Source organism: Phocoena sinus, chromosome 2 (genome assembly GCF_008692025.1).
Source record: "Phocoena sinus isolate mPhoSin1 chromosome 2, mPhoSin1.pri, whole genome shotgun sequence".
NCBI lineage: Eukaryota > Metazoa > Chordata > Mammalia > Artiodactyla > Phocoenidae > Phocoena > Phocoena sinus.
The window spans coordinates 169813669-169882150 of NC_045764.1; the positions used below are offsets into that span (position 1 = coordinate 169813669).

The 68482-nt window shown below is 50.3% G+C and overlaps 2 protein-coding genes across 2 annotated transcripts; both read left to right on the forward strand.

The window, feature by feature from the left end:
• The first annotated feature begins 12733 nt into the window (after positions 1-12733).
• BDKRB2 (bradykinin receptor B2) lies at positions 12734-44911 on the forward strand. Its single transcript, XM_032617435.1, has 2 exons — positions 12734-12792; positions 41593-44911. The coding sequence occupies exon 2, from the start codon at positions 41600-41602 to the stop codon at positions 42680-42682; it is 1083 nt and encodes a 360-aa protein (XP_032473326.1). The 5' UTR covers positions 12734-12792; positions 41593-41599; the 3' UTR covers positions 42683-44911.
• A 17585-nt stretch (positions 44912-62496) lies between these two features.
• On the forward strand, positions 62497-64041 carry BDKRB1 (bradykinin receptor B1). The gene has a single exon (XM_032623321.1). The coding sequence runs from the start codon at positions 62834-62836 to the stop codon at positions 63959-63961; it is 1128 nt and encodes a 375-aa protein (XP_032479212.1). The 5' UTR covers positions 62497-62833; the 3' UTR covers positions 63962-64041.
• Positions 64042-68482: the final 4441 nt, after the last annotated feature.

Consider the following 68482-nt stretch of genomic DNA (forward strand, 5'->3'; position numbering starts at 1 on the left):
AAATATAGCCGCGTGTACATGTCGATCCCAAACTCCCTGACTATCCCTTCTCCTCATCCTTCCCCTTTAACTGTAAGTTCATTCTCTAAATCTGTGAGTCTGTTTCTGTTTTATAAATAAGTTCATTTGTATCATTTCTTTTTAGATTCCACATAGAAGCGACATCATACGGTATTTCTCGTTCTCTGTCTGACTTACTTCACTCTACAGCATAGTGATTTGACTTACCTACATCATGAGATGACGACCCCGATAGATTTAGCGTTCTTCCCCTTTCTCAGAGAGCCCTGATTGCCTAGGGACCTTCCTTTGTGATCTGCCCTTCCCCACCGGCAGCTCTTACCTCCTTCTCAAGATGGAGCACGGGAGGTCAGATTTTATCTTACACAGCAAACCTCCCCTCCCCAAATGTTTGTTTAAGTCTCTTACCTGCTGGCCTGTGAGTTCCACGTCACCTATCAGAGTGTAAAACAAAGCAAGGTTGTTGATACAGCCTGATATTGGTGGACGGGTTAAAAATCCACTCATGAAAGCATTTGTTTATTCATCCACCATTTCTCCAGTGTCCACCACACTGGTGAGGCTGACGTGTAAGAGATGAGGCCACAGCCCCCAGGACTCCATGGGAAAAAAGACATGTATGCAAATAACCCTGGAGCACCTGCTGGGTTCCAGGTGCCCAGGGAAGGGAAATAATCCCTCTCAACCGACTGGTCAAGGCAGGGAGGCATGGGTGCTGTGGTGCTCATGGCACGGCTACAAGCCCCTGCAGCCGGGGCTTCCGGGACAGGGTCTCAGGGGCATGGATGGTAAAGCTGAGGATGCTGCAAGATGAAGGGAATGGGAAGTGATGGGGAGAGTTCCAGGGCTGGCTGAGTACATATTCAGCCAGGATGTCCTGGTTATTAAAATAGTGACCTTCTTCCATATGCATTCATAAATAGATATTTTCCCACATGCCCACCCCTAATACTCTGGTCAACCCATAAGGATTGAATTGTGTCCCCTCGAAAAATCTTTGAAGCCCTAACCCCAGTCCCTACGAATGTGACTTTATTTGGAAATAGGTTCTTTACAGATGATCAAGTTAAAATGAGGTCGTTAGGGTGGGTCCCTAAGCCAATATGACTGTGTCCTTATAAAAAGGAGAAATTTGGACACACACATGCACGTCAGGAGAGCGCCATGTGAAGACTGGGGTTAAGCTGTCATAGCCAAGAAGCTGGGAGTGAGGCCTGCCGACACCCTTAGAGGGAGCACAGTCCTGCCGACACCTTGACCTCAGACTTCCAGCCCCCAGAAATGCAAGACAACAAATACCTGCTGTTTAAGTCACTCACTTCGGTACAGCGGCCCCAGGAACTAATGCCTTCTCGCGATCCAGACATTAAAGGGGTAACTCCTCGTAGAGCAGGAGGCCTCTGGGACCCTGTTATTGCATATTGCCATCGTTCAATATTTTAATATCACCCTTGGAGAAAAGCAAACGCAAAAATATTGAGTACATGCTCTTTCTGGGACTGAAAGGAAGCTTGAGTGGAGAGTAGAGGGGCGTAGGGGGAGGTTGACAAGTCTCGGAACAGTGAGAAACGGTGAGGGTTTTAAGTGACAGACACTGATGTATGTTCTTGGAGGGGCCCTTGGGCTACTGGGTGGAGACTGGGTGGGGGAGGGGCAAATGTGTCCCTGAAGACGGTACCCAGGCTGGAGAGGATGGTGGTAACGAGAACAGGAGGAACCCTCATCCAGTGATTCTGGTTTTCCCTGTGAAGTAGCAGGAGGGTCATTTGCTTGGAGGAAGAGGAAATTTTGGAATTTGAAGGAAAAGAGAAGGACCAGTAGATGAGAAACGATGGGCGACCCTAGGCGCTGTCCAGGGTCCGGCTGGGGTTGGGAATTCTCAGTCGACAGTGGCATCAGGGCTGTATGAGCTTAGTAGAGAGGGGATGGGGGGCAGTGAGGGACAGGGGTACAGGGAGGGACAACGGGCAATGTCGTAGTGTGGGGAAAGTCATGCGTGTCCTGTGGGAAGAAGGGAGGTCATAGAAAGTAAAATGCCAATTTTGGTTAAAAGTGGCACATTCACCATTAATGGGTCTCCTCCGTCTCCCCAAAACCCCTTTAAAATATTAAGAGAGGTATCACCAAAAAATGGTAATACTCTATAAGAACGTAAACACAGGAGAAGCTGTACTGGCAGCTGAGAGAGCCACGACATTGTTAGTGGACTGAAAGCAGAAGAGGGATCTGGCAGAATGGGGATGGTTTCCACCTAAGGGCACGAAGAAGGAGAGTCCATATAAACACACCACTTGACCACAGAACCCACAGGGGATCGGCGTCTGAGGCACCAGGTACCACGAAAGGAGGATGTTGGATTACGGACTAAAAGGGGAGTGGAGATTGGATGAAAGTTTCTCTACAAAATGTTTGGGTTCCCGGTCCCCTGTCCGACACCTGCATCAGCTTCTTCCTTCCCATGCCACCTCCAGCCCCAGGACATGAGGTTTATCCTCTGGAAAAATCAGATGGAAAGGCGTAAAGGTGAGGCATGAAGCTGAACAGCCTAGGGAGCTGTGACCATCAGCACCTTGAGCTCTGGCACCCACAGACCTGTCCCTGGGAAGCCAGGGGATCCGTAGGTTCTTCTCTGGGAAGCTGAGTGGCTGCAGAGGAAACACTGCAGCACTGACACTTGGAGGTTCCCCGACAGCATTCCCTGCTTGCTGCTCGGTTGTTTCTCCATGAAGTGCCCTTGGCACCAAGGCCAGCCCAGGTATGCAGAACCTTGGACAGCTCACTCTTCAAAAGAAACAGACAGCTAAGGGAGCTGGCCCTTTGAGGAAACCCTCTAAGCTAAAAGCAAAGAAGAAAAGAGACCAAGGATAAGCAGTGCAGAAAATAGAAGAAAAAATTTTAAGTATAATTTATATGTTCATAAGGATGAAATAGTGCATCCATTAAACAAGAACAGGATGCTATAAAAAAAAAAAGAGGAACAAGAATAAGCAGAGAGGGGCTTCCCTGGTGGCGCAGTGGTTGAGAGTCCGCCTGCCGATGCAGGGGACACGGGTTCGTGCCCCGGTCCGGGAAGAGCCCACATGCCGCGGAGCGGCCGGGCCCGTGAGCCACAGCTGCTGAGCCTGCGCGTCCAGAGCCTGTGCTCCGCAACGGGAGAGGCCACAACAGTGAGAGACCCTCATAACGCAAAAAAAAAAAAAAAAAAAAAAGAATAAGCAGAGATCTTATACATCTACCCAGAAACAACATTTCATATCAGAGACAGACAAAGTAACGTGAAAACTGATGCTCGATGTAACCAAATATTTTATATTACCATATTGGGAGGGATGGGGGAAGCAGAGCAAGAGGAATATATATAGTCACGCACACAGACGGGGGGATGTGCAGTAGAATGTCAGGCTGAGTGCACAGAGCAGCACAAGCAAAGGCCCAGAGGCATGGCGATATGAGACACGGGTTGGCCTAAGCATGGAAGGTCCACAGGGCACCGCTGTGAGCATGTTTATTCCTGTTGGTCTCCCTCCATCTCGGAATACCTTTGCTGAGTTTGGGGGATTCCCCACCCAATGAGATTTGGAGGATGGCAAATGCTTTCCCAGCCTCTCTTGCAACTGGGGTGCAGGCATGTGGCCACGAGTCCCAATCAGACGTTCCCAAATGGCCTTTGAATCAGAAGCTAGTGAGGACCTGGAAACCCATCCCAGGAGGGTGGCGGCAGCTGCCCCACAGCTCCCTGATGCACCAGTGTCCAATGCCAGGGCCTGGGCACATCAGCAGTGGCAGCAGCTGTGTCTACACAGGCGAAGCTGCTCCAAGGTGGCTTTGGGACACCATTCCTGGTTGGACAGCCTCCAAGCCCAGCCTCTAGTGTCCCCACTCCCACACCCACCGCCAGGCTTGGGCCACCTACTCATGGCCTTGGGTGCACAGACCCGCGCCAAAGACCAGCCTTCTATTGTAGGTCTTCAAGTGCTCTGTGCGCACAGGGGAGGGGGGAGAAGGCATCTGCTTAATCAGTCAGCAACTGTTTATCACACATTTCCCTTGGGCCAGGCGCTGTGTCCATCTCAATAATTTAACATAATTCACTTCGGCTTCCATTAGGTTGCTAAAACAAACAAACAAACAAACAACTCAAATAAACCCTGAAATTAAAAACGTAGCCCTCAGGAAAGGAAAAGGTCACCTCCTCACTCTGAATCACTCAGGTCTGGGAAGAGAACAGAGCTCGGTTCCCAGAAGGGCAGTCAGTCACCGCCCACACCGTCTCTGCAGCTTGGGGAGCCCTGGCCTATTTCTGGCATCACCTCCACGCCCTCAGTGTTTGAGGCAGAGAGGTGTTTGGAAGGTGGTGCCTATTTATGGGGCAGAAACAACAGGATGGACTTGCTCATGTTCCCCTGACATCGTCAGGGCTGGTTCCTCCCCGGGCCCCAGACCACCCCTCCCCTACGTCTCCTACGCATCTGCTTTTGTGACCCACCCTAGAAACACAGGGACCCTCGAGGATGGGCTGGCCGACTAAAACATCCTCTCTGGACCCGTTTCCCCGCGGGGCACTGAGGGAGCCCCCAGCTCTGAGGGGCCCATCCCGCCCTGCCTTCTCCTGGGGACCCTCCGGGAACCAGACTCCCTCTCTGCCCACCTGAGGACACACCTCTTGCCCATCTCCTGCCTTTCTCTGAGGGTGCTGTGGTGCCCTGCGGTATCTTCAGGTCGTGCTCTCCTTGAGCAGGTCACTTCCCCTTCTGTTGATTATTCTAGTGTCACTCACCCCACAGGGCTGGGAGGAAGAGGCAACATGAGGAAGTGGGAGGGGGAGTCCTCTCCCACCTCTGAAGTGCACGGTGGGGATGGGTGGCTGTTAATCTTGACCGTGGGAAAGCAGGGGCCAGCCTTACCAGCTCTGGGAGCCCTGGGCTGGCACAAGGGACAGAGCTGGCCTCAGTGAGTGTTTGATGGACAGACAGATGGATGGATAGATGGACAGGTGAGTGAGAATTCTGGGGACGCACAAGGCACAGTGGAAAAGGTACAGATTGAGAGTCAGACACAAACTGGGTTCGCTGCCATCAGCAGCCCCCCTTCATCTGTTCAATGAGTGTTTTCTGAACACCTAGGACCTGCCTGCCTGTGGATTGGCGGGTAGTGTAGACACGGCTCTGCCCTTATGGAGCTATGAGTTCACGGCAGACAAAGCAGACACACGAGCACACACATACAAATTTGCACCTTGTGGGTGTTCCGTAGAAGGGCCCCAGGTGGGAAGGAGGGCACCTTCTTAGCCAGGCTGGCAGAGAAGACCCTCTCCCCCTCGAGAAGGAACCACTAAGGCTGTGACTTGGGGAGGAGAGCAGTTGGCCCTGGGAGAAGAGGGAGGAACATTCCTGGGGGAGGAGTGGGCGATGCTAATGTCCTGTGGCAGGGTATGCACTGAGTGAGCAAGAGGCCTGGACCTGCGTTTTACTTTAGATGCACCGGAGACTGATTTTACCTTCTTTAAAATCCCTCTGGATAGAAAACAGATCAGCACTTGCCAGAGAGCAGGGCACTGAGGAGGGTTGATGGCAAAGGAGCCTGCAGGCAATGTGCAGGGTGATTGAATTGTTCTGCGAGGCACGAGGGTGTGGGTACACGATTCTGCGTTTGTCAAATCTCACGGAACCAACCGGACACCACAAAGAGGGAACTTGACTCTGCAATTTTTTTAAAGTTTTCTATTAAAAATAAAAAGATCCCTCTGGCAACTGTGAAAGGGAAGGGTGGGAGGGGCAGGAGAGGAAGTGGGAAAGCGGCCAGGGCTTACGGCAGTGGCCTGAGTGAGAGTGGCTGGGTCTGGGCTGGCGGGGGCTCAGGTTGTTGACCTCTGGGAGCCTGTCTCCTCACTGGGGACAGGGTTCCCACCTAGAAGCTGACTGTGTGGGTTGGAGATGTCACCTGTAACCTGCCTGGAGGGGCCTGTCTAGAGCAAGGTGCTGGGCACGTGGGAGCCTGGCTGATTGTATTTTCCAGAGGGTGGCTGGGACTCACCAGCCGGGGCAGGGGGTGGAGGCTGGGAGCTGCTGCCTGGGGGAAAACAGACGTGAAGGTGAGCCAAAGGGGAATTACTCAAGAGTGAAGGGCACCCGGCTGGAGGCCCCCGGGCAGAGGGATGTGGCCCAGAATGCTGTGTACCAAGTTTCTCTCTCTCCCAGGGAGAGTTGCGGCAAATTCAGAATCTGAATGCAGTGCCAGCCTGGGCAGAGAGGGAAGGGGAGCCGAGAGCTCCAGGGAACGGCTGGCTCTCGGGGGCCACGTCCACTGGGAAACAGAGGCTCCCGTCTGCAGGCTACAGTGCAGAGGAAGCCTGGATTCCTGCTCCAGCTCAGCCACCCTCTAGCTGGGGGACCTTGGGCAGGTTACTCAACATTTCTTCTTAGTTGTAAGACTCTGATGCATAGCACGTGGGAATGCACCTCTCTGAACTGAAAATACATGAAACAAATGGATGAAGTGAAATGGAAGCTGATGTTGATGGTGATCAACCGTTAGCCCACTGAGTCAGTAGAAACTCGAATTGTTACTGAACGCAAGTTCATGTGCCCGATGTACAGGGAGGCCAAACAAACTGAAACGTCAGAGTCTGGAGCAGAGGAAGGTTTATTGCAGGGTCAAACAAGGAGAACGGGTGGCCCATGCCCCCCCAAACCCCAAACTCCCTGAAAAGTTTCAGCAAAGCATTTTTGTTTTTGAGAGCAGCAATTTATAGTTCTTTATTTTTTATTTAATTTTTTATTTTTTTTTTTGCGGTACGCGGGCCTCTCACCGCTGTGGCCTCTCCCTTTGCAGAGCACAGGCTCCGGACGTGCAGGCCCAGCGGCCATGGCTCACAGGCCCAGCCGCTCCGCGGCATGTGGGATCCTCCCGGACCGGGGCATGAACCCGTGTCCCCTGCATCGGCAGGCGGACTCTCAACCACTGCGCCACCAGGGAAGCCCTATTTTTAATTTAATTTTTTAAAAATTTTATTTTATATTGGAGTACAATGGATTAACAATGTTGTGTTAGTTTCAGGTGTACAGCAAAGTGATTCAGTTATACATATCTATTCTTCTTTCAAATTCTTCTCCCTTTTAGGTTATTTCATAATATTGAGCAGAGTTCCCTGTGCTGTACAGTATCATAGGGGCAGAGCATTTTTAAAGGCCAGGCGAGGGCGGGGCACCCCAGAGTCTGTGACCAGCTTGTGCACAGTTCTCTGATTGGTTGATGGTGAGATAATAGAGCAGTGTCACAGGGATTAACCTTATCAATCCTTAGGCGCCAGAAGGTCTGGGGGCTACATGCTCGTGATTATCCAAGTTAATTTCTTCCATTTGGTGGTGGTTTTAGCATCTGAAAAACTCAGGAAATGTGCATCAGATACTATTACCCAGGTACTTCAGAGAGGAGCTACAGCAGAGGATATCAGGGAGGGTCTGTCTGGGAAAGGCCCCGTAGGGTTCTGCTCGGCTCCAGAATGCCCCCCAGGGCAGCGTCCTTCTCCGCAACCCTCCAGCAGCATCAGTGCTCTAGGTGTTTGACCCTATGAGTGGGGAACAGCAAGGGGTCGGGGTACCCCTTGATGCGGCCGCTGTGAAAATAGTCTGGCTCTTCCTCCAAAGGTGAAGCACAGAGTTACCACGTGGCCCAGCTGGGTACATACCCAAAAGACTGAAAGCAGGAACCCAGACAAACACTTGTACGTGAGTGCTCCTGGCAACGTTATTCACAGTGGTTGAAAGGTAGAAACAGCCCCAAAGTCCATCCATGGGGGAAGGGACAAGCAGATGTGGTCCAGCCATAGGACGGAGCATTGCTGAGCCACAAACAGGAATGAAGGACCGCTATGTGCCGCCATGTGGCTGAGCCTCAGAAACATGACACTGCGTGTAAGAAGCCAGGCCCCAAAGGCCACGTGTCATAGGATTCCGTTTGTATGAAATACCCAGAATAGGGAGATCCGAGGATGCCACTCGCTAGAGTAAATCCCCTCTCGGAGCTTCAGTCTCCTGATGAGGGGGTGGGAAGGGGAAAGGAGGGGCCTCAGCACCGAGCCCAGTGGGCACTGGACCTGGGGTCCCAGGTTCCACGGGAGGCACAAGGACCCTGCAGGTAGAGCCGGCTCCCTGGGGACCCTGGCTCAGCCGTCAGTCCCTGGAGAAGAGGGGCAAGGGATGCCAGGAATCAGCCTGCGCTCCTTACCCTTAGGATTTCCCAAACTCGGCAGCCCCCCAGCCTGCCGCATGGGCAGGAAGTGAGGAATCACCTCTGGGTATAAGAGCAGCGGCAGCCCCAGGGCCGAGGACAGAGGTAGGAAGCAGTGTGGCCAGACCGACCGGCAACCGAGGCCTCCTTCCCACCAACCTGCCGGCCCAGCAGGACGAGGCCCCCATCCACCTCCCAGGGCAGCAGGGAGACAGACAGACAGATGGAGGAAAGATTAGCGTCCCTGTGCCCTTCGCCCCCACCTCCTTCCTCAAGTTCCTCTCTGATCGCAGCTCTGAAGGTCTTTGCACCAGAAATAGCAAGGATTTCACTCATGCCCTAAATCTGAGGACAGGGTGTGGGAAAGTCCAGTCGGACAGAAATTGTGGGGAAAACAACCCATATCAAGGAGTTAAATAAAAGCAGATGAGTTTGCTCTCTCCATGTTTCCACTGTTCTGGAAAGAACAAAATACATATGCACGTATAAACTGCAAAATAGAAATGGTGCTATCTCAGTGATTTCACACATGAGTTAAACGCACAGATGTTTGCACTTCAAGCTGAGTGATATAAAGGTGAATGGTAAAATGCATGCTAATAAATTAAAATTTTAATTCTCTTTTACTCAGAAGGACTGTAGTCAGCTAGTAACTTATCACTGGGGAATGGACAGCCCGGGGGTCGGAGCTGGGGACTGAGGGTCAGCTGTGCCCAGGACGAAGCTTCCTGCAGGGCTATGGGGGCCTCTGAGGGTCGGGGGCGAGAACAGAGGCAGAACGGAGTGGGCTGCACGTCGGCTGGGACTTGCTCTACAGGGTCCGTGGACGTGAGCATCAGTGTCAACCAGTCCACACTATAGGCTTTGTGCATGTTTCGCTCTGAATCAAAATCCGTGCTCACCCAATTTTTCAGGATTGGTCTGCCTGTGGTATGCCGGGCGGCTGCCGAGTGACAGAGAACAGGGGTTGCTTTCTGGTCAAGACCATAGAGTTCTGGACAAAAGCACAGCCCACTTCTGGAGGTGGATGGAAAAGGGCCTTCCTGGGGAGGGGACTGAGGACCTCAGCCTCACACACAGACATTTGGAGAGAATGTTCTGGAACACTGGGATGGAGGGGCAGACATACATAAACAAACACGTGTGCATACATGTGCACATGTAGCTTGCTTTCCTGCTGTTCTGTTTTATGGGCTCTTTTCTCCACCCCAGTGAGGTTGGATCTGGGGGCTTTTGCCCGTAGACTGACCTGTGTCTTCATTCCATCGGCAGGAGTTCACAGGGGCCCTGCTATGTGCTGGATGATAACAGACAGGATAATAAATAAATAAATAAGACAGGAGTCCCTGCCTCATGGGATTCATGTCCAGGGGGCATGGAGGAAAACTCAGCACTGTGGAGGGAGGCGGCCGGGCTGGAGTGCAGGCGGGGTGCAGCCTCCACCAGGCACATCAGGAAAAGGCCCGTGAGCGGCCCCTAAAAGAAGGGCGGGAGTTTCCAAAGGAAGGGCGCTCCAAAGAGAGATCACTGCATGTGCAAAGGTGTGGAGTCAGCTGCCATCTGCCACATTTGGGAGACTTAGATGACTGCGTGATGCTAAGGCTTAGGTTTGGACTTGAGCTGGAGAGGCCAGGGAGCGGTTCTCACCAAGCCACAGAGGGGCCCTGGCTTAGTGTGGAGGCCATCAGGGTTATATGCAGGAGGAACTTGGTGCCTCCTCTAGTTATCCCTGAAGACCCCCGGGCTGGCTGGAGCCAGAGTCCTGGCAGGGCTGAGCCCCCTTGTGACCCCAGCCAAGTGGATAAGTGGAAAGGGGTAGAATAAGTCAGGGGTGTCAGATTTCGCAGGAAGGGTTTAGCTAAATTTTCTCATAGCAAAAATGAAATACAAATATGTGTCGATCCAGATATAAATGAGTGTGGGTTGTTACTGGGTGTGTGAGAAATTCCTTTCGAAATGGTTCCCTGGCCTCAGTGGTGGGCTCCTTCCAGACATGGGTGCATTGATTCATTCACTTCTGCCTGACAACGCACAGACTACCTATGCGGATGTCTGAAAAATCAGTGGATGGATGGATGGATGGATGGATGGAAGGATGGGAGAGCGGGTGGGTGGATGGGTGAATGGGTAGATACAAGTGTAGGTGCATGGAAGAGTGGGTGATTATTTTAAAAGATTTAAAGATTCTTTTGTTGGAGAGACATGACACAATGGCACTCAGATAGATGAAAGGCAGAACTTTTTGTTAATTACTTCCCCAAAGGAGAGAAGTCTTCCAGGCAGGGCCGCACAGGGGTTGCACCTGGGGACAGAGTAACAGCAAGCTGGTGCTACAGGGAGAGCTTATGTACAGCAGGCAAGATGGGTTAGGCAGCTTTCTCAGGCTCCCTGTGGATTGGCTAATTTGAATAATTTTGTAAGTTCCAGGGTATAGGGGCTGTCCATAGTTGTTTGGTACCTGGCCCCCGTGGGATTAGGGCAGGTGTATAGTGGCCCAGAGTGTGAAAGCCGGAGAAGGGAAGTGATGGGAGTGTGAACTTAGCCGTTCAAGAAGAATTGACCCACCGCCAGCCAGGATTTCAAAACTGGGTCAAGATAGCATCCCCCCCTCACTCCGCAAAAAAACTATATTACACTGGTGGATGGAGAAGTGTGTAGGTGGACGATGCCCTTTGGAGCTCTCTCTGTCAATAGTATTTACAGAAGCATCGCCACTGGATTCAGATCTTGGAAGATTTTTCATCTCGTAGATGTAGAATCCTAGAATATGTGAGCTGGAAGGGACCTCACAAGGTCTCTCTCTCTCTCTGATGTCTGAGGGACTCAAGATGCTTTGGATCATAGAAGATCCTTTCAGTAATTTGACGAAGACTATAGATCCTCTATCCTGGAAAAAGCATATAGCACAGTCCATGTTATAGGGCTGGTGGACACCAGGCAACCTGTCCACAGAGCACTGTTCCCATCTAGGAAGTCAGAAACCTCAGATCAAGGAGTCCCACTGTGCAGAGGAGTCACTGAGACACCAGGTCAGGGAAAGGACCACGTTCAAGTTTATGCAACCAGTTCATAGGCAAGTCAGGCCTAGATCCCAGGCCTCCCCGTTAACCCTTCTGGGACTCAGTTTCCCCGTATCTCTGATAATGGAGTTGGACTCAGTCGCTGGTTTGAAGACTTGGTTCAGAGAAGTTACAGGGGAAGGGGAGACGGCAGGTGAAGTTGTGACCCTCCCGTTTATTCCCCCAGTCCCACCGGACCCACGTCATCAGCTCTCTTTTGAAGGAAATGCTTTAAGACTTTTTCCAAAAATGTTCGAAGGCCCCCATACTTTGCAGCTTCTAAGCTTCTGGGAGTGTTAAGTGCTGTGGATTGTCAGTTAGTCTCCAGAGCGAAGCTAAGAAAGCCAACCAGTGTTGAAGTGTGAGGAAACAACAGGCAAACATCCCCAAAGAAATGACTGAGTCTCAGAGGCACAGATCCTAAAGTGTCACCAGAAAACAGGACAGGGAAAGGTGTTCTATCTCTGAAAACGTTTCCAAGTTTCTGCTGCCATCATCCCTTTGGAAGTATACATGGCATAAAAAAAAATCAGAACTCCCCTGCCTCCCTGGCCACCCTTGTTTCTACCTTCTATGTAAATGCCCACTGTTTTACACCTGAACTCGGACACAAAACAACCACACAGGGAAAAGAAATAATGATAAGCAGTAAATGTGCTATTAGACAAATGGATTCACTTGTGGAGTGTGTCAGCTACGTACCTCAATACCAGAAAGAAGAAAGCTAGTGTTTTAGGGGTCACCTGCTATGCATCCAATATTCACACCAAATTTTCATTTAGTTGAGAAAAGGGATGGGAAAGTGGTTAAGAACAGAGTTTGGAGCCAGACTGCCTGGGTTCCTTGGAGGATTAGCTGAGTTAATGCATTTATGGGCTTTAAAAAAGCACCTACCACAGTAAAAGTTATATACACGTCAGGACTGTTACTAATCCTCACCACTCCCCTCTCTGAGATTTGTCACCATCAGCTACATTTCAGAGTTCAGAGAGGTTAAGTCACCTGCCCAAGGTTTTTTGCCAGGAAAGCGGCAGCACGGGGACTGAAATCCAGGCTGACTTGGAGCCCAGAGCGCGTTTGCCAATCCGAGCTTCTAAAGGGCAGCCTGTCTACACAAGAGAACATTCCATGGACTAACCTGGAAATCATCCATGCGGCTGTTCCAGACCCCCAGGCACAGAGGGCAGCAGGAGCCCTGGGCAGATGCAGCCACCCACATGGCCTCTGTAGGTCTGGGATCTGGAAACTGCAGCCAGCCTGGCTGGGGCCGGCGCTGGGCAGGAGCCGGAGCTCTGGCCTAGGCTGGAGGTGGAGGGAGGAAGTGCCCAGCATGGTGATGACATCACAGCCCAGCCCTTGAAAGATGATCTGTTCCCGCTGCCACTCCAGCTCAGCTCCAGAGGCTCCTCGGAGGACTGGGGCCCTCGGGCAGCCCCGCTGGACCAGGGAGCTACGAAGTGCCCGCGTTTGTGCTCCGGACAAGGTGGGTGCCGGGCAGGGGCTGGTCCAGCCGCCTCACCTTCTCGGGGAAGGACAGGCAGACCAAACACAGAGGGAGGGCGGGCAGATGGGTGACATGGAGGCTGATTCCCAGGCTGGGTGAGAAGTTTTCCTCAGGTCCTAGGGAGTTTGGGAAAGTTCCCTTCCTTCCCTACAGGTAACAAGAAGGACTCCCAGCAAGAGAAATGTTCTTGTTTGTTCTAGGTTTGTCTTCTCCCTGAACGGAGGAGACAGACAGGCAGGTGTGTATTTATGTGAGCCATTTAGTGACCTGACTTTTGGGTGGATTCCTGCACTAAAGCAGAGAGGGTGGTAAAGCAGGGAAGGTGTGGGGTTTAGACTCAAGAATCTGGCTTTTCACACATAGCCCTATCGCTCATTGGCCCTATGTGACCCTGGACAAGTTACTTAACCTCTCTGAGCCTCAGTTTCTCGTCTGCAAAGTACCCTGCTCGCCTGCTTCCCGGGGCGGCTGGAGTTAATCAGATCACAGACGGAAGGGGATTTGTAAACGATAGCTGATGTGCGTTGGGGCAGTGGTGGTGATAACTCAGACAAGCTTCGCATCCCTCTTGTCTGGTCCTGGCTGTCCAGGACGGAGGGATAAAACAGTTTGTTTGTTCAGAGTGTGGGCTTTGCATCCAGCCCAGTTTCCTGAGCCAGAAAGCTGACCTGGCAGGATGGGGGGCAAAGACAGAAATGGGCTGATGAAGTGAAGTGTCGCGTGTGCAGTAGGTGCTCAATAAATCGTAGCGGTTATCAGAGCTGCCGAGGGCAGGTAGTTTCCCCAGGCTGCGCCGGGGTGGGAGGCGGGAGTTGCTCTCCCAGGCAGGTAAGAATGTGCCTCCTTGAGTCAGGCTGCCTGGGGCTCCCACCAGTCCACAGGAAGTGGGAGCTCTGGCCCAGGAGTGGGCCATGGGGGCCCCAGGGCCAAGCCGCCTCTTAATCCTTCTCTCAGTGGGTGGCTGGGGGCAGGGTGAGTGACCCCACAGGACACTGTCCACCCTCCTTATCTGGAGGAAAACTGTTCTGTGTACTTCTGGGCCCTGGCAGCAGTCAGGGTGAAGGGGACATTCCACAATAGGAACCCCACAAACTTGAAGGAAGAGTTCGGGACAGGAGTCAAGCAGCGGGTGGGGACGAGCCAGGAGAAGGGGATTTGGAGAACACTACAGATGCAGGCTCCCACACTGGCCCCGTAGCCAGGACCCCAGGGTCTCATCCCAGCTCTGCCGGGAACTCACAGAACCCCTGCAGTCATGCGCTCCGAGGCCATCACAGAACACATGAGGAAACTGAGTCTCCGAGCCAGGATGTAACTGAGCAAAGCCCTCTGCTCAGGGTCCGGGAAAGGCCTTGACCTCTTTGGGACTCAGGTCTGTCACTTATAGGAAGGTTCCGATGATTGACGAATGGTGAGACTAAGGACATGGGATTAGACCGAACTGGAGACATGCTGGCCAACGGCACCAAGCAGGGGAAAGAGCCGTGCCACGTGGTCTCTGCTAACACAGTGACCGTGCCTGGATAAAAAGTTCAGAGGGGATCCGAGGGTAACATTAATGGTTGCCTTTCTGACCTGTGCAGCCTTGGGGTCAGAGAGGGCACTGGAGATTGCCCTGCAGACCCACCAGGGGATTCTGGTTTTCAAAATCAAAGTAGGGATCATGTCTGTCCATTCGCAGCTGGCTCGCCTGCACTGAGAACCATGCCTACCATAAAGTGGGCACAGGTCAGTATTTGCTGAATGACTGAATGGTAGATGGGTGGGTGGATGGCTGGACCGGTAGATGGATGGGTGAATAGCTGGATGGATGGATGGATGGATGGATGGATGGATGGATGGATGGATGGGTGGATGGATGGGTGGATGGGTGGATGGGTGGGTGGGTGGATGGATGGGTGGATGGATGGGTGGATGGGTGGATGGATGGGTGGATGGATGAATAAATGAATACTGGTCACTTGGCAGGCACTAAAAGCACACAGAGCATATTACTAAGTGAAAGAAGCCAATCTGAAAAGGCTACATACTGTAGGATTCCTATTATATGACATTCTGGAAAAGGCAGAACCATGGAGACAGTGAAAAACACCAGTGGTTGCCAAAGTTGGGGGGAGGGAGGAATGAACACACAGAGCACAGAAGATTTTCAGTGCAGTGAAACTACTCTGTATGAAGCTGTAATGGTGGATACATGTCATTAAACATTTGTCCAAACCCATAGAATGTACAGCATCAAGAGTGAACCCTAATGTAAACCATGGACTTTGGCGATATGATATGTCAGTGTAGGTTCGTTGATTGTAAGAACACAGCACTCTGGTGCAGGATGTTGATAAGTGGGGAAGATTGTGCACATGTGGGGTAGGAGGTATATGGGGACTCTGTACTTTCTGCACAATTTTTCTGTGAACCTGAAACATCTTTAAAGATAAAGTCTAATTTTTTTTTAAAGCACACAGTGCAGGACTGTGTGTTGAGGATTCAGAAGGCACTTAGGGAATCCCAGAGCCATGAATCAGATGATCAGAACTTCCTGAACTTCCTAAGACTTGATACTAAGACTGAGTACGTCACTTCCAACACCCACCCGGCCCAGGAATCCCCTGACTTCTTTGTGCACGTGCTTCCAGGAACGGGGAGGTCACTATTGTACAAGGCAGCCTGCTCCATCTCGAGAGGGTTGTACTGTTAAAAAGTCCTTCCTTAGGGCTTCCCTGGTAGCGCAGTGGTTGAGAGTCCGCCTGCCGATGCAGGGGACACAGGTTCGTGCCCTGGTCCGGGAAGATCCCACGTGCCGCGGAGCGGCTGGGCCCGTGAGCCATGGCCGCTGGGCCTGCGCGTCCGGAGCCTGTGCTCCGCAACGGGAGAGGCCACAGCAGTGAGAGGCCCGTGTACAGCAAAAAAAAAAAAAAAAGTCCTTCCTTAGACTGAAGCTAAATCCCTCTCCCACTGAGCATTGGGCCACTTTCTATCTCTTGGAGTGGGACTGTATAATTCTCATCCTATAGGTCCTGCCTGAGCAAAACTTGCACAGCTCTTCAATCAAAATATACTTTCCAGAACAAACCCAAGAAGTAAAGTATTCCTTTGACTCTGGAACCTGCAGGGTTCTACAGGTTAGAAAAATGTGAACCCCCTCCAAAAAAAATCATCGCAGCACAAAGCAGGGTGGAACAATTTGAAGGCTCTGCGTTCAAATTCTGACTGTCTACTGCGGGAGAGGCCCCTGAGCCTCAGTTTTCTCATCTGTACCATGGGGGTAGTCATTCCTATTTCTGAGGAGCATGGAGAGGTTTATCTCAGATGGTGCTAGGGCAGTGCAAACAGGGCCAGGCTTACTGCAGGTGCCCACTTAGCAGGGGGACGGCAGCAAGGACCTGGGACTACCAGAGGTGTTGTGTGCCCTGCAGTGGGGTCACTACAGCTTGGGGGTTCCCAGGGAACAAGGTGCCCCAGCATGCCCACGCTCATATTCCTAGGCAGCACATCTGTGGGTGGCAACAGCTGGAGCCCTGTAACTTTTCCCACTTCAGGTTTCCAGCCCACACTCCCCAGCGCCTCTAGGCCCCTCTGATTTCCCTGGCCAGTGGAGCTCTGGGAAGGCGGGCGCAGAGAACTGGCTTCCAGACCCCGATCCAAACCTGCTAGCTGGCTGAGCCAGCTCAGCGAGGTCGCTTTGCTTCTCTGAGCCTACGAAATCAGCAGCACCTGTGTCAGACACCTCGTGGGGTGTTGTAGACTGTAGACTGCCAGGCACTTGGGCAAGCCCAGCGCTTCTGTGGCTGTTACTGTGCTGATGTGTACCTGTGACGTCGCGTTCCCTCTTCTTTCTTTTGCGTCCCCAAGTGGCCATATTCCAAGGGGGTGTGGCCTGACCGGGAAGACCAGCCATGGACACATACTACCTCAGCAAATGGCTTTCTCGGGGGAGCAAATTTGAAAGGAACTCAGGCCCTGTCCCTGCCCTAGACCCCAAAGCCACCATCCCCAGATGCCTCCTCTTAATCTCCATGGCCGAAATTCAGGGCCCCCAAACCCTGGTACCCAGGGCTGTATCACCGCCCCCTCCCACGTCATTTCAGGAACCGACAGACACGCTCTCCCTGAGAGCTCGGGGCCTCAGACAGCTCCCAGCCTAGCTCCCCTGCGGGTGGATTTGGGCCTCAGGAAGCATCAAGCTGTGTCCTGCCTCTCCCACCCAAATGAAAGCCCCTCCAGGGAAAAGACTGAACCCAACCCAGCGCACGGCACCTACCGTGAATACCTATACAGCAGGGGTGACACCCCGACGGCAGTAGGGAGGCTCTCTGGTCCTTCCAGAGCCTCTGAGATTGCACCTTCCAGCCAAATGGGAAAGTAATCCCATCAAATAATGCAAGAAAAGGAAAGACAAGTTATAGGGAAAATTAGCTGATCAGTTAAACCAGTTCAATTCTAAACTATGGCTAACAAATTGGCTGTATTGTGATTGTGAAGCTTTGTAACTCTTTAGGCAGGATACTTAAAATAGACATAAAAATTAGGAAATAATCTGGAACAAAAATTTCTTATTATTTCAGCTAAATCTGAAAAGTGAGAAGAGAAAAAGAAGGGAGGAGGAAAAGTGTGCTAAAGATTTTTAATTGAAGTATAGTTGATTTACACTAAAGATTTTATCTTAGCTGGAAGAACAGTTATTTTTCTACTCTTGATGCTAATAGATGGATGCAAGTTTTAATATGTTTGTTAAAATTTTAAAGATAACCACTAGAAGAACTGAAGAGTATATATATATATATATATATATATATATATATATTATAGTGTGTTATATTTGTAACATTATTATAAATTATGATAAATTAGCTTACATTGTATTCAACAAAGGAAATACATTCTAAGGAATATTTATAGAAATGGATTATGTTCTAGGTCTTAAAGAAAACCTTAATATAGTCCCAGATATAAAACTCTTACTGGCTGCATTACTTGACCATACTGTAGAAATTAATATGAAATATAGAAACTAAACATCACAAATCACTTGTAAATCTTAGGAAATGCTCTTCCTCAGAACTCTCCCATCAGAGATTATCAAAACTGAAATTACAGATATCTGAGACAAGATCAGTTATAAGAACACTGTTAATCTAACATATGGGATACAGACAAAGCCATACTCATAGTTGAGCTCATGTTAATAATAATTATGATGACGATTATTGTATTATTGTTTATAGAGATTGCAAGTAAATGAATAAAATGTTCAGTTCAAGAAGCTGGATGGACAAAAAAAGTAGAAAAAAGAACAAAAGAAAGAAAGAAAAAGAAGTAGAAGAAAGAATAATGATGACAAAACAAAATGATTAATTAGAAAGGAAACAAGCGTTAATATCAGTATTCCATCTAAGGAAAAACCAAAAGCTGGCTCTTTGAAAATAGGGAAGGGGGAGGAAATATCAGGAAGTGATCTGTGCCATGTGGAGAATTAGGATAAGTTGCTGAGACAGGAAGTGGCCCAGCATCCCAGCCTTTCCAGGCTGTGGGAAGGACGATCTGCCTGGTTGGGGGCTTCTGTTGGCCCCATGAAGGCCTTCTTTCCATACTGGCCTCCTGTTCCCTGGGAGGGTCCCATGTCCCTGAAGGTAGGAGAGCAGAGCTCAAAGCCCTGCCCCCCGCTGGGCCTGGGATCCCATCATCTCTGCTTCAACCTTTTATACCTAAGTCTCAGTCAGAGCCCACGAACCAACAGGCTCACAGGTGTGCTAAGTATTTAGCCACCAACATTTCTTAAAAGAGTCAATAGTTTTAAAATGGGATATTTCACATAAAAATTCAGCTTCCCAGCTTCTCTAGGAATGCAGACGGCTCTGGCAAGGCTGAAAATTAATGCCCCACCTGGCCACACACAGCTCTTTAGGTCAGACCTTGGCTGTCCGAGTGCCCACCCCTCCCCCAGCGCCAGCATCTGCTCTCACCTCCAGCACCCCACTTTAATGGGCCCCTGTGGGCATTCGAATTTGAGGCCCTGCTTGACACGTTGAGAGGTGCAGACTGGTGAAGGCCACTGAGGCAGAGCTGAGCTGGTTACGACTGGGAGAAAGAACTTTCCGAGCAGATTTACAAGGGCAGCCTCTCCCCCAAACAGACCCAAGTAAGGGAGGGCAAAGACAGCCCCTCCGCACGCCAGCCTCTGGGGGCTGAGCTCTAAAATGGGCCTGCGATGGTGCCGCAGAGTGCCTTAGACATGGAGCATTTCCCAGGCCTAAAGCAGGAACACCCAGCCGTGGAGTTGAGACCTTATTGGAGGGCTTGACTCTTCCAAACAGAGAGGGGAAAAAGCTGGTGTGAAACTGAGGAAAATGTGAACTACCCAGGATCCTAAGCACACGATGCTCTCCAATGCCTCTGAGCCTTCGTTCATGCTGTTCCCGTGCCTCTGATGCTTTTCCACACCTTCCTCAAGCTTCTTCTCCTACTCAGCCTTTGATATGAAGGGGTCCCTCCATCCAGGAAGCTTTCTACACCCCTTCCCAGAAGCTAGGTCCCTCCTTGGTGCCCCGCAACTGCCTTTGGCCCCTCAGTGACAGCACTAGCCATGCTGTGTTGGCATCATCTGTGTGTTTGCCTCTCCTGCAGCCTGTGAGCCCCCTCAAAGGCCAGGGCCTCATCTTACCCCTCTGTCCATCCCCAGCCTGGTCCCCAGGGGACCTGCAGCGCCCTCCTGGCCGTTAGGGCCTGTACCCTGGTAGGCACAGCAGGCCTCCTGGGAGGTCGGACTCTGCAGTGACAACAGGATGGGCATCTGGCCATCAGATGCCAGGGCCGGTGAGCAATGGCATTCCCTGAGTGTGGCCTCTGGCCTCCTGCAGAGAGCAGGTGTTCCAAGGAGGCCTCTTTGTCACTGCAGACTAACAGTCGGGTGGCAGGTTTCCAGGCTTCCTTTCTGTGGGTCTTGCCGTGCCCCCATGTCCTAAAGGCTCTGGGGCACAGATGAGGCTTCTGAGACCACCAGCTCTGAGCCCGGGTGCCTTCCCCAGGGGGTCCCATGGCAGCCACTGGTAGGCCTGCACCACTCTGCAAAGTCCCTTCTTCTGGACCCTGAGTGCCAGCTTCTCCGAAGGTGGCCTCCAGCCAGTTCCAGTCCCTGGGCAGAGGCCGTGCTGGAGGACACCGGCCTCGTTGTCCAACAGCCCAGCATTCTGATCGAGGCTTGGCCAACGGCTTGCTGAGTCACACAGGGCAGTTCGCCGACCGGCCTGAGCCCCTCCCTTCCCACCTGCATCAGGGAATCAAGACCACCGTGCACAGCCTTTGCGCGGCCGACACGGCAGGACTGTGTGTGAAAGTGGCCACGCCGCGCAGGGCCCACTCATTCCCGCCTCTCTGAACCATTCGGGAGAGACTTCTGGGCTCCCAGCTCGGAGGCTGCTGCCTACGAGGAGTGCAGAGCCTGTGCGAGAGACAGGCGAGGGCCCGGGAGACTCAGACTCGGCGCCCTGCTCCTGTGACCCCAGGGGCCGGCCCAGAGGACCCGGGACAGTCACGTGCTCTGCTTGTCCTGAGCCTCCTGAATCCAGAGACAGATGGCAGGATCTCCACCTTCCCCTTCCTGGGCCTCAGTGTGCCAGCCCGCCACACACTCACACGTCACACACACACACTCACACTCACACACACACACTCACACGTCACACACACTCACACTCACACACACACACTCACACGTCACACTCACACATCACACACACATATAAACACACACACAACACAGACAACACATACACACGTGGACACACACGTGCACACAAATACGCCACACCACGCACACACATACACACATGTACACACACAGACACACACCACTACCTCTCTGCTGCCTGCATGTCCCCATAACCATCTTGTGACATCTATGCTCTCTGAATTGTCGTTGTGGGCAGGGTTCCAGTTCTCTCCCAGGAGGGTCCTGGACCTTTAAAGCAGAGGGCAGGTGTAAATGGGGGAGGACCTGCGGTGGGACAGACCAGGCGGGAGCCCACCCAGGGCCCCAAGAGTGTATATCTCGGCCCTACCCCGGGCACCCCCGCCCTCAGAACTCTGCCAAAGCTGCTGAGCGGGGATGCTTCCCCCCAGGCGCAGACGCAATGCTCTCTAGAGGTGACAGAGCTGGTCGGAGGCGTCGCTAGGATCGGGACCTGGTCTGGTTCCCCCACGAGGACGCCGTGGCTCCCTGGATGGGAAAAGATGTCAAGATGGGCATCAGGAGGTGCGCTCAGGCCGGCAGCGGCGAGGAGACCAGCCCTGCCACTGCCGGGGAGAGAGCAGGTGGGGAAGCGAAAGAGGGGCCAGGGCTGGAGATGCCAGGGGGACCCCGGGCCTTCCCACTCTGGGGCAACATCCCGAAGCCCCAGCTGGGTGCTGATTTCCCCGACTGGGCCACCTTGCATGTCCCCAGCGGTGTACACGTGTGTTTACTGCAAAAATAAATCACAGCCACGGGGACTTTCAAGTGGCCTGGGGAATTTCTTCCAAGAGCGTGTGTGGACCGTGGTGGCCGTGGCTGAGGGGGTGGAGGTGGGCCCCCCGGGGCGGTCACCGCACAGAACATGCCTGGATCTGGGTTGCCGTGGAGGCGACGGTTACTCCAAGGCAGAAAAGGGAGCCGAGGGCTAATGAGATCCTGATGGCCAGGGCTGATCCCGCTGGGTCCTCACCACAACCCGCAGGCAGGAGATAATGTCTCTAGTCCTGCAAGTGGGGGGACCCATGCCCAGAGAGGTGGCCCCTGGCTCAGTCACACTGTTGGTAAATGGCAGAGCTGGCATCTGGATGCCTGCAGAGCGATGCTACCTCCCAGCCTTTTTCTTTTTGCTGCAGGTTTGCCTCAAGGGCCAGCACTGGCCTGACTGAGGATGACCTGAGAGGGTGGTGAGGGCGGGCAGCCATATAACCCAGAGGAGGGGGAACGGGGGGAAGTGGCGGGCAGCACACAAAGGAAGGAAAATCAGGCTTTCCCACGGCAGCAAATACACCAAATCCAACAGAGGAGTGTCTCCAGACTCAGGAGAGAAGCAGGCCGTGACAGTGCATGGTCTTCCGTGAGTGAAGGCGGCAGAAACATGCTGAATGTGAAAGGGCTCAGAGAACATGCCATCCTTGCAACCAGCGTGAAAAAGATCCCTCAAAGACGAAACCCGGGTGACAGAGACATGAGTCAAAATGAAGAACAGAGGCTGGGGAAGGATTTTTGGTTCGTGGGGACCCCAAATGTAAAAAATCAGGCTGAATCCTGCGACAAGAAGTGGCTTTTGAGTCCAGCAGGAAATCCCACCTTCCCAGAGTCTCCCTCAGCAACTCCCCACCTGGATGCTCTTTCCTGGGTTCTTAGAAGCCCGCTGACTCCACCTGCTTGATACTGACCAGGGTTCTTGGCCTTCCCCAAGCAATAGAAATTGACTAGAGGCCAGACAAGAAATTCAGGCAAGACTTATTGGGGTCCGCTGCTGCAGCGCGTGGGAGCGGGTGGGAGCAGGTGGGTGAAAACAAGTAACAGTTTCCCTTGCTTGCCCCTCCCCCACCCCGAGGAGGGGCGAGCTTGTTCCTTATATGAGGTGAGGGTAGGGGTGTGTCCAGGGATCCAGCCAGAGGGGTGGCTTAGGTGTTTTGCCCACCCCTCTTCAGAAGTGGCAGTTGGGGTTTTTTTTGTCTTTTTGTCTGTAATTTGCCCCACCTGCACATGCACAGTTTTATTTTTAGTCCCTTATAATTTCTTTGCAATTTGTAGCTGGAGGAGACGTTTGTCCAGGTGCAAGCACTGCAGCACTGCAACAAAGGGTCCCAAGTCCCAGCCTGTCTCATGCTCAGGACTGGTGTTTGGGTAAGACAGGAAATCACTGAAGAAACAACTCATAAATGCACTCAACATTTCATTTTCTATGAAAACATGATTACGCACCGATTTACCGGTTTTTAAGTAAGCAAGGCCTTTCCATTGAACATGGGCTGGCTGATTGTCTTTCTTGCACAAGCGAACCCATCATTCATTCTCTATTTTGAAAAACATAGGAGAGAGCACTTGGCTTATTTAAATAGTTTCATTCCAGAAGCAGTCAAGGTTCTTCATAGAAAATGTGAAGGCTATTACAAAGAATGAAGAAAACACAAAAGCAACACAGGATCCCGCTGGGCAAAGGCAGCCGCCACTAGTAATCATTTGGCATTTTGCCTTCCAGATTTTTCCTGCTGTGTTATACATATGATTTAGCGCCCAGCTTTCTTTTCCCACCTGGCCTGATATCAGAAGTGTTCTCTCTCTTTCGGTGAACTCTTTGGAGAGTCATTTTTCACGTATAATATTTAATCAGTCCCCTGGTCCGAAAAGTTTTGGTTGTTTCTTATTTCCCTAATCGGAGGACAGGAGGCTTTCCCTGTCCTTTTGATTGTTTTCCGAAATACCAAGCAAAAACTAAAGGGTATTTTTTTAGGTTCTTGATTTGCTTCATTGAATTATTCCAGAATCGAATGTTCTGGAGACAGGTTTGAGAGCCAGTCAACCCTCTGTGCCTGACCCTATTCGGAGAAGAACATTGAGGCTGTCGTCTGCCTGCCTTGCCCCTCAGTGTGCGACTGGCCCATTAAACATTTGCAAACCGGATTGTTTTAATGTGGTCTGGGCTCCGAGGGTTCCTGGGGAAGCAGGTCCAGGCAGCCAGGGGCTGGACGCAGTGGACTTGGCATCTCACCACATGAGTGATGCCTCACTGAGTGTCTACGAGTGACCAGTCCCGTTCCACCGATAAGGAAACTGAGGCTCCGAGAGGTTCAGGGACTTGGCAGTGAGCAGAGGCGCAGAACTGTTGTCCCTGTGTCCCCTGGGCAGGCTTCAAGCTGGGTGTGTGGGAAGGTGAGCTGCTTGGGTGTGGCCTCCGTCTGGCACAGTCTCCCCGTAGGCCGGGGACGTCATCTTCCAGGCTACAGTGGGGAGACCCACCCCAGCAGCAGAATGAACAGATTTAGAAAGCTGCTAGTCACAGACTGTCACAGTGGGAAAGACCTTACAAAATAATCTGTGTAATCACCCCCCTGCTTGCCCTACAGATGAGGAAACTGAGGCCCAGAGAGGGAAAGCCACCTACTCGAAGGCACGTGCTGAGTCAGCGGTCCAGCGTAGGTCTAATAATAGTAATACTAACGATAGAAAAAGCAACTCTGATGGCAGCTACCGTCGGGGACTCCAGCTCCATGCCAGCCCCGGGGCTCAGCTCATTTCAGCCCCAGACAACACAGACGGGGACATGCTACTACTATCCCCGCCTTGCAGATGAGGACACAGAGGGAAGTGGGGAGCTGGGGGTCAAGCCAGGTCTAACTGTCACTGCCCAGCCTTCCCGCTGCCTGGCCCCAGGCTGACATTTGGGAGCCCTGAGGAGACAGCCCCATAGTTGGGGGACGGGGCTCAGGAGGGGCTCATGAGCGCGGTCTGCCTGATGCACTCGACCACAATCAACTTGGCTATTCTTTGGTTCTTGTCGTCCCTCTGGTGGCTCTGGGAGTTGTCACCTGCGTCCCCATTTAGGAGTCTGTGACCTTGGATGCATCACTTTGCCGATCCTCTGTTGCCTTGCCTATAAACTGGGCGTCACATCCCCTGGCAGGACAATTACGTGAGGATCAGGGAAAGAACCGCTGATCGGGGTGCAAACCTCCGTCATAAACTGTAAAGTGCGGTGCACACTGCCACTGAGTAACCGGCATCGTGGGGTTGTGTGCAGAGGGGTAGGGTCGGGACACTCATGCACGACTAGGGACAGGCCACCTTCCTCTTAGAGCTTTAGTTTCCTCACGGTTAATATAGGGTTGGACTAAGAAAAATCTCTAAATGGCGAGATTCTTCCAGCTCGAAAGTTCCACGGCCCTAACACATCTGGGGTACTTGGCAGTTTACAAAGCACTTTTGTAACTGCAACCCCTGAGTTCGAATCCTACCCCATTCCCACCCACTTAATAGCCAATGACCTTGGCCAAGGCCCTTTCCCTAAACTTGGACAAGCCCCTTGCTGGAGTCAGAGCCTGTTTTGTTGTTTATTTAGATGAGGGCAAGGCTGCGAGCCCCGCCTTTCTTACAGGACTGAGGGAGGCGCTTCTGTTTCCGCATCTGTAAAATGGGGCTAGAAATGCCTGTCTAGAGTTGTTGTAAGGATTGAGTGAGTTGATGTTTGTTACGTGCTCTGAACAGAACTGGCATGTGGAAGATGCTATATGCATTGCTGTCAGCATCATCATTATTCATCCTTTCCAGAATACTTCCTGAGGCACCTGCCATTGGCCAGGCCCAGCGCTAGGAGATGGGGATACAGTGGAGGGAAGACTGAGACATTTATTGCAGTCAGAGCACTCCCAGCCTGGTGGGGAGAGAACCAATTAAACAAGCTATTTACATAAATGTACTGAGAGCCATGAGAGCACAGAAGCTAAGGGCCTCTGTGCAGAGACACTCAGAGTCCAGGAAGGCCTCCCGGAGGAGGTGATATTAAGCTAGATCTGAAGGATGACCAGGAGTTGGACGGGCTCCTGCCCTTTGCAGCGGGGGTGGGTGGGCAGGGAGGCAAGGCCCTGAGACGTGGTTGCTGGGGCTCTGGGCAGGGCAAGGCGGGAATCAACTGTCACATTGTCAGGAATTTCATGAGCTCAGCTGGGCTTGAAATCAGCCACGGTGGGAATATTTACAACACGGAAATTTGCAGATGCTACCAGTTAGTGCTTTTCCACCCAACGAGGTCCAGTTGGTAACACGTGCCGGCACACCACTGCCTCTTCCTCCACTCGGTCGGCCTGAAGAAGCCCACCCTTGCCCACAGGTCCCCAAGGGCACACGCAGGGCAGCAGGAGCTCCTTCCTGTGAGCGCTGGTCCTGGGCTAGTCTGAGGGAACACCAGGGTGTTTATGGAAAAACCGTTTACCAGGAGTCCACCTGTGCCAGGGGCTCAACGGTGGTGAAGGAAGCATGAATGCGGCTCTCGGGGACGAGCTTTCCACGTCAGGACAGATAGTCCCAGGATGCTGTACATCAACTACAAAAGGCAGAAATGAAGGAAAAAGGAAGCTGACAGACCTTTGCTTCTCAAGAGAAGCAGAGGCTTGGGGATGAGAGAAACCGTTAAGGTCTTTCTGTCTGCCTTCTGAGGAGTTGGGGATCACCTGAGACCCTGTAGGTGGAGGTACCAACCCCAGACCCAGAGGGCTTCCCTCCGCTCTTCTGCCCTCCCTCTCTCCACCCTTTTCAAGGCTACTGATGCTTCACCTTCTCTGGAATCCATCCCCCTTCTATTTCCTCCTCCTACACCTCCCCCTCCCTCTCTCTCACCCTCCCCCCATCCTCCCTCCCTCCATCTCCTCCTACCTGCATCTCCCCCTCCCTCCATCCCCCCTCCCACATCCCCTCTCCCTGGATCTCCCCTTCCCTCCCCCTCCCCCTCCCTCTCTCTCACACTCCCTCCATCCCCCACTCCTTCCAGCCCCCTCTCCCTCTGTCCTCCCTCCCTCCATCTCCTCTTACCTGCATCTCCCCCTCCCTCCATCCCCCCTCCATCTCAGGCACCATCTCCTCTCCCACCTGGCTGCCACAGCCTCTGACTCCCTGCCTCCAGATTTAGCCGGACTCCTCATCGCAGCCAAAGCGATGGTGCCAGTCACCCATCAACAACGTCATGGTTTGGCTGTGTCAGACGTCCTAGCTGAGAAGCCTAGGAAACAGAGCTGTACATGAGCGCTGCACAGTTGAGATCACCCGGTGCTCTTGGGCAGGGTCCAAATCTTCCCCAGGAGTCCTCCCGTGCTCCCACACTTGGGCACCTGGGAGACACCTGAGGGCAGGTGCCAGCTCTCGTTTACCACTGTCCTCACACCACAGAGACAGTGTCGTGAGGTTCCAGTGTCAAATCCCAGCTCCACCAGTTACTAGCTGTGTGACTCTAGACAAGTCACTTCACCTGTCTATGCCTCTGTTTTCTCATCTATAAAATGGGGATAATGATAGTACCTCCATTTAAGATAGGTGTGGATCACCTGAATTAATTCATGGGAGGCACTTAGACTACTGCTTGGCAATCAGAGTAAGACAACTGGAAACTGGAATAGTTGCCTGGATAGTTGATGCTGCTAGGGATTTATTGTTGATTTCTTTTAGATGGAATAAGGGTTATGCGATTATGCTTTTTGAAAAAGAGGGTCCTTATCTTTTAGAGATGCACCCTGAAAGATGTACAGGTTAATGACAGGCATGTGAGATATGCTTCAAATCATACAGAAGAGCTGGGGTGGGGTTGGGTATGGAAGAAACAAGATTGACCTTGACTTGAAAATTATTGAAGCTGGGTGGTAGGTACGTGGAGTTTCACGATGCTAGTCTATCTACTTGTGTGCATATTCAAAACTTCCATAATACTAAGCTAAAAAACAAAATCAAAAATCAAATTTGGGGGTCTGGCCTAGGCCACCTGGGCTTAAAATCCCAGCTCCATCATGCAGGCTGTGCCTCAGTTTGCCCATCTGTAAAATAGGGATGATAATAATAATAGTTCCTACATGCAGAGGTTACTCTATAATGTACTTAGAAACATGCAAACAAAGTGGCAGGCACTTTACATATCGCATATCGTTCACAACACACTTTTCAGGGGAAGCTATGCCCATTTTACCAAGAGGCTACGTCGGCTGCCCCAGGTCGTCCAGCCAGACAAAAACCAAGACACATCCCAGGCTTGTCTGGCTCTTGCGTCCAGGCAGGATGTGAGTGCCGGAGCTGGGGACATGGGCCCAACGTTTCCCTTCCTCTCTGCTTCTCTGTTCTTGGGGAATTCCAAGCTCTGCAGATCAACTCTAAGAAATATGTACCTCTCCGACTGTTTTCTAAAAAACGTATCACACTGACGGAGCCCAGAGCTCTGGAATTCTGAAGGCTGACTCCCTGGATTCCAAGGAGATCAGCCTCCCTCAGTGGAATTGGGCAGAGGGTAGCAGTCATGTGGCTAGGACAAGGCTGGTTTTTTTTTGAAGTATAGTTGATTTACAATGCTGTGTTAATTTCTGCTGTACAGCAAAGTGATTCAGTTATACATATATATCCATTCTTTTCACATTCTTTTCCATTTATCACAGGATATGGAATATAGCTCCCTGACTATTCAGTAAGACCTTGTTGTTTATCCATTCTATATATACTAGCTTGCATCGGCTAATCCCAAACTTCCACTCCATCTCCCACCCCCCTCCCCCTTGGCAACCATAAGTCTGTTCTCTCTGTCTGTGAGTCTGTTTCTGTTTCATAGATAAGTTCATTTGTGTCATATTTTAGATCCCACATATAAGCAATATATATGGTATTTGTTTTTCTTTTTCTGACTTACTTAACTTACTGTGATAATCTCTAGGTCCATCCACGTTGCTGCAAATGGCAACATTGCCTCTGCTTGCATGCTTCTTAGAATGGGGAGCTCACTGCTTCCCCACAGCAGCTCATTTCCCCTCTAGGGACATGGTTCTACAAAGGTCTCCAGAACCACCTAGTACAATCTCTCATTCTCTCAATGAGGAAATGAAGTCCCAGCGTTGTCAAAGGATTTATCCAAGGTCACATGTGGCACTCAGTGATGGAGACATGACTAGAACCCAGGACTCTGATGCCCAGAGGCTTGCACCCTTCCATTTCTTTGCTATAGAGTCTCGGACAAGGGAGAGATCTCTGCTGGCTGAGAGGTCAAGGAAGGCTTCTCAAAGGAGGTGACATTTGAGATGGTCCTTGAAGGATGGCACTAGGTTGTGTCTTGATGTCCAAATTCTTTTTGTCCTGCCCACCATGTCTGTACCCTTCCCATGATATCTTACACTGAGCATGGCAAACACGTGGGGAATAGAAGTTTGTTGACTGACTAACTGAATGAATGAATGAATGGGCAGGAAGGCCACTCCCGGGAATTGAACAGGTACCAGTCCCTTAGGAGCCAAGGGCATCTTGTGGGGACCCTGTGCAGGAAGGGATAAAACTCCACCTGCCTCAAATATGGTGTTCACCACTCCTTTTGCACGCATCTTAGGCAGGACCCAAATCCCTTCATGCCACGAAGGAGTCTTTTCTCTGTGGTTGGCTCAGAGGCTCCATGGTGTTTTCCTCCCCCATGTTTTATAAACTGGGCTGGATGGGAAGACAGGTCATGGCACACACTTGCATGTGGCCAAAGCCCCAGGTCAGCCACCCTCTCCTCCCGCCCCAGCAGGGCCAGGGCCTCCCCCGGGGCCACCAGGACATTCAAGGAGCTGGAGTGTCTACGGGGAAATGAGCATCTTCAGCTCACCAAGTCCGAGCCATTCCTGAGCAAAGGCTTTTCTGGAAAACACACTCCCGCTGGACCCTGAATGGTTTCTGCTTTACCCTTTTGCAAAGATTTCTATTTCTTCCCATTATAAATTATTTACATGCTTGTAACAGAAACCCCAGAACATACAGGAAAGTGGGAAGAGAACATCATTCTTTCAAAACATTTTTAATTGGAGTATAGCTGATTTACAATATTGATCTAGTTTCTGGTGTACAGCAAAGTGATTCAGTTATATATATATATATATATATATATATATATATATATATATATATATATATGTATTTCCTTTTCCAGATTATTTTCTGTTATAGTTTATTATAAAATATTGAATATCTGTGCTATACAACAGGACCTTGTTTATCTATTTTATATATGGTAGTGTGTATCTGTTAATCCCCAACTCCTAATTTATCCCTCTCCCACTTCCCCTTTGGTAACCATGAGTTTGTTTTCTATGTCTGTGAATCTGTTTCCGTTTTGTAAATAAGTTCATTTGTATAATTTTTTAGATTCCACATAAAGGTGATATCATATGATATTTGTCTTTCTCTGACTTAATATGATAATCTCTAGGTCCGTCCATTTTGCTGCAAATGGCATTATTTCATTCTTTTTTTTTTCATTCTTTTTGATGGCTAATCTTCCATTGTATATATGTACCACATCTTTATCCATTCATCTGTCAATGAACATTTAGGCTGCTTCCGTGTCTTGGCTATTGTAAATAGTGCTGCTATGAACATTGGGGTGCATGTATCTTTTTGGATTAGAATTTTCTCCAGATATATGCCCAGAAGTGGGATTGCTGGATCATATGGTAACTCTATTTTTAGTTTTTTAAGGAACCTCCATACTGTCGTCCATAGTGGCTGCACCAACTTACATTCCCACCAACGGTGTAGGAGGATTCCCTTTTCTCCACATCTTCTCCAGCGTGTATTATGTGTAGTCTTTTTGATGGCGGTCATTCCCACTGTGTGAGGTGATACCTCATTGTAGTTTTGATTTGCATTTCTCTAATGATTAGTGATGTTGAGCATCTTTTCATGTGCCTATTGGCCATCTGTAGGTCTTCTTTAGAGAAATGTCTATTTAGGTCTTCTGCCCATTTTTTGTTTTTTGTTATTGAGTTGTATGAGCTCTTTGTACATTTTGAGATTAAGCCCTGTCGGTCACATCGTTTTGCACATATTTTCTCCCAGAAGGACATCTTTCTAATCACATAAAGGCAGCAGCTTGTAACGTTTTGGTGTGTGCCCTCACCATTCCTTTGCATGGGCTGTGGGTATGAGTTTGGGGTTTTGAACATGTTCACAATCAGACATTAGCACACAGCCCTGTCTCTACATGGGATGGCAGCAGCTGTAGGATGATAAAAACAAAAACCAAAAAAACACAAAACAAACAAAACACAGGGGGCTTAGATCCCGTAATTCCAGGACCTGGGTTCAAGGTCAAGCTCTGCCACTAACTGGCTGTGTGTCCTGGGATAATGTCCACCATCTCTGGGCCTCCGTGCGCACTTATATAACAGGGGCCTGATGAAGCAGTGTCCAAGAGCCCTTCCCACCCTAATATTCCAGGATCCTGTCATGTTAACCCAGGAGGAGTTTCTGGAGCAGGAGAAGGAAGGAGGAATATGCTGGGTATAGGAACCCATGCTTCCATTAAGACGGCCACTTGGGCTCTGTCTCCAGTGGCCCCAGACCTGTGAGTGCGTCCCAACCCCTGGTCACCTCTGGCCTGGAAGAGACCCCTAAGAGGCCACTCCTGGAGGAGACGGGCCAGGCCGTGGCTCTTTCTGCAGGCTGGCATTTACTCGCTGTGTGGCTTTAGGCATCTCCTCACCCCTCTGAGCCTCAGTTTCCCCCTTTGTCATGAGGGGTTGGAGGTAGACTGAACACTTTCTTTTTAAGTAGAACCTTTTTCCCCAATAAAATTGTTTGCAGAAACCTAATACAGAGCAGAGAGGAAGGAAACCCTGACATGTATAGAGCATTTAAAATGTGTCAGGCATTGTTCTAAGCACTTAATATTCATTAACCTTCCTATACTCACAGCAACCCCAAAGTGGGTGCTCTTAGCTTCCCATTTGACAGATGAAGAAGCTGAGACCCTGAGGGGTTGGGCTGCTCGTCCAAGGTTATACACAGCTAGTAAGTGTTGGGACTGGGATTCTGAGCTGGTTGTATCTCAGTCATGAAACCCCAGGTCCCTTGTCTTTCCAACCCCTTAGGGACATCTCGGGGCACCCAACCCATGCTCTTACACACACACACACACACACACACACACACACACACACTGTGTCTTGCCTTCTGCAGTTCCAATCAAGGTCCAAACCACAAGTGACTGGCGAGATTGAGACACTGAGCTTTCCTGCCTCCAAAACCCACATTACCAAAGGGTCCCAGGGACCGAGTCCCACGGGCTGCCAATTTCTAGCCCTGTGCGAATCCCCCTGCCACCTCCACATGGCCAGCTGGGCCCTTGTCTGAGCTGCCCACCTGCAGCTAGCTACCTGCACAAAACTTCTTCCCTTGAGGAATGAAGTCACGGTGCCCCCTCCAGGCCAGGGACAGCCAAGCCTGCAAGCCCACTTAATCCCTCAACTATTCCAAGCGTGGGGAGCCTCGCACCTGGAACTTCGACGACGGGGAGAGGCTTTCTGATGCCTCGGGGTTTGGAGTCAGGCAGACCTGGGTTTGAATCCTGGCCCTGCCTCTGGCTAGCTTTGTGAACTTGAACTATCTCAGGTTACCTAGCTAAACCTCTGCCTTCGTGTCTGGTGTATGGGAATAATGATGTATCAACCACGCAGTACAGTCTTGAGGATGTAGCAGGAAGGGCACACAGCAAGTTCTTCCATTCCCCTTCGCCTCCACCCTGCAGATGTGTCTGCTGGGGAGAAAAAGAAAAGTAGGGATCGCCCTGCCCTCTATCAGGTCAGTCAATGATCATTTATTGAGTACCTAATAGGCATCGGGCACGGAACAGAGCAAAGAAGAAGCAACATAAGCATCTCTGATAGACCTGCCCTAAATGAATGTCACGGAGAAGGAGGGGGGAAGAGAAGGAAGAGAACTCCACTGCTCAAGGGCGTTCAGCAGAGAAGAAGAGCCAGTGGGAGAAATGTATTAACAGCTTTATTGCAAGGAGCTGGATTACTTAATTGCAGGGCTGGCTAGGCAGGTCCAGAATCCATAGGTAAGGTGGTCAGGAGAGGAAGGCCAGAACTCTTGGATATGCACTGAAGCTGCTGTTCCCAAGTGGAATTTCTTCTTCTGGGAAACCTCAGTTCCGCTCTTAAGGTCTTTCAACTGATTAAGCCAGGCCCACCCAGATACTGGAGGATAATCTCCCTTAATTAAAGTCTGATGAGGGACTTCAATAACATCTACAAAGCCTTTACAGCGACACCTAGACCAGTATTAGATTGAATAACCGGGGACTGTAGCCTAGACATGTTGACACATAAAACCAGCCATCGTAGACCACTTAAGGAGGAGGTTCCGTGGAAGGGCTGGTGACTCAGCTGGTGTCACCTTCAGGCAGAGGGCCGAGAAGGGCACTCAGGCAGGAGGGGCAGCCCCAGCAAAGGCAGGGGTGGTGGGAACCTAAGAAATATCCTTGGGCTAATCCTGATGGAGCCCCATGGAAATACATTACATACGAAGGGATCGGAATCGAGGGATGGGTTCATAAACCACAATATACCAATACAATGCGTTCTTTTAAAGGCATCCTTATGACAACAATGGGACAACATGGAAAAATCCCCTTGATGCGATATTCTACGTAAAACCACAGGAGATGAAAAGCTGGTTGAGTGTGGGTATAAAAAGAGCTGTTTGGGGATAGAACTCTGAGAGATTCTAGTATTTTTTTTAAAAAATATTTATTTATTTAGTTGCACGGGGTCTTAGTTGCAGCAGGCAGGCTTCTTAGTTGTGGCATGCAAACTCTTAGTTGCCGCATATGGGACCTAGTTCCCTGACCAGGGATTGAACCCAGGCCCCCTGCAATGGGAGAGTAGAGTCTTATCCACTGCACTGCCAGGGAAGTCCCAAGAGCATAGTGTTTTTAAATGCTCTTTACTGTGGTCATATTATCTTTTAAGACAAAAAGGGAGATGTTATTTTTTTTAAGGGGAAGGATTAGTATTAGGATATCAGATAAAGTGGCTCACTCGTTAAAACTACAGAGCCCCAGGTGAGGGAAACAGGATGTGCTGAACAGAATAAGCGAACAGTAAGAAACAAGGAACAGATGAAGCCCAGCAGGAGCCTGGGGTGTGGGAGGGGGAACAGTCAGGGAGGCACACCCCGTCCTCGGCTGCAGAAAGCAGGTGGGGAGAGAGGCTCCGCTTCTCAAGGCTCCCCCCCGCTTCCCGCCATCCCACCTCCGCCCCCATAAGTGTTTCCAAAACATTCCAGGCCCACAAAGTGTCCAAACGCAGGAAGGGCCCACGTGGATGTCTAAGGTTGAATGGATCTTCTGATTCAGCTCTTTAGGTGTTCCTGGAACCTAGGTTGAATTCCCAGAACCCCATCCTTCCCCAACAGACAGCTCGGACCTTTTCTCAGGGAAAAGGAGAAAAAGCCCCTTGGAAACCATACTCAGGCCACACTTCTCCCTACAGACAGCATCCGTACTCAGCGATCACATAAAGGCAGATTTTAGAGGAAAACATTTATTCCGGGGAGAAGTCCAGAGAAGGGCTCTGAGCTGAGATGCGGGAGACCTTGGTTCTTTGTAGCTCTGGCCTTGACTCCAATTTGCTGGGTGGTCTGAGAGATTTTACTTATTTATGGAGTAAATGTTTTCCAAGAGACTGGGATGTGCAAAACACAGCAGCAGGCACGGCGGAGGGTGGAAAGACGATCAAGGCAGGTGTATTTAATATAACGGGACAGGAGCATGCGTGCATCCACACACAGACACACACAAGGCTATCACTGTGAGAGGGGATGCAAAAGGCGGAAGGGGACCGCACTCCCGACAGGATAGAACTGTGCGGTCTCAAGGGTTCCCCTGGAGCAGCAGGCTGGTGATGTCCCAGCGACACACTCATCTCTCCATCCAGCTGTGGAACTGTGTCTGCAAACCTCAGCTGGGCTGTGGGTGGGACAGCAGGCCACGTGGGGGGCTCCTACAGCAGACGGGCCCGCCTGGGGAGTGGAGGTGAAGCAGCAGCCATCCTGGACACGTTCACTGCATGCTTCGTGCATTGGACATGGATTCACTCATCTATTCCTCACAGCCGCCCTAGGTGGTGAGGGCTCTTTTTATACTAACCCCCATTTTACAGTTGAGAAAAACGAGGCACCACGAGGTTACATAATGACCCGATAGAGGGGGACCCAATTCCAGGTCTGGCTCCAGAGCCGGTAAGCCTGACCGCGGGGCTGGGTTTCCCGTTTGTGACGTGAGTTTCCAGCTAGACTCCTAGGGCTGTGTTTCCCTCATTCGGTCATTCAACGCACAGGTTCTGACGTCTATGTCACCTGTACAGCTACTTCTTTAATAGCAACTCACTTCTGAACTGGTAATTCCATATCACCAACTTAAATGGAAAATGGGTATCATTTGTCACCAAAAAAAAAAAGCCTGTAAAAATAAATACAATGGGCGATAAACAATCCGGTTAAAGTCTGGCTAGATTTGGGGGCCAGCCCAGGCGCTGGGCCTGCTGTCTTTGTTGAAAGGTGGGTTATAAACACCAGAGAGATGCTGAAGATGCTTTCTCCAGGGCTAACCCAGAGGAGTGGCTCAACGATTCGAGGTTATTTACCATCCAGTCCACAACCCTCGCTTTGGGAAATACCTCCTATCTCCAACACACCGCCACAAAACATGGGGCACGAGTTGGCTACAGGATCAGCGGCTCCATACAAGGCAAATCCTGGTCCTTGAGAAAGTGACACTGTGTGTCCTGGGGTGGCCACAGCCGCAGAGCCCTCAGACATGGATTCTTGGGGAACCAAAACAGACTCCCTCTGAGACTAAAACAGAAATGCTCTCTGGAGCGCCAAGAGCCAGTGTTTATGTGATTCAACCAAAGGAAATGCTTTTAAAGTAAGTCTTCTTGGACCAGTTTTGAGGGAGAATGTTAGATGTTTCTTCTAAAGCATCAGTTTGCAAAACAAGGGGAAAGCCCAGCTGCGGAGTCATCGGCCCAGCGCCCGGACCCAGACGCGAGGATCAGAGTAGAGGCGGGAGGCGGCATGGGTCCATCCCCCCCGCCCCACCCCCGCTCCCACCCCCAGCTGTGTCGATGAGGACTCCGAGGCGCAGGGAGCTAAAGGGACTCCCTCAAATAACACCCAGAAATGTACACCTGATTGCCACCACCCTCAGCGCCGATGTGCCCGCCACACCACACCCGCGCCCTTCCCCCAACAGTCCCTTAAATAGTTCTCTGACATCTGAGTTTATAATCCCAAGATATATTAGTCAGCGTCCAGTAGGAAAGAGAGGGCACATTCAAACCAGCTAATACTGGTTAGCGGAAGAGAATTTTAACAGAGGGTCTATTTTCTGCCTGTAGACAGCGCGTAGGGACACTGCCAGGGCCTCAGAGCTAGAGCAGCAGAGGTCTCGGCAGACGATCCACTCGTCCCTCCCTGCCTCCCTTCGGGCCTGAGGCCTGAGTGGCAAGAGGAGGTGGCATTTGTCAGCATCACTGGACAGCGAGTTGGAAAGGGCCCCGATAGGAGCTGTGAATCGGGCCAGGCCCAGCCAGCCCCTGGAGGCCCCCAAAGGAGGGAGCTGGGAGCCGGCAACCCATCCTCATTCTCCTCCCTCCCTCGGCCTCCTGCTGGTGCCCCCATGGGCCAAAACCCATGGGAAGCCAGATGGCACCATCTCATCCCCAGGGAGTGGTCTCCACACTCCCGGGACAGGGCTGGGGCGAAGCAGGGGGTGATGGATGCTCCCACACGTGGAGCAGATGCAGAGAATCTAGAGTCGCCTCAGACTCCTACCTTCTCCCTGGTCCTCAAACTGCCTGCTCTCTGCACATCTGAAAGAGAAAAGCCCTCAGCTTTGTTTTGAACGGGAGAGCAATGCTGACAGTCATTAGCAAACAATTAGGGTCCAGTTGGGCTGATCCTGCCAGATCTGGGGACACCTGGCCGTGCAGACCCATAACAGAGGGCAGTGAGGGAGGGCTGCCATCCCCCCAGGGTGACAGAGTTGGGAGACCCTGGGTTAGCCATGCGGCTGTCGCTGTCTTGGTGGAAATGGTGACCTCAGCAGGCAGGCTGAGGTCCCTCGGCTGGACAGAGAGCCCCATGGGGGCAGGGGAAGCTCGGCTTCACTCTTCCCCACCTAATCTCCAGCACCAGAAAAACACTGAGCAATTGCTGTTGAGGAATGAATGATCTGATACATGACCTCTGACCCCTAGTTGAATTTTCTTTCCATGGGCCCAACTGGGCCCCTCAGAAAAGCATTCTACCAGGTCTTTCTTCCCTTCCCCTAACCCCCCTCCTCGAAAAATCAAAAGGACTTGCTGTGCGTTGCGTCTCTTGCAAGTTCGAAATCCTGACCTCAGCTTAGCTTGGGGGTTTGGGGAAACCTTTTCTGGGTGTTAACTGAAGATCTTTGGTTTTATTTCCTGCTTACCAACCCCGTCTTTTTTTTCTTTTTTTTCCTAATGTGTTCAAATTTCCATAATTGTCTGCTAACTGACTCCACCTCCCACAACTGCATTGGGAGAGCTGGGCTTCTGGAAGCCGGGTGCGCAGGGTCTGCACAGACTCCTCTAGCTGAGAAGCTGCTGAAACCTAGGGCAGGGCAGATGCGTGGCTAAACACACGCACACACACACGCATGCATGTGCCCAGCTTTTCACACCCTTCCCAGAAAGCCAGAGGTCACATGGGATACTGGCCGGAGCGCCAGATCTGGCACCAGAAGGGTTGAAGTCCCACCTCCACCTCTTACCAGCAACGGCACTTGGAAAAGTCACCCCACCTCTCTGCACCTCGTTTCTTCCTCTGCAAGGCAAGCGTGCGGCCAATGCCTACCTCCCTGAGAGTGCAGTTGAACTTGAAGGGGGAGAGGGAGGTTGCATCAGTGCAAGCCCCACGGGGCAGAAAGGCCGTCACTTTTCCCCGGGGCTCAGGTGAGGACCCGGCTCAGAACTTGAGAGCACGTTGCAGCACTGACCAGAGCTGTGGATTGGAAACACTCCTCTGTATTTGTCTATGAGGCTCGAAGGCCCTGGAGATCCTGTGTCTAATTCATCTCCGTTGCATCAGGGCGAGCCTGTCCTCCAGCCCAGCCCCCTCCCCTGAGCTCCAGACCCACGTGCAAGTCTCTAAGCACTTCAGACCTTACAGGTTCAAGTCTAACCACATGATCCTGTCTCTCCAAGCTAGCCCTTCCCATTCACCCCTTCATAGGCGACAGCAGCACCAGGATGGGGGTGGCAGCATCCTTGATCCCTTCCTTATCCTCATTTCCAACCTCTCCATGTCCAATTTTGCTCCAGACATGTCAGTGTTCCTCCCTAAACACCTCTGGAATCGATCCTCTACAGTCTCCATCATCCCGTGCCTAGAAAAACGGGCAGCAACTGCCCCTGGCTCCCCCACAGTCCAGCCACCAGGGCCTAACACACATCCGCACCCAGCGTCTTCCTGCCCCAGGGCCTTTGCACCTGCTGCTCCTTCTGTCCAGACATCCTCCACCGCCATCCTTTCACCCAGTTTACTCCTGCTCACCCTCGGGTCTCATAACAAATACCCACTCAGCCCCTGCCCGTGGCTGGATTAGAACCCCACCTTCCATGCTGTCCCGGGACCTTGCATTTTATTTCATAGGATTTATGTCAGTTTTCAATAACTTAGTGACTGGGTCATGTCTGGCTTCTCCATGAGACCATAAGCCCACGGAGGACAGACACTGTGCCAGTTCTCACATTACGTCCTGGCACCCAGTGTGTGATGGATGCTTAATAAATATTTGTTAAGTGAAGGCCTCCATTTCTCTCCCCTAGTGGAGAACGTGTGTGTTTTATGGTCCCCGGTCCCACCACCTAACTGTCTTTTCTCCTCCAGTCAGCCTGGGCAGGCCGTTTACTCACGTCCCCCTCTGAGTCCTAGTGTGTTCTCTGCCTGGAAGAGATCAATGATCCAATCTGTTCATGAGGACGCCGCGCCCACCACTGCGTCTTTCAGCTGAGTCAAAGGGATTCCTCGATTTACTATTTATGGGGCAGAGGGGAGGGGACAAGCCGGAGAACACCTAGGAGAGCACGCCCTTCCTCTCCGGGACAACACATGAAGCACCAGGCAATGTTAAACCCAAAGACAAAAGTTCTCAAGGGCTGGGGAGGCTGGTGTTCCAATCCCCAAAGGCCTGTCGGGGGCGGAGGGCGTGGATTGTTCTGTTTGAGGGAGGGGTGTGCAGGAGGAGAAGCACACATTACACAGGTGGTCACGTGTGAATGACCCCAGGTGAACGTGAAAAGAAAGATTGAAATTCTGAAGTCAACACAAGAAATCAGACAGAGATGTGGCATGTCTCCAATGGAGACGGGACATCTCCAACACAAGGCTGACCTCTGGGGAAGGTCTGAACACTCTAAAGAGAGAATGTGGGTGGGGGGGGAATTGATCCCGAGTGGAAGCAGAGGAAAGGGAGAGTCAGTCCTGAGGGGGAGCAGTGTTAGGAAGACAAAGGGGGAGCTGGGCCCAGCTGGGCCTCTAGGTCCTGTGTCGGGTGTGACCTACCATGGACATGACCAGATGGCCATCTCAGCTGGGGTCATGGAACACGAGCCCTATAACTCCCAGTCAAGCACTCCCCAGGCCACCTTCTAATGATCTTGTGGCTTCTCAGAGCAGGTATGGGCCAGGTGCCATCCCGTTGGCTAGGATCTACCTTGTGGGGGAAATTAACAAGCAGCGTGTGGTGTGACACTTGAGTGTCTAGAGAGCTGGACCATGAGAGACAGCAGCGCCCCAGGTCTGAGGCACTAAGGAAACAAGTTTTTTGTATCTGCAGAAATCGGGCCAAAGCCTGGACCAAGGGGACCACGTAGGGGAGGTCTTACTTTCAGAGGCTCTGCAGAGAAGCCTGCCAGTTTCCATGGGTCAGAAATTTAGGGTCCAGTGGGGATGGCTTGTCTCTGTTCTGTGATGTCTGGGGCCTCAGCTGGAAGACTCACAGGCCGAGGGAACAGAATCTAACCGAAGGCTTCACTGGGGCCAGAGGATCCATGACCAAGGTGGCAAGTCGGTTCCTCTCCACGGAGCCTCTCCATGTGGCTGCTTGAGTGTCCTCACAACATGGCGGCTAGCCTCCCCCTGAGTAAGCAACCCAAGAGGCCAAGGAGGGAGCTGCAAAGCCTCTTATGCCTTAGTCTTGGATGTCACACACTGTCACTGCCACCATGGGTGGGAAGCAGGTCACTAAGTCTGGCCACATTCACTGGAAGAGGAATTAGACTCCACCCTTTGAAAGGAGGAGTATCGAAGAATTTGTGGACATATTAAAACCACCCTCCACTAGGAGGGCCTTTCTAGAGCGTATTTCCAATAGGGACAAAGCCTCACTTTCTCAGCACCCAGTGAAGACTGTCCTTATCCCCTTATTCAACCCCATCACTTGCCACTTCCCACCTCCCCATCCAACATCTAGTCCACCTGCCAGAACACACCAGCGGCTTCCCCACTTCCGTGCCTCTACTCAAGCTGCTCCTTCTGCCTGATCTGCCCTCCTTCCTTCTTGGCCCCTGCTGACATGCTCTTCATCCTCTGAGACCCAGCTCCAGAGTTACCTCCAACCTCCTCCCCCCACATCTGTGTCCCTTGCCCCTCCTCCCACCCCTCGGCACTCATCGCGCACACTGGGTGGCAGGTGTTGGGAGCTCGGGCAGGGCAGGAGACGTGTGGTGTTCCCCTCTGGGTCCCTAGAGCCAAGGTGGAGCTCAGCACAGAGGAGATGCTCAAGAAGCATTTAAAGATAAATTGCATCAATGAATGAGTTCATCACACGTCTCCAGTCTGGCCCCTCAAAGCCAGCCGGCTGCTCCAGGACGTTTTCTGGGAAATCCCAGAGACAATCAGCAGATTCTTTCCCATGATCTATTGCTCAGCTCCTCCCCCACGAGCCTACCCAACAATCAGTTGCCCAGGAAGAGCCCCTCCACCTCCACCTTCCTTCATCCACCCCACGGAGCACTAGGAAAGTGCCCAATTAGTCCTGCCCTTTGCATTGTGCTTTTAGTTTTTCAATGTGTCTTCATACCTACTCTTTGATTTAAACCTTGCAAGAGCCATGCAAGGCAAGCCAGGGAGAGAGCAAGACTCTACAACAATAAGGTGGAAGCTCAGAAAGGTCAAGCAATTTGCCCAAGACAACAAGCTAGGGTTGGAGCCAAAGTCTATCAAAACCCCATGCCTCTTTGCTGAAGTCGGAGAGGAGCTCCCAGAAAGTGAACTGCCCCCTGGGCTGAGTCTCACTGCTGGTCTGAGTCTCAGAGTGAAAGAGGAGCCAGTGGGTTAATGATGGAATCACCAATATAAGAGCAAGAATCTGCCAACAGTGGTGCTGGAGTTTGACATTGGTTATTTTAATAAGTTCACAAAAAACAGGTAATTATTCATGTTTATTGAATCAAGTGCAGTGCTTGGGGCTTTCTGCACCTTGTCTCAGGTCCCCACCACAACCCTGAGAAGATTTTGTTATTCCCATTTTACAAGGTAGAACGTTAAGGTTCAGAGAGGTTCATTAACTTACCCAAGGTCACACAGCTAATGAATGAGCCAGGACTGAACCCAGAGGACTGTCTGGCTCCAAAGCCCCTTTCCCTCCCTTTTCATCAAGCAACCTCCGCTCATCATCAATGCTACACTGATGGAAGGTACGGAAGCGTGATGCTGCCCCCTGCCAGGAGGAGACAGGGAGTGGGCAGATGGACTGTGGTCTCCGAGCCGGGTTGGAATCTCCCTGTCTGACATGATATCACTTTTCTCTTCTAATAAATTGCTCACCCATGGCCAGGCCACAAGAGGCTGAAAGAGACCAGCGCCCTTGTGGGGGTGGGGGCCTGTGATAAGGAAGGAATATGCTGTGTATCCTCCCATCATGGAAGCTTCGAGGAGGTCCAGGGTCTAACACTCATGCTTGTTAGTCTGGGTGACGGATGCTGGTCAAGTACACATCCCAGTGGAGCCTGGAGGCAAAGAACAAGAGCTCTCAGTTTAAGTCCAAGGAGCAGAGGCGCCTTTCCAGGACCCTGGGGACACAGGTGTGCGTGAACTGCCTCTGAACACCACACAGAAAGGGCCTGGGTTTCACCCCTGACTTTGCCTTCTGGAAGCATCCCCCTCTTCTTCTGCACCAGTTGTTTCTCCTTCCTCTTGTGACCTTGAGGTGTAACTGCCTCTTTTCCACTTTCTTGCAGCGCCAAAATGTTCAATGTCACCTTGCAAGCCCTTGAACCTGCCCTCAACGGGACCCCTCCCCAGAGCAGCAGCTGCGTCCACAACGACTGGTGGAGCTGGCTGAACACCATCCAGTCCCCCTTCCTCTGGGTCCTCTTCATACTGGCAGCTCTCGAGAACGCCTTCGTCCTCAGTGTCTTCTGCCTGCACAGGAACAGCTGCACGGTGGCGGAGGTCTACCTGGGCAATCTGGCCGCGGCCGACCTGCTCTTGGCCTGCGGGCTGCCCTTCTGGGCCATCACCATCGCCAACAACTTCGACTGGCTCTTCGGGGAAGTCCTCTGCCGCGTGGTAAACACCGTGCTCTACATGAATCTCTACAGCAGCATCTGCTTCCTCATGCTGGTGAGCATTGACCGCTACCTGGCCCTGGTGAAGACCATGTCCGTGGGCCGGATGCGCGGGGTGCGCTGCGCCAGACTCTACAGCCTGGTGATCTGGGGCTGCTCGCTCCTCCTGAGCTTGCCCATGCTGGTCTTCCGGACCATGCGGGAGTACAGGGCCGAGGGCCACAACGTCACCGCCTGCGTCATCATCTACCCGTCCCGCAGCTGGGAGGTCTTCACCAACAGCCTCCTGAACTCCGTGGGCTTCCTGCTGCCCCTGAGCGTCATCACCTTCTGCACCGTGCACATCATACGCGTGCTGCGCAACAACGAGATGCGGAAGTTCAAGGAGATCCAGACGGAGAGGAAAGCCACCGTGCTGGTCCTGGCCGTCCTGCTGCTGTTCATGGCCTGCTGGCTGCCCTTCCAGATCAGCACCTTCCTGGACACGCTGCAGCGCCTCGACATCCTCTCCAGCTGCTGGGACGAGCACGTGGTCGACGTCTTCACGCAGATCGCGTCCTACGTGGCCTATAGCAACAGCTGCCTCAACCCGCTGGTGTACGTGATCGTGGGCAAGAGCTTCCGCAAGAAGTCGCGGGAGGTGTACGGCCGGCTGTGCCGGCAAGGGTGCCGCGGGGCAGAGCCCAGCCAGACGGAGAACTCCATGGGCACGCTGCGGACCTCCATCTCAGTGGAACGCCAGATTCACAAACTGTCGTAGTGGGTGGGAAGCAGCCAGTGAGCGGATGTCACCAGGGCTACTAACGCGGGTGACGATTACTGGACAGTGATTCTCAGGATGTGACCCAGGAGGAATGGGAGGAATCCCAAGTGTGACCTTGGACAGTGAGCCGGTGTCTCCAGTAAATGCCTTCCCGGCTCCAGTTGCAGATAACAAGGCTGTGCGGTTGGAGGGATCTGGTACACAGCCAAGGGCTCCAGAAACACAAGAGTATTATTGTTCTTTGCTGCCTAGACCAGTCTGCTGCTTCCCAGGAGTGGAGGGAGCCTGGGGGTAGGTACAGGAGCGACCGAGCTTCCCTCCCATGTGGTGTCGCACCTTGCCCCAGCACGACAGCTCAGATCTCCAGAAATGCCACCCAGCTTTGGTGCGGCAGCTGAGTGCCCACGCAGGGCTCAGCTGGAGTTCTGCCTTGGGTTTCTTTAATCCACTCAGCTAGGACTTTGGAGGATGATTTCTCAGGTTGATGAAGGTTAAACTCTGAGAGATCCATGGTGTGAATCTGGAGACCAGGATTCTTTCATTCCCCTCATGGAAAGACAAGTGGTCTGTGCCAAAGAAGAACCCAATAAGCACTTATCCAGCACTTGCTGTATACGCAGCCTTGAGCACTGTGGGTAAGAGAAGAAAAAGAAAGTACAGTCTCGGTCTTGAAGGAACTTGCAGACTCATGTGGGGATAAGTCAGCAGCCAAGGTCAAGCAAGGCACTGTGGGCGGGGCAGAGCAGAGGGGTGAGGAGAGCCCGCCCCAGCTCAGCCTATAACTGGTTGCACGTGGCTCTGTCCCTGTCTCGGTTTCCTCCTCTGTAACACGAGGCTGTTGGGGGATTAAAGGAGCTAACAGGCATAAAAGTACTTTGACAAATGAAAGGTGCTATGTAAATGTGAGGCATTATTACGCCCACAGAACAGGAATAAATTTATTATAAGGAGAAAGACACAGGTTCAGCAAAAGGTCCGTAGAGGAGAATCGGTAGCTAATGGTGGGGTGTAAAGCACCCATCAGTGTCTGACACATACTAGGTGCTCAATATGTTAGCTCCCTTCCACCACCTGTCCTTCCCATCAACGTGCACACACACACACACACACACACACACACACACACGCACACACAAGCGTCTTCAGTGGAGGTGGGAGAACGCCCTCCCCAACCCGTAGATCATTTGCCCAAAGAAGCAACTGCAGAGGGGTCCGCGACTCTGCCTCCTGTGGGCGGGGCAGGGGCGGGTCGTTGTGCCGAAGGGCGGGGTGGGCAGTGATGGGGCGGAAAGCCGGTACCAGGTGTCAGGCAGGATGAAACTGGACCAGCATCCTTGGCCAGAGGCTTAAGACATAGCCCTAGCCCCAAGCCCGAGGTCCTCCAGGCGGAATTCGTTTCTTCTTTTTCTACACGTTTTATAATCTGCCTTCTGTGGCCGGCCCACGTGGAGATAACGGAGAACGCACCTCCCAGGCGCCAACATCAAGCCCTCAGAGTCTAGGCAGGGAGGCACACTCAGTAGCGATGGAGTTCGGGACGCGTAATGCAGGCAGCGCCCTGGAAACACTCACTCGATCAGTAAATGAGTGATTTGTTAGCGGGCTGTCTCTGGAGAGCATAGAACCTGTGGGACCAGGAGGATTTAGATGGCAAAGAGCCCATAAATACCGCCCAATCCAGCTCTGGATTTTAAAAGAAAAAGAGTCACAGAAGATTTCTTCCCCATCCCAGCCTTTGTTTTCTGCTACGCATACCCCTCTGCCCAAATAAACATACACACTTCTAGCTGGAGAAAGAAAACAGAAGACATAAGAAATAGGAACCATTTCGCATTAGAACGAAGTAGGAACCATTTAGTATTAGAATGAAGTTAAACCATGTGCATATTGTGAGTGGGGTAACACACAAGGAGGCTGGACTTTGGAATGTGTACCACTCATTCATCAGTGGGTGTGTATGGTCTGAAGGTCTCCTATGAGCAGAGCCGCATCACAGCCCTGGGCCCCTAATGGTCATTTAGGGTCGACCCGTGGGCTAAGGAGCAGTCGGTCTGTGGGAAGGGAGCTGCCCCATGGGCTGTGTTGGTACCATGATAAAGAACATCTGTCCTGTGAAAGGTCCAAGGAGCTACTACATTGTAAAGAGGGAGCATTTCACAAACAAGGAGAAATGGATGAACGGCATAAACGTGTTTTTTCCAGCGTAATAAAGGGATGAGGCATTTTTGCGTAGTTCTTTCATTTGTTACAACTCCCGAAAACCTGAGTCTTGTCACAGACACTGCCGTGGCGGTTAGAAGTCTTTGGCCTGGGCGTTCCATTTATTTCCACTCAACCTAATTTAGGGCTTCTGTCCTATAAATCAGTGGTGTCCAAGCTATTGTAATTGCATATCCATATAAGTAAAAAAATTTTGATTATACGTACCCAATACGTACACTTATTTACATGTATTAAAAGGTACACTCTAAAATATACTCAAGTACAATCTAAGAAATTTCAACAGCGTTTGAATATTTTCTCCCATCCCATATTCCTACATTGGTGACTCATTACCAAGTACCCATCAGGTGTGCATGAGGCCCCATGAGGCCCTAGAATCATAAGGATGACTGTAATTCAATCATCCATGCGTGTGATATATATCTATTAGGTGCCTTCCATTTGACAAGGTCTAGATCAAACAGTTGTCTAACTACTGCTTGCATACTACCAGTGATGGGGAACTCATCACCCACTCCATTTTGAGGTTCCTTCATTATTCATGCATTCATTCACTCATTCATTTAAAAAAAATTGCTTTCTGTGTCTACAGAAATGACACTGCTCTGTCTCCGCATTCATCAATCCATGCTAGAAACCTGGGGCTCATGGTAAAGAGAACCCTCTCTGTTATTCCTTACACCTAGTGAATCAGCACCTCTTTTACATTCCACCTAAGTGTTTCCTGGATCTATCTGCTTCTTTCTATGTCTAACCATCATCTCTTATTGGTCTCCCCATCTCTGATATTAACTACCACCATCTCCCAATTCATATTCTCCACTCTGCAGCCAATGACGTCTTTTAAGAAGGCAAAGACAATGATAGGGAAGCTATACATGTAAAGAACATGTAGTGTTTAAGAGCAAAGGCTTTGGGATCAGGCAGACCTGGATTCCAGTTCTGCTTCTGGCTCAGACTCATTTGCTGTGTGGTCTTGGGCATCTCAGTTATCCTTTCTGAGTCTACATTTCCTCATCTGTGAAATGAGAGTAATGGCATCCACATCATAGAACTGTTAGCAGAATTAGTGTATGAAAGTGTTTAGCTTGGTACAGAGTTGGCAGTCAACATGCATGAGCTGCCATGATGGTGATGATGATGGTGATGATGATGGTGATGATGATGGTGATGATGATGGTGTTGATGGTGATGATGGTGATGATGGTGATGATGATGATGTTGGTGATGGTGATGATGTTGGTGATGGTGATGATGATGGTGATGGTGATGATGATGATGATGGTGATGATGATGGTGATGGTGATGGTGATGGTGATGATGTTGGTGATGGTGATGATGATGGTGATGGTGATGGTGATGGTGATGGTGATGGTGATGATGATGGTGATGGTGATGATGGTGATGGTGATGATGTTGGTGATGGTGATGATGATGATGATGGTGATGATGATGATGGTGATGATGATGGTGATGGTGATGATGATGATGATGGTGATGATGATGGTGATGGTGATGGTGATGGTGATGGTGATGATGATGGTGATGGTGATGATGATGGTGATGGTGATGGTGATGATGTTGGTGATGGTGATGATGATGGTGATGGTGATGGTGATGGTGATGGTGATGGTGATGGTGATGATGATGATGATGGTGATGATGGTGATGTTGGTGATGGTGATGATGATGGTGATGATGATGGTGATGGTGATGGTGATGGTGATGATGACGGCTGTGATGGTTATGATGGTGGTGGTGAAAGTGATGGCTGTAATGAAGATGATGGTGAGGGTGATGATGGCCCTCTCTAACAGGAAGCCTTTCAGTAGTGTCCCACCACTCTTGGGATAAAGCTCCACTTCCATAAGGTGGCTCGCAAGACCCTTCACGAGCTGGCCCCTGCCTTGTCTCTTTCCCTCTCTCCAGTTCCTGGCTCATTCTCTACCCTCCAGCCACATTGGACCCAGGTGCCTGGTAGATATTCAGTTCTCTGTCCAGTGCCCACACTTCCCATCCAGCCTGCACCCCACCAAGGCCTTGAGCTTGAAGAAAGTTGCCCACAAGTGTGCAAGGGAGCTAACTCATCCGAGGGACTTTGCTCACGGATGGGGCATGACTCAGGGAAGTCTGTAATCTGGAGGAGTCTGAGCGGGGCTCTCAGCAGGTGTAAACAGGCTGGGAAGGCCTCCCTCTCAGCTCCCTCCTATCTCCCTCCCACCCCAGCCAGGCAGCACGAGCGGCCCTCAACTCCTGACCCTCCTTGGCCCCAGCGAGCTGGTGAGATGGGGAGAAGCCCAGAGGGGCCTATGGTGGCCTCAGAACAAAGCGCTGGGCCCAGCTCCTGAGTCTGTCCTGGCCAGGGCGGGTGAGGGCCCAGTGCAGGAGTGCCAACCGCCCACCAGGTGCCCCAACGGGAACTAGTGCTGGTGATGCAGGCTCCCACCGGTGATGCAGCCACTGATGATTCAAAGGTGCAGTCTCCAGCTGTGACCCGCACAGCACATTCCATACCTCCTAGTTACTCAATCCCCGGGCCCGCTGCACAGCCCCACACAGCACTGACCTCTGACAAAAGCCCCTGAGAATGCTGGGGTCAGGGTTGAGCAAGGAGGACACAATTTGGCAATAGCCGTGGCTGAAAGTTTAATGGTTTGTTCGTGGGGTTTTTTTGGCTGAGGTCAAAGGGGCTCCATGAAAATATCTCTCACTCTGCTGAGCTCTAATTTATTTATTTTCTTTTCCTTTATGGTTAATTATAGGATATTGACTATAGTTCCCCGTGCTATACAATAGGACCTTGTTGTTTATCCATTGTTGAGCTCTTTTTGGAATTGACCCTCACGACCACTCATGTAGGGAGGTGCCTGTATCATTGCCAGTTCGGGATGTGGGAACTTAGGCCCAGAGAGGGAAATAACCTGCTAAGGCCATGCAGTTCTTCAGGAGTGTGGTCAGAAGCCCACCTGCTTTCTGTGTGTTTGTGCCTTAACAGGGGGATGCAAATTGTCACAGAAGCAGCTCCCAAGGTGCCTTATTGCATGAAGAGCATCCGGCCTCGGCTTGGGCTGTTTCTGCCCCGATAGGCAGACTTTGCATCTTCTGGGGCTTGTGAGTTCTTGCTTCCTGAAGAACCATCTCCAGTGGCGGGGGGCTGACACCTTACAGTGAGATCTTTATTAGAGCGGCTTTATTGAGATAGGAGTTCTGTGCCTTGCCCATTCCAGTGGCTTTTAGTGTATTCACAGGGTTGTGCAACCATCACTGCCCCCTAATTCCAGAACACCTTCATCCCTCCACACCCATTAGCAGTCATTTCCTCTTTATAGCCTCTGGTAGCCACTAATTTTCTCTCTGTCTCTAGGTCTGCCTATTCTGACCATTTCATAGAGATGGAGTCACACAGTATGTGTCTTTTGTGTCTGGCGTCTTTCACCTGACCCACACGGAGATATAATATTGAATTGGAGGGGAAGAACCATGGAGTCCAGGCCTTGAGTCCCTGCCATGCCACCTACTCACCGTCTGATCTTTACAAACCACTTGACTCATTTCCCCCACACCGGCCTTTGGCCTCGGTTTCCTCATCTATGAAATGGGCAGATAATACAATAAGTATACCTGAGTCACACAGAGCTAATGACTCTGGAAAGGGGGCTTTGTAAACTGTAAAGGGTGGCACCAACGTGGCAGGGACTGCCCTGGACTTGGAGCCAGGTCCCTGGTTCACAGCCCTACCGCTCCCTGGCTGTGGGAATTTGGACGAGATCAGTTAACATCTCTGAGTTTCTGGGTGGCAGGGGTGTTGCATATAAAATGAGGATCCAGGCGTTGTGAAGATTAAGTGAGATAAAGGTGTTCTCATGGGTTGAATAGTGTCCCCTCCCTCCCCAAATTCACATCCACTTGGAACTTCAGAATATGACCCCATTTGGGAATAGGATCTTTGCAGAAGTAATTAAGGTGAGGTCATACTGGATAAAGATGGGCCCTAAATCCAGTGACTGGGATCCTGATAAGAAGAGAAGAGGATGCACAAAGACACAGAGACAAGGCCATAAGGAGATGGAGGCAGAGACTGTAGTGATGCTTCTACAAGCTGAAGGATGCCCAGGATTGCTGCCCAAAGCCAGGCAGAGATCAGACTCCCCCTCAGAGCCTCCAGGAGGAACCAGCCCTGCAGACACCTTGCTTTTGAACTTCTGGCCTCCTGCACCGTGAGAGAATAAATTTCTGTTCCTTTAAGCCACCCTGTCTGTGGTACTTTGATCCAGCCGCTCTAGGAGATGAATACAGATGTTTTAACAATTCTGAGTGAGTGCTCACCCACGAGGTGCCCGTCACAGTCCCAACACACACTCCTTCCCCCAACAATGGAGGAGGGAACCAGACACTTTCTTCAGGTTTCCTGGGGTTTAGAGATGCTAGTTGGTGATAGAAGGTGTCCTAAGAAAGAATGGGATACACCATCTTACAGAATTTTAGAGATTTCTTCACAGGGAAGATACTGAGGCTTCTCTCAAGGTAACATAGCGTGTTGGGGGCTGCCCAGGCCCCCAAAGTGTGTGCACCACAGGCCCCGACACACCGTCTCTACGGACCCAGGGCTGGGACTGCCCTGTTTCTCTCCTTCCCCCTAAGGCAGGCCAATTCCAGGAGTCTCAGACCAGGTTAAGAAGAGGCCACAGGGCCCAGCTCCCAGCTTCCTGACAGCTTCACCACCAAGCCCACCTTGGTGGGACATTGTTTATAAACAATCCTGAAAAATGGCCCAAGATGGAGCTCTGAGGCTCCTCTGGACGCCCCCCTCCATGCTGAGTCACCGCATGGCCTACTCAGGGCAGTCAAGTACGCCTGCCTATTCCCCTCCCCAGTCCTGGCCAAGGCAGAGGACAGCTTACGTAACCCTGCTGTGCTCACACCACCACCGCCTTGTGCAATGGCCAAGTGATGAAACCTCCTGCTGGCTGCTGACCAAGGGCCTGCTCCATCGCCATCTCACCTGATCCCCAAACTCGGAGAAGAGGCCCACTTCACAGATTAAGAGACTGGGTCTCCTTGGGGGGCTGGGCGAGAGATAAATTAGGAGTTTGGGATTACATATACACGCTACTGTATATAAAATAGATAAAAAACAAGGACCTACTGTATAGCACAAGGGACTATATTCAATATTTTGTAATAACCTATAAGGGAACAGAATCTGAAAAAGAATAGACATATTTATGTGTATAACTGAATCACTTTGCCATACACCTGAAACCAACACAACACTGTAATTTAACTATACTTCAATTTTTAAAAGTGGTTTTAAATATCCAGAAAAAAAAATAATGAAGAGACTGAGGCCCCAGGAGATGGCATAAAAAATGGCCCAAGGTCACCCAGCTCAACCGTGATGGAGCTGGGATTAAACCCCCGTGATGTGGTTCCTCGGCCAGACCTGCCCACACTGACTTCCGCATCAGACCTCAAGGACCAGGGTCTTGCTTTGGAATCAGATTCTTTCACAAAGTACCAGTCCCCTTGAGGAAGATGAAGCAGTGAGACCGCTGACAGCTGGACAGCTGAATGGCCTTCTGGGCTAGTCTGAACCCTCCCCCTCGGTCTCCAGCAGGAAGAAGAGAACCTCTCATTTGGCAACCCCTCCCCACTCCATTAGTTGCCCAAATTCTTTCTCTTCCACTCAGTCCTGACCTCATTTTCTTCTAGAGCTGCAGGGCTCCCCTTCCAATGTTTAAGCTCTTTTGATGCCATTATTTCCTTCTGCAGAGTTTCCGAAAGTTTCTCAAAAAACAAAAACAAAAACAACAACAGAAAAGTCTGGCTCCTGATTGTTCAAAAGAGTCTGAGAGGGCGTCCCTGGTGGCGCAGTGGTTGAGAGTCCACCTGCCGATGCAGGGGACACGGGTTCATGCCCCGGTCCGGGAGTATCCCACATGCCGCGGAGCGGCTGGGCCCGTGAGCCATGGCCGCTGAGCCTGCGCGTCCAGAGCCTGTGCTCCGCAACGGGAGAGGCCACAACAGTGAGAGGCCTGCGTACCGCAAAAAAAAAAAAAAGAGTCTGAGAAATGCAACTACTACATCTTTCTTGTGGGGCTGCATACATGCATATTAAAGGCCATGGGAAGACCTGCAGGCAAGAGGCCAGTCCACTCTGCTTTGTCTAATGCAGGGCTTTGTCTAGCCCATGGGATCCCGGACTTGATGGGCACAGAACCTGGTCTTCACTGCCTACTCCTTCCTACTCTGCTTGCCCAGTGTCTCCATCTCCACGTGAAGTTGAAATGTTGGAATTCCTCAGGCTTCAATCCTAAGCCCTCTTCTCATCTCTCTACATGGCCCACCTAACTAATCCCAGCCAGGATCATGACTCCAAATATCATCTGTGATGCTTAGTCTTATGTGTCAATGTGCCTGGACTCCAGCACCAGTTATTTAGTCAAACACAAATCTAGGTGCTGCTGTAAAGGAATTCTGTGGATGTGGTAAACATCTCCAATCGATGGACCTTAAGTAAAAGAGATCATCCTCGATCATGTGGGTGGGCCTCCTCTAAGCAGTGGGAAGGCCTTAGGAGCCCAAACTGTGGTTTCTTGAAAAAGAATAAATTCTGCCCCAAGACTGGAGCTTCAGCTCCTGCTTGAGTTTCCAGCCTGCTGACCTGACCTACAGATTTTCTCTTCCACTCAGTCCTGACCTCATTTTCTTCTAGAGCTGCAGGGCTCCCCTTCCAATGTTTAAGCTCTTTTGATGCCATTATTTCCTTCTGCAGAGTTTCCGAAAGTTTCTCAAAAAACAAAAACAAAAACAACAACAGAAAAGTCTGGCTCCTGATTGTTCAAAAGAGTCTGAGAGGGCGTCCCTGGTGGCGCAGTGGTTGAGAGTCCACCTGCCGATGCAGGGGACACGGGTTCATGCCCCGGTCCGGGAGTATCCCACATGCTTCCCTAAGAGGAGGTTTCTAGTGAGCCCAGTACCCAGCTGAGAAAACCTGATCTCCCAGAGCAAGGCCAACGTGGGGATGGAGAGTTTTCTGTGGACGTTCTTAAACTTTCGTGGTCCGTGGAACCCCTGTCCCAGCGGAGTTTTCTCTGCAGAGTGACAGGCCCCAAGAACCCTTGGCTTATAAACGTCCATGAACTCAGGCCAGGGCAGCGCCTGCACTGCCTGAATGCCCAGGACACACTCAAGTTGGCAGCTGTCTCCCTGTTGATTTCTGGGTCTTTGCGCTTTGTTAAACCTACACGGAGGAGTTTATTTTTATCTCCCTGGCATCATGACCCGTTACTCCAGCCCTGCCCCGCCCTGCCCCCTTCATGCTGCAGCTGTGCGGTGCTCTTCTGCCGTGGCCTTTGCCACACAGGGCTGCAGGTGTCTGCTCGCTCACCTGCTAGATCCACCCGAGCGTGAGTGGCCCAGCACGGATGCTGAGACGTCTTCTCTGCACCCCGTCCCCAGCTCGCCCCTGGCCCCATGGAGCTGCTCCCCACGTGTTTGCAGAACAGGAATAAAAACGTTCAGACCTGCGCTTACAAAGCAGCAGAGCTTACGATGGGATTTGAATGATGCATGCACATGAAGCAGAAAGAGAGGATTGGGATGGTGATTTCTAGCGAACGCTCACAGGTCGGTGAGTCCAGATGCATTAGGCCCATGGGACTTCCCTCTCAGCCAGAATGGAAGAACCAGGTAGAGGTGGCTCTGGGTGATACAGCAGGACTGCCAAGGAGTCTGTGAATTCCAGGGGGGTTGAAGTGACAAAATCCAAGTCTTTCCGGAATATTCATCTAGTCCAAGGATAAACTGAAGGGGAAAAAATCAGAAAGCAAGGAGATTGGTTTGGGGTCCTTTGTTGCAGACTTATTTGCTGCATGAGTGTCTAAAACCAAGATGGGAAGGAAGGCTTGGGCAGAGGGGAAGAGCACTAGCTAGACGGAAACGAAAATGCTGTCTCTCATCCTGGTGGGAAGTCGCCCCGCGGTAGTTTTCTTTCCTTAACTGCAGTGGAGCTTGTAAGAGAGATGCCAGCTACTTTAAGGGCTGAGTAGGACCCTCGCCTACACCCCCGCGCAAGAGGCTAGGCATATAGATATCATGCGTAGAGTTGCGCTGGATGAAATATACCAGAGTCTTTGACCTTGAAGAAGCTGCTGGATGTGACTAGAAGGGAGAAGAGACCAAGTGACTCCAGTGCTGAGCGGCTGGAGAGACGGAAAGTGATCCTGAATGCCAGAGTGGGGACATAACTTCTTCGTCCCCAAGTTCCTACAACTCCGGCGCATCCTTTCCTTGAATCTGCATCGAGCATAGTCTGAGCCCAACCGTACCTGCCTGGGGTCCCGCTGCGTTAACACTGAGGGCAATTTCAGGGAGGGTCGGTCTGTCCCGCCCAGCTGGCCAGGCTGTCCTCTGTTTCTGGGTCTTCCACCAGCCACCTCTTTGTGCCTTATAACCGTCTCTGCTGTAATCATTTTAAATTAGTTAAAATAATCATTTTAAATCTGTTAAAATAATTTTTAACACATTAAAAAACAGTTTTAGGGGGCTTCCCTGGTGGCGCAGTGGTTGAGAGTCCGCCTGCCGATGCAGGGGACACGGGTTCGTGCCCTGGTCCGGGAAGATCCCACATGCCGCGGAGTGGCTGGGCCCGTGAGCCATGGCCGCTGAGCCTGCGCGTCCGGAGCCTGTGCTCCGCAACGGGAGAGGCCACAGCAGTGAGAGGTCCTTGTACCGCAAAAAAGTAAAAAATAAAAAAAAATCAGTTTTATTAACTAACGTATATTAAGTTCACATACTTAGTGAACAAAGCATTTCACAGTCCACTGTACGATCCTCGATCAGAATACAGATTTTACAGGAACTCGGAGGCATTCTTCTTCTGGTATAATGATCGGAGAATTGTGATTTCTATGGTTCACAAAATGGGGCCTAATTATTTAGTACACGTGGATGAACATTACTTTTACTACCTCTTAGGGATGGGTTACTATACTTTTCTTGGGTATCTATGAAAATGTCTTCCTTTCAGCCATGTCAACTAATATTTGTGACTTCTATCTATTGCTTTTATGAATACCTATGCCCACCTCCCCACAAGGGTCCCAGTGCCCAGGGGACTTCCACCCAGAACAGCTCACACCAGGCCTTTGCCATGTCACTCTCAGCCTCCTCCCATCTTCTCCACGTTCCAGGGATCTGTGGTCCCTTCCTACACGTGGGGTTCCCTCACCCTGCCCTCAGACCCCAGAATTCAGGCTCCCACACCCCACAGCCCCAGAGGCAGAAGGAGACCCTCTCCTCCCTGCACCAAGGCCCACTTCCCTTTTCCCATCCCGGAAAGCAACAGTGGAAGCATCCATTTTCTTCAGAGAACTTTCCATTCCTCCACAGGGTGGGGCTCCCCAAGGCCTTGGCAGGGCTGTCACAGTGCCACTTACTCAGCCCTTACTAGTGGCATGTGACATACTGACAGTCCTGGCCACGTGGCCCTGCCACGCACAGGCCACTTCTCACAGTCTGTCCTCCACGTGAGGCAAAGCCAAGGTCAGGCCTGTGCACCCCACCTCCCGGCAGGGCTGGAGTCATGATATCCTGTGGGTAAACCTGTGTTGGAGCCGGCAGACATCTCCTGAGAGCAGATACTTCTCAGAAACAATCCTGTGTAAACTCACATCAAAGGGAGAAAAGCCAACCATCTTCTGCAAAGGCAGGTCTGGCTGGTGAGACTCTGATCTACATTACTAATTAGGAAGGACTGACGACTGGGATTTGGAGACATTTCTCTAGTTAAAATCTACCCCAAAATGATGGCAGGCACTCACCTAACATCTACATGACTGAAAAAGTCCCCGATCTCTCCTGATACGAAGGGCCCTTCCCCAAAGATAAATTCCAGCTTCCTCCTTAAAATACACATCTGATCCTTGGAGTGTCCTTTTTTTTTTTCAACCTGCTTCCACAATTTTAAGATGTCCAGCAATGGGAGAAAACTGCTAGGAAATTCAAAAGTGCAGTTTATCTCCAGTGAGGTGTTAGTAATAGAAAAGGGAAACACGGTGAGGAGGCCAGATTCTGAGGACAAAGGGGACATTTTCTGCTCCAGACACGCCAGGCTCAAGGTGACATCAAGAAATACAAGCAGAGCGTCCAAGAGGCAGGACTAGGGTGTAGGGAGGACTGAGGCCTGAGATTTGGGAGTCACTTTCCAGAAGCTGGAATCAAGCCCTGGTGTGGAAGCATTCTTCTGCACTTAGGGAGGGAGATTAGAACATCTTCATTTTTAGGGGCTAAGATAGAAGGTAGGCGGCATCCGGTCAAAGGTTCTTGAGGTCTGACTCTCAAAAAAAGCCAGAAATGTCAGACTGTCTGAACACGAGGCCCTGAGTGGTCCAACTTGATATCTGCAGACTCACATCAGAAACAGACTTCAGAACTGCCAGGGAAGATGACAGAAAAGTGCATCTGACCTTACTCAGCTCTGCCTATTGCATGAGTCAAGCTTTTTGTGGCTATTTGTTTAATGGGGTCCACAGTGGTGGATTCTTGGTGATGTACCCTTCGTGACCAAAATTCAAAAGTGGACATTCAAGTCAGCTCCCACAAAAGCTGCTGCAGAACCCCAAGCATTCGGGTCCCCAGTGCGAATGGGTAAAATCATCACTCAGACTTGTGGGGACTCAGCGACGCCAAAATGTGTTTTAAGGGCATGTTGGCCACCGTATCATTCTTGGGCAGGATCGCGGGACCTTCCCAGATGTTACGAAATTAAAGATGGAGATGGTAGTTGAGTAATCACTTTTCAGCCCCAAAGTGCAAAGTTGTTTTCCTTTCAAAATTCCAGCTTGTTTCCTCTGTCTGAAAAACTCACTTTTTCAGCAGTCCAGATGACATCACTGGAGTAGGAGTTATGTAATTTAAGGCCACCACACTTCCACAGGGCTTCCCAGAACAGAAGATACCTCCAAAGGCCGCTCTCACCATCAGAAAGCCCAGCTGAAGTTATGACCTCTTTCACTTTGTCTGGGTAAGTAAATGACCATCTTTTTTTTTCCTCTCTTATAAGAGTAAAATATAAGAGAAGATCCATAGCTCAGGGGAAAAATTTTTCCTTTTACAACTAATATTGGCAGAGTTTTCAGCTTTCTGTTGTATGTTTTTTTAAAAAAAAAAAAACATAACTCTGCATCCATTTAAGAAACTGTATTCCATGCCTACTTTGGGTTTTAGATGCTTTTCCAGAAGAGGAGGAGGGAGGATGTTTGGAACAGGAGGGTACTTCCAGCAGCTCTTTACCTCAAGGTCACGTGAAACATGTAGAAGCTGAATACAGTCATCAGAGCTCCGTGTGGACTCTGACCAGTTACAGTCTACAAATTCCAATTTATAAAAATCAAATTGGTCTCCCTGGGATTGCTTACAAAATTTCATAATGCCAATAACTGGTTGGGTTATTTGTGGATTGAAAACAGTATCTTATGATGTGATTGGGTTGACATCCTTTAATATCTATGTCTGTATTTCAAATGCCTTTATCATCACCTCACTGTTGAAACTGGAATTAATTTGAAGAAGGCTAATTTGTTGAAGAAGTAGCACGCACCAATGTTCTAATGTGCAGAACTCAGAAAGTATCACATAGAAATTACAGAATCGATCATCTCTAGTAGACTTGCCCAATGTCACTCTTGACTTTTTCAGATAAGATCAAATATGACTAATCATATCAATAGCTGCTGGGTTTTGACCACGTACTATGTGCCAGGCAAATATCAGAGCTAAGACTCGGAACCAACAAAGGAAGGTTTCTCCTCTCTGGCCAACTTTACGTAAACACAGGCAGCAGCTGGTAAAGACGACCTCCTGAAAATAGGCTCAGCTTGAGCAAACACATGCCGTGGCCACAGACCCAGCCGGGTCCCATAGGACGGCGGGCAGTGTCTGCTGAACCAATCAGATTCGAGCTGAAGTAAGAGGTTCCTGCTGGTGGCATAGGTGACAGTTCCTGGTTTCCTGGGCAGGGTGAAGCCTTGACCCGTGTATTACTGTCCAGTTGCTGTTGTAACAAATTAGCACAAATCTAGTGGCTTCAAACAACACAAATGTGTTATCTGATAGTCCTGGAGGTCAGAAGTTCAAAATCAGCCTCACTGGGCTAAAGCCAAGGTGTTGGCTAGGGTTGTGCTCCTTCTGGAGGCTCGAAGGGAGAAACCGTTCCTTGCTTTTTCTGGCTTCTAGAGGCTGCCTGTGTTCCTTAGCTCATGGCACCTTCTCCATCTTCCAAGCCAATGGCATAGCATCTTCTACTCTCTTCCGGCCTTTGACCGCCCCCTACCTCCCTCTTTTACTTATAAATGAAATCACTTTCACTCGTGATGACGTCAAGCCCACCTCCATAATCCAGCATCATCTCCCCATCTCAAGATTCTTACCTCAACCCCATCTGCAAAGTCCCCTTTACCATGTAAGGGAATATATTTGCAGGTTCCAGGGACTAGGATGTGGACATCTTTGGGGACCATCACCCTGCCGACTGCACGGCTCTGGGGTACAGCCCATGCTTTGGTCTGGCGGTGCCCGGGCAGCCCCTGCCTCTTGCTGACCTGTGGTCCCTCAGGAGCACACAGGAGCCAGACCCCCTCCACTGCCTCCCAAAGACACCCTTTCCTGCCCAGACACCCACATTTCAGAGGGGACTCGACCCCTGTCTCACACGTTCAAGGTGACCTGGAGGAGGAAAGGGAGGGAAGCAAAGCAGACCACATCCGGGGTCTGTCTCAGCGTCCACAACGAACCGCTTCCCTCCTTCCAGCTTCTCCTTAAACCTCCTGGTGGTGAAAGCTCCAAGGCTGGAGACGAACGAGAATCCCACTGCCAAGAAGCCAGGTCCTCCTGGAACTCGGCTTTCCGGAATTTTAGTTCCTTAGTTTCCTAGTGTGCTAGGTGCCAGGTAATCCCTGAACTGTTCCGCAGCTCAGGGAGAGCAGAAAAGGGGTCTCTTGGTACTTTCCAACCTCGTGTTCCGACACCAGAGTAGCCCACATGAAGGAGAGGTTGCTTACACTCGGAGGGACCAGGACACTTTATCGTCACATTATTACTACCGTAGTCATCACCATTATTATTGTCGTGGTGGTCATCATCATTTGAGCTTCACATTTGATGCTTTGCAGCCTACAAGGGGATTCTACAGGTATAATCTCCTTCAAGCTTCACCATGACTCTTTGTAATAACTGCCGTTATTCCCATTCTACAGACGAACAAACTGAGGCTCAGAGAAGTTATCTGACTTGCCCAGAATCACAGTTTGGTGACCCCAGGACCCAAGCCCAGGCTCCCTAACACCAGGCCCATTCTCTTTATGGTCATAGCACGCTAGGTAAAAGAGGTCTGACCCTGAGCTGGGCCTGGAAGAAGAGCCATGTATAAACAGACCGGCTCCTAACGCCGTATGAATGTAGGCAAGTCACTTCACTTCTCTTCACCTCTGTTTGCCCATCTGTACAATGGGCACAAGACAGCCATCCCTCCTCCCAGGCATGTTGTCAGGATCAGGTTACCTAAAGCCCAGCACAGCCCACAGATCACAGGTGTGGCTGACAGTGAAGGGTCGGATCTGGCATCAGGGGCTTACTCTGCAGCCCCAGCGTCGGTGGGAGATTGGGGCTGAGACGAAGATGCCCCGTTGGGTTTTCCATGGCACATAGAGCTTCCTTAGCACGTGCAGAGAAGCACACAGGAAGGAATGGCATGAGGCCCAACGGCAGTCTTAGGAAGCAGTTCCTACATGTGTGTGTAGTACAAGGGGGCTGCCAGGGGGAGGTGGCATGGAGGGGCCACCAGGTATCCGAGTGTATTGCTTTCCTGTGGCTGCCAAAGCAAATTACTACAAGACACTTAAAACTGATTATGTTATATTGATGGAGTTATAAAGTAGTTCTAATTAAAAGCTATTTAAAAAAAATGTATATTTAATTATATATACATGTATGTATATGTATACACACACACACACACCCCAACTAATTGGTTATATTACATTAATGGAGTTATGAAGTAGCTCTAGTCAAAAATATTTTTTCCAGAAAAGTCTAAATACATTCATCCATCTACATATATTAAGGCAAAATGAAAGATTTTCTTTATGCTAATTAACTGAACATTGAAAAATAACATAAGCAAAATAATTAGTTTGGGTACATATGCAAGTGCTACAGTTAGCTTCTTGGGCTTGTACCCGACTCTCATATGTCTTTGGCATTTTCCAGAGAATGTATTTTTCTCTCAATATGGTCTTATTATTTTTAATGGTTCCATATAATTGCCTGAACTTTTTTTCCTTCAAATTTTATGGTTAATAAATTTAAATTAGCACCTTCAATTGACTCTTCTCTTGGACCAGAAAATATTTAATGAAGAAAATGTTGTCTCTGCAGGTGTTGAGGTATCTGATAAACTCTGAGCAAATTCTGCCAAGCAGAGGCTATTCTCAAGTCTAATTCTTTGCATATGGAATTATGTAAATATTTCAGCCCAGATATTTTCACGGGTGCTGTCTTTTTGCCTTAGTTCGAGTTCCTTCAACAAATATTTTCACCACATTAAACTCTTCAGATAAGTTGTAGCTATTTATAAGTTTTGACTGCTTTGTCAGATTTAGATGTTGCAGATCAGGGGCTGTCCCAATTTCATCTCAATTTTGTACAAAATATGAACTTCTCCAATTGAAAAGATGCTTCCCACAAACTGAGACATTCCAAAGCTCATTATAAAATTCAACAATTAAACCTTGTGCACCATTTGACCACTCATTGCTTAGTTTGATCATTTTCTCCCTTGCCTTTTTAGCTATAAATTTCAATTATTTTCTGCATAAAATTTTGTTTTCAGTAACTACAATCTGCTAAAAGCTCTAAAGGCTGCTGCTTTAGTGCTCCACTCATTGAATACTTGTTCGAAGATTCCTCATCCATTTGGAACAAAATTCTACAAAAATTCTCAACTCTGCCGTAATAAATAGTTGAGTAACATTTTACGGCACTTAGAGTCTTCTAAAATTGATTTATGATGGGCAGCAGAGAAAGAAAATGCATGCTAGAGTTGTTTTAATTCCTCATCAAGGGAATTCCCTGGCGGTCCAGTGGGTAGGACTCTGTGGTTTAACTGCCGAGGGCATGGGTTTGATCCCTGGTTGGGGAACTTCACAAAGATTTCACGAGCCTCACGGCACGGCCAAAAAAAAATTCCTCATCAACTTCATCACAAAAGTTCGTAGCTCAGTAATTCTGAACTACAAATCTTATGTTTTAGGATTTTGTAAATCTTGTCAAATATAACCTCCATATCAACTGGTAAAATACTGAAACTCGTTTATATGCAATTACAAACTGTGTGTGCACCATGAACTGTTCAAAGTACATTTCTGCTTCATCGGTCTCTTATCTTAGCAAGGATATTGTTGTTAGCGTGACACTGGGCCCCACCAAAATGTGTGTGATCGTCAGAAAAATACAACTTGCTCTCCAATGTGAACAATTTTGCATTCACAAAATGTCCATTGCTTCACTTTGCCAGAGTGAACTTTCAGAAGTTTTGCTTTGATTCCATGAACTGGATAAAAAAATTGGGTCATGATTGGAATTGACTGATTTTTCTATTTGAAGACTCTGAGGATACTGGTATCAAACTGGCACCATTTCACTGTCCGTGGATTTCTTATGGAGTCGTCACATAAATCAGCCATCACTTCCAGTTTTGTGTGCGTACAAGATAACCTGACACTAAAAATGAGCTGAATTAACTTTAAGGACAGTTGTTTGCTCTGAGTGAAAAGTCATAGCATCTTCTGTGGTAATGTGGGTGAGATCAACGTCTTAGGGCTGATCTTTGAAAAATACCAACTTCTGAAGCAGCAGCTTTGTGTTAGGTTTCCTTGTAGTCAGGGAAAGCGCTACAGCCCCCATCATGATATAAACATCAACAAACATTTTGTGCAAGTTACACATTCATCATTGACTTCCCTGAGAGACAGAAGTTCAGGACTTAAATTGTCATTAGACGTTCTTTTTTTGCTCATTGTTGCCAGAAGGACTCATTGCAAAATTGAAAAGTATTGCCAAATAACAAAATAAATACTTCATTGTGGATTTATGCCCTGAAATCAATGGCAAAAGAAGAGTGTCCTTTCTCTTCCATACGCTCTGGGTCAGAACCCTGTAAGCCACGGATATGTCACAGCCTCCTAACCCTTCATTTCCCGTGTCCTCTGCTGACCTGTCAACTGGCAGCCCAGCAGCCGATTCTCTTCTCTGCCTGCACTCTCCCTTGATGATTTCATCCAGTCCCGTGGCTTTAAATACCAAATACCATCCATGTGATTACAACTCCCAATGATGTATCACTGTCTCAGACGTGGTCTCTCAACACCAGTGCTGTGTAGCCAACTGCCCCAGTATCCCCACCTGATGTCCGACAGACAGCTCAGCCTTCACATGTCCAGATGTGAACCCCCGATCTTCCCCGCCAAGAAACCTGCTCCACCTTCACTCTGTCATCTCCAGTTCAGTTGACTGCAGCTTCCTGTTTCCAGGTGCTCAGGCCAAAAATCTAAGCATCGTGCAATTCCTCTTTTGTCATAACCCATATCCGATTGGAAATCATGGTGATTCTACCTTCAGACTATACCTAGAGCCTGATCACATCTCACCGCTTCCATGGCTGCCCCTCCCCGGCTAACAGGTTTATTCAGTATACTTTTTGCCATTGCCTCTCTCCTCCCACAAGGCTAGAAGCACCTTGAGGGCAGGGGGTTTTGCTTGTTTGATTCACTGCTATGTCCCAAACACCTAGAACGGTGCCTAGCACATAGCGTGTGCTCAGTACATACTTGTCCAGTGGATGAATGAAAGGAGGGACCCATGGATTTTACCCAATGTGAATGGCACAGTGTGTGGGTTACAGTGTCACAGCGAGAAGGTCATCACGTCCTCCGCAGATAAGGAAAGTCGGGCTCAGAGACACAAAGTGATTGCCTAAGACTGCAGAGCCGAATAGATTTTCCCGAGATCGGCTCTCTTATGCAATATCTTGTGTTGGATACTATGAGTTTTGTCCAGTTGAAGGGAAGGACTCTTAGGCATCACTAAGGATAACGATGATGATAACAGTAGCTAATGGGTAGCAAGTGCTTACAAAGAGCCAGGAACCCTTTGAAGCACTTTGCATATATTAACTCATCCAGGTGGGAGGAGGAATTTTAGGTGTGGAGTGCCAGAAACCCCCCACCTTCTACTACTGCCCTCACCTCCTCCACCCTACTGGTCCCCGTCCCAGTGGATCAGCATCCCTGAGGGCCGGGCCTCTTCCTTGCTTCATTCCATCTTCGGTCATCGACCACTGTCTCCATGTCTGCCTCCCTCTAGATGGTGAGCACCTTCAGGGGGCTGGGCCCTGTTCCCCGTATCTCCAGCACCTGACAAAGTACTGGCGCAAAGTAGGTGCTCCGTAAATCAAACACGAGCACCTACTTTGTGCCAGTACTTTGTGTAATGAAACACTGCTAATAATAATGGTATGGTTGTAAATAAGACTCATCCGCCCTTTCCAGTGAGTGCCTCCTCTAAGCCAGGCGACCAGGCCAAGCTCTCCACAGATACACTCGCCAGTCCTTGCCACAATCCCACAAGAGGGATACAATTAGGTCCAATGTTCAAAAAGGAAAATAAAAGTCAGTTGGTCTAAGTGGCCCACAACAAGTAGTTATGTCAAGATTTGAACTCGGGTTTCAAAAGCCCTGGTCCTTTCCTTTATACCCGGGGTCAGCAAACTTTTCCTCTAAGGGAATAGGGGGTAAGTATTTTCAGTTTTGCAGGCCAAAGGGCCACTGTTGCAGCCACTCAACTCTGCTGTTGTAACACAAAAGGTAAATGAATGGATGCAGCTGTGTGCCAATAAAACTTTATTTTCCAAAACTGGGGACACGCTGGATGGGCTGCGGGTTAGAATTGGCCGCCTCCCATGTGATGCTCTGTGAAGTTCATTGCAGGTCACCGTGGATGGCCTCCCGGACCGTCCTGGATTTCCAGTCCTCCAACCAGAGCCAGCTCCCGCCTCCAAATGCCACGTCCTGCGACAGCGCTCAGGAAGCCTGGGACCTGCTGCATAGAGTCTTACCCACATTTATCATCACCATCTGCTTCTGTGGGCTGCTGGGAAACCTCTTTGTGCTGTCCGTCTTTCTCTTGGCCCAACGGCGTCTGAACGCGGCAGAAATCTACCTGGCCAATCTGGCGGCTTCCGACCTGGTGTTCGTCTTGGGCTTGCCCTTCTGGGCAGAGAACATCTGGAAGGAATTCAACTGGCCTTTCGGAGCCCTCCTCTGCCGCGTGGTCAACGGTGTCATCAAGGCCAATCTCTTCATCAGCATCTTCCTGGTGGTGGCCATCAGCCAGGACCGCTACTGCGTGCTGGTGCACCCCATGGCCAGCCGGAGGCGGCGGCAACGGCGGTGGGCTCAGGCCACCTGCGTGCTCATCTGGGCCATGGGGGGCCTCCTAAGTATCCCCACGTTCCTGCTGCGCTCCATCAAAGCTGTCCCGGAACTGAACATCTCCGCCTGTGTGTTGCTGTACCCCAGCGAGGCCTGGCCCTTTGCAAGGATGGTGGAGTTAAACGTGCTGGGGTTCCTCCTCCCACTGGTTGCGATTGTCTTCTTCAACTGTCACATCCTGGCAGCCCTGCGAGGGCGGGGGGAGGTCAGAAAGACAAGGCACGGGGGGCCCACAGATGGCAAGACCACGGCCCTGATCCTCTTGCTTGTGGCTGCCTTCCTGCTCTGCTGGACCCCCTACCACTTCTTTGCCTTCCTGGAATTCCTGTTCGAGGTGCGGGCTGTCAGAGGCTGCTTCTGGGAGAATTTCACCGACCTGGGCCTGCAATGGGCCAACTTCTTTGCTTTCACCAACAGCTGCCTGAATCCAGTGATTTATGTCTTCTGGGGCCGGCTTTTCAGGACCAAGGTCTGGGAACTTTATAAACGATGCATCTCTAGATGACTGACTCCAATCTCCACGTCCCATAGAAAAGAAATCCTTCAACTTTTCTGGCGGAATTAAAACAGCAGGGAGGGACTTCCCTGGTGGCACAGTGGTTTAGAATCCGCCTGCCAATGCAGGGGACACGGGTTCGAGCCCTGGTCCGGGAAGATCCCACATGCTGTGGAGCAACTAAGCCCGTGCGCCACAACTACTGAGCCTGCGCTCTGGAGCCGGAGAGCCACAACTACTGAAGCCCACATGTCACGACTACTAAAGCCCGCGAGCCACAACTACTGAAGCCCGCGCACCTAGAGCCCGTGCTCCGCAACAAGAGAAGCCACCACAATGAGAAGCCCGCGCACTGCAACGAAGAGTGGCCCCCGCTCGCCACAACTAGAGAAAGCCTGCACGCAGCAACGAAGACCCAATGCAACCAAAAATAAATAAATAAAATAAATAAATTTATTTTAAAAGGTAAGCATCAGGGAGCCAAGAAGTGTGACTTCCTCATCAACTATTACTGACGTAATAAATACTACTGTAATAAGCTGAATGATGGTCCCCCAAGATCACCAGGACCTTGTCCCTGGAACCTGTAACTGTTTATAGGGTAATGGGGACTTTGCAGATGTAATTAAGCAAAGGATCTTAAATTGGAAAATTATCCTGGGTTATCTGGGTGACCCAATGTCATCACAAGGGTCTTTATAAAAAGAGGAGGCAGAAGTGTCAGAGACAGAGAAGGCTGGAGGGATACAATGAAGGGGCCACAGGCCAAGAATTGCAGGTCCCCTGTCGAGACATGAAATGGCAAAGAAATGGATCCTCCCTGGAGCCTCCTTCTGGAACCAGCCCTGCTGACATCTTGATTTCAGCCCAGTGATACCTGGTCTCCAGAACCGGAAGAAGATAATAAATCTGTGGTTTTTAAGTCACCAAGTTTATGGTTAATTTGTCACAGCAGTAGGAAACAAGTTTCCAGTAAGCATCTCTTATTACATTTCCACTTGCCTGCCCATCCAAAATGTTCTAAGTTAACTGCTAGGACTAAAGAGATGACATAGCTAGAGAGCCTATCCACAAGGAACTTGCATAGATCGAAATAATTATAGTATAAAAAATAAGTAAATGAGAAATTGCATGCGTGTGACACAGACCCAGTACCTGGAGCATTCAGAGGGAAAGGGGATGATCTCCTTCTAGGGTTATCAAAAAAGAGGCTGTGGACTCTACCCGGAAGATGGCGGAAGAGTAAGACGCGGAGATCACCTTCCTCCCCACACATACATCAGAAATACATCTTCACGTGGAGTAACTCCTACAGAACACCTACTGAACGCTGGCAGAAGACCTCAGAACTCCTGAAAGGCAAGAAACTCCCCATGTACCTGGGTAGGGCCAAAGAAAAAAAATAAACAGAGACAAAAGGATAGGGACGGGACCTGCACCCAGTGGGAGGCAGCTGTGAAAGAGGAAAGGTTTCCGCACACTAGAAGCCCCATCGCGGGCGGAGGCTGCGGGTGGCGGAGTCGGGGAGCTTCGGAGCCGCGGAGGAGAGCACAGCAACAGGGGTGCGGGGGGCAAAGCGGAGAGATTCCCTCACAGAGCATCAGGGCCGACTGGCACTCACCAGCCCGAGAGGCTTGTCTGCTCACCCGCCGGGGCGGGCGGGGCCTGGAGCTGAGGCTCAGGCTTCGGTCGGAGCGCAGAGAGAGGACTGGGGTTGGTGGCGGGAACACAGCCTGCAGGGGGTTAGTGCACCACGGCTGCCGGGAGGGAGTCCGGGGAAAAGTCTGGACCTGCCAAAGAGGCAAGAGACTTTTTCTTACCTCTTTGTTTCCTGGTGCGCGAGGAGAGGGGATTAAGAGCGCCGCTTAAAGGCGATCCAGAGACGGGCGCGAGCCGCAGCTAAAAGCACGGAACCCAGAGACGGGCAGGAGACACTAAGGCTGCTGCTGCCGCCACCAAGAAGCCTGTGTGCGAGCACAAGTTACTATCCACACCCCCCTCCCGGGGAGCCTGTGCAGCCCGCCACTGCCAGGGTCCCGGGATCCAGGGACAACTTACCCGGGAGAACGCACGGCGCACCTCAGGCTGGTGCAACGTCAGGCCGGCCTCTGCCGCCGCAGGCTCGCCCCGCACTCCGTGCCCCTCCCTCCCCCCAGCCTGAGTGAGCCAGAGCCCCTGAATCAGCTGATCCTTTAACCCCGTCCGGTCTGAGGGAAGAACAGATGCCCTCAGGTGGAACCCCGGGAGATGTGCAAACAAAGAACAGAAAGGGAAATCTCTCCCAGCAGCCTCAGAAGCACCAGCTTAAAGCTCCACAATCAACTTGATGTACCTGCATCTGTGGAATACCTGAATAGACAACGAATCATCCCAAATTGAGGAGGTGGACTTTGAGAGCAAAATTTATGATTTTTTCCCCTTTTCCCTCTTTTTCTGAGTGTGTATGTGTATGCTTCTGTGTGAGATTTTGTCTGTATAGCTTTGCTTCCACCATCTGTCCTAGGGTTCTTTCCGTCCGTTTTTTTTTTTTTTCTACTTAAAAATTTTTTTTTCTTAATAATTATCTTTTATTTTAATAACTTTATTTTACCTTACTTTATTTTATTTTATTTTATCCTCTTTCTTTCTTTCTACTTTTTCTCCCTTTTATTGTGAGCCGTGTGGACGAAAGGCTCTTGGTGCTGCAGCCAGGAGTCAGCGCTGTGCCTCTGAGGTGGGAGAGCCAACTTCAGGACACTGGTCCACAAGAAACCTCCCAGCTCCACGTAATATCAAATGGCGAAAACCAGAGATCTCCATCTCAACACCAACACCCAGCTTCACTCAACGACCAGCAAGCTACAGTGCTGGACACCCTATGCCAAACAACTAGCAAGACAGGAACACAACCCCATGCATTAGCAGGGAGGCTGCCTAAAATCATAATAAGTCCACAGACACCCCAAAACACACCACCAGACGTGGACCTGCCCACCAGAGAGACAAGATCCAGCCTCATCCACCAGAACACAGGCACCAGTCCCCTCCAGCAGGAAGCCAACACAACCCACTGAACCAAACTTAGCCACTGGGAACAGACACCAAAAACAACGGGAACTACGAACCTACAGCCTGCAAAAAGGAGACCCCAAACACAGTAAGATAAGCAAAATGAGAACACAGAAAAACACACTGCAGATGAAGGAGCAAGATAAAAACCCACCAGACCTAACAAATGAAGAGGAAATAGGCAGTCTACCTGAAAAAGAATTCAGAATAATGATAGTAAAGATGATCCAAAATCTTGGAAATAGAATGGACAAAATGCAAGAAACATTTAACAAGGACCTAGAAGAACTAAAGATGAAACAAGCAATGATGAACAACACAATAAATGAAATTAAAAATACTCTAGAAGGGTTCAATAGCAGAATAACTGAGGCAGAAGAACGGATAAGTGACCTGGAAGGTAAAGTAGTGGAAATAACTACTGCAGAGCAGAATAAAGAAAAAGGAATGAAAAGAACTGAGGACAATCTCAGAGACCTCTGGGACAACATTAAATGCACCAACATTTGAATTATAGGGGGTCCAGAAGAAGAAGAGAAAAAGAAAGGGACTGAGAAAATATTTGAAGAGTTTATAGTTGAAAACTTCCCTAATATGGGAAAGGAAATAGTTAATCAAGTCCAGGAAGCACAGAGAGTCCCATACAGGATAAATCCAAGGAGAAATACACCAAGACACATATTAATCAAACTGTCAAAAATTAAATAAAAAGAAAACATATTAAAAGCAGCAAGGGAAAAACAACAAATAACACACAAGGGAATCCCCATAAGGTTAACAGCTGATCTTTCAGCAGAAACTCTGCAAGTCAGAAGGGACTGGCAGGACATATTTAAAGTGATGAAGGAGAAAAGCCTACAACCAAGAGTACTCTACCCAGCAAGGATCTCATTCAGATTTGATGGAGAAATTAAAACCTTTACAGACAAGCAAAAGCTGAGAGAGTTCAGCACCACCAAACCAGCTTTACAACAAATGCTAAAGGATCTTCTCTAGGCAAGAAACACAAGAGAAGGAAAAGACCTACAATAACGAACCCAAAGCAATTAAGAAAATAGGAATAGGAACATACATATTGATAATTCCTTAAATGTAAATGGATGAAATGCTCCCACCAAAAGACACAGACTGGCTGAATGGATACAAAACCTAGACCCATATATATCCTGTCTACAAGAGACCCACTTCAGACCTAGAGACACATACAGACTGAAAGTAAGGGGATGGAAAAAGATATTCCATGCAAATGGAAACCAAAAGAAAGCTGGAGTAGCAATTCTCATATCAGACAAAAGAGACTTTAAAATAAAGACTATTACAAGAGACAAAGAAGGACACTATGTAATGATCAAGGGATTGATCCAAGAATATTTAACAATTGTAAATATTTATGTACCCAACATAGGAGCACCTCAATACATAAGGCAAATACTAACAGCCATAAAAGGGGAAATTGACAACACATTCATAGTAGGGGACTTT

What these genes read in the sequence shown, in the direction of transcription:
- BDKRB2 (XM_032617435.1), top strand. Translation starts at nt 41,600, where the DNA reads ATGTTCAATGTCACCTTGCAAGCCCTTGAACCTGCCCTCAACGGGACC.
- BDKRB1 (XM_032623321.1), top strand. Translation starts at nt 62,834, where the DNA reads ATGAATGGATGCAGCTGTGTGCCAATAAAACTTTATTTTCCAAAACTG.